The sequence below is a fragment of the Rhinoderma darwinii genome, unplaced genomic scaffold (genome assembly GCF_050947455.1).
Source record: "Rhinoderma darwinii isolate aRhiDar2 unplaced genomic scaffold, aRhiDar2.hap1 Scaffold_4485, whole genome shotgun sequence".
Classification (NCBI taxonomy): domain Eukaryota; kingdom Metazoa; phylum Chordata; class Amphibia; order Anura; family Rhinodermatidae; genus Rhinoderma; species Rhinoderma darwinii.
Window position 1 is genome coordinate 16,226 of NW_027463925.1, and position 72,089 is coordinate 88,314.

The following is a 72,089-nucleotide window of genomic DNA, read 5'->3' on the forward strand; positions in this document are numbered from 1 at the left end:
GTGGCACAGTATAGTTGATGTGTCTAATTTTCTTTGCCTCTCTAGTGATTTGGCCACAAGTTGCAAGTCAGCATCTAGCTATTTTCGCTACTAGTGATATCACTTTGTGTCTTAACCTGGCGCATGTGAGGTCTTTGTTGAATGTGTGATATTCTTCATGATGACTGATAATAGCTATATTGTGTCCTCTCTAGGTCACATTTAGGCCCATGTCATATATGAGTTGTAAATGGTCCACTGAATAGATTGTAGAATGGTTTTCTGTTTTATACAGATGTGGAGGAGATGCTATTTCTTCTAGACATCTGATCTTTGATGTGATTGGTGACTAATTTTGGGGTTGTGATCAGAGTTGATTATATCCTACTTATAGCTTCTAGTCAAGATGGGGTGGTTTGTGCATACTCTTGGATAGGAAGACTTGAGGTTGGATCTCCAATTTGGCTCCTCAGAATGTATCACAGAAGGGGTTTAATTGGCCCTTAAAATATTTGGGGGTTTCATTAGAAACTAGGCACACTAAAATCTCTTTACTGTTTCCAATACATCTATAGCATATACCAGGAATGTATTATCACACCTCTTTCTTGATTTTTTTTTTCTAGGTGTCTATTTGAAAGTGAAGAGAAGCAAGATATGGAATCCTCCAGACAGCGGCAATAGAGGAATCAAATGACTGGTAATTAATATTATTATTAATTACTGATAATTATCAGGCTAGTTTCTAGCTCTGGACTTTCAGAGGTGTGGTAATACCTTCCCGGTATATAAGGATATATGTCTAGTAGTACATATATTGGCTATAGATATTTAAGGGCATTGTAAATGCCTTTGTGTTCTACACATGGGTGCACTGCATTTACATTCCAACATACACATTCATCACCATCTCCACTTCCCCAATGGGAAATTTTTGGCTGGTATGGAGGGTATTGTGGCTGGCATAGGGAGAATTGAGGGCATAGGGTCTGTCCTCGCGGAATTGTAATTAGCATTGAAGACATTGTTGCTGTAATACGATGCATTCCGTGATTGTTGTTGTCAGAGGACATTGTGGCTTTTATGGTAACATCGTGACTGGGAATTAGGGATAGTGTGGCTGTCATGAGGGCATTGTGACTTTTTTGGAGGCATTGTGATATTTGTGTTGGGATTGTGACTGGTAAAGTGAACAATGAGGGCATTGTGACTTAGTTGGAGATGTGGTATTAAAATGGGCATTGTGTTTGGGAATGTGGTAGTTGTCATGAGAGCATTTTGTTTGTCTTGGGGCATTATTAAGAGGCAATAAGTGAATTGTGGTTGCCATGGTTGTATTCCGAATGGCTAAGAGGGCATGGAGAGTAATGTGGCTGGGATAAGGGACATTGTGGATGTCATGTGGCATAGTGGCTCTCATGAGTGCATTGTTACATGAATGGGAGCCATTTTGGCTGGTATTTGGCTATTTGGATAAGACATATAGCCGGTGTCATGTGGACATTGTAACTGTCCTCGCGGAATTGTAATTAGCATTGAAGGCATTGTTGCTGTCATTAGATGGCATTGTGACTTAGTTGGAGATGTGGTATTAAAATGGGCATTGTGTTTGGGAAAGTGGTAGTTGTCATGAAATCATTTTGTTTGTCTTGGGGCATTATGGTTCTCTTAAGAGGCAATAAGTGAATTTTGGTTGTCATGGTTGTATTCCGAATGGCTAAGGGGGCATTAAGGATAATGTGGCTGGCATTGTGGGACGGCTAAGGGGGCATTAAGGATAATGTGGCTGGCATTGTGGGACTTGTGGCTGTAATAGAGCTATTGTAGCTGGGATAAGGGACATTGTGGATGTCATGGGGGCATAGTGGCTCTTATGAGTGCATTGTTGCTTGAATGGGAGCCATTGTGGCTGGTATTTGGCTATTTGGATAAGATATATAGTGGGTGTTCTGTGGGCATTGCTTCTTGCATTAGGGGCATTGTGCGTAGAATGGGGGCAATCTAGTTGGAATAGGGCTATTAATGGCATTGTGAAAGGCATGGAGGGCATTGTGCCATTTCTTCATTTTTGTTGGCAAAAGGGGAATTGAGAACATTGTGGCTGTAATGGAGATATTGTGCCTGGGCTCAGGGACAGTGTGGCAGACATGTGGGCATAATGGCTCCTGAGGAACACTGTGGCTGGCACGTGGGCATTGCTGCCATAGGAGGAATTGTGGTTGACATAGAGACTTTGTAGTTGTCATGGGAGCATTGAGGTATGCAAAAAAGGCATTCAGGCCATTGTGGCTGATATGGAGTGCAATGTGGCGTTTGTGGTGGCATTGATGCTGGCATAGATAGAATTGAGGGATTTCTGGTTGTTCGATAAATTTGTAATTGGCACTTAGGGCATTGTGGCTCGCATATGAGTAATTTGGGGATAGTGGCTGTCATGGGGGGCATTGTGGATTTTAGGTAAGCATTATGTCTGGTAAAGTGGACAATGAGGACATAGTGGTTGTCATGGGGCATTTTAGTTGTCCTGGTTCTATTGATGTTGGCTTAGGGAGCATTGAGGACAATATGGCTGGCATTGAGAGCATTAGATTATCATGGAGCATAGTGGCTGGGATAAGGGACATTGTGGACCTTGCAGATGTCATGGCTGCATTTTGACTGGGAAATGGGACATTGTTGATTTCATGGGGGCAATTTAGCTGGCATTTAGAGCACAGTGGCTGGCATGGAGGACAATTTACGATCATGGGGGCATTGGGGCTGGCATAAGAGGCATTGGCAGCACTGTCTGCGCTAAAGTACATAGGTGGCTCGCATAGTGGCATTGTGGCTCCTGGCATAATGACTGTCATGGGGAATTGTAGTTGTCATAGGGCTATTGAAGCCATTGTGGCTGTCATGGTTGTATTGCAGTTAACTTAGGCGGCATTGAGAGCAATGTGCTTTGGATAAGGGGCATTGTGAAAGGAATAAGGGACACTGGACTTTGTATCTGTCATGGGGACATTTTAGCTGCCATATGGGATATTGGTTAGAAGCATTATGGCTGTCACGTGGTATTGGATGTAATGGGGGCTTTGTGGTTGGCTGGCAGGGAGGAAGTTGTGGCTAACATTGAGGATATTATGACTGGGATATGGGACATAGCGAGTGTCATGAGGATATTGTGGCTTGCAGGTGTCATTATGGCTGGCACGGGGACTTGTGTCTGTCATGTCTTGGTTAGCAAAGGGGAAAGTGAGTTCATTGTGGCTTTAATAAAGGCATAGTGGCTTGCAAAGGAGCATTGAGATTTGGTGGTTTCCATTTTGGCTTTCGGGCCGGCATAAGGGGAATTGACAGCATTGTTGCATGGATAAAGTACATTGTGGTCGCATGATTGTTGATTTTCTGGTGGCTTTGTGGCTGTCATGGAGGGCATTTGACTGTCATAGTGGCATTGTGTCCCTTATAAATGACATTGTGGGTTTCATGAGGGCATAGTCACTCTTATAGGAGCATTAGTGCCAGCATTGGGCATTGTAAATGCCTTGGTGTCATTGAGCGCAATGTCATTGTCATTGGCGCATTGTGCCTTACATGGGAGCTTTGTGGCTGTCATGTGGTTAATTGTAGTTTGCATATAGATACTGAGGCCATTGTGTGTTGAATAAAGGACAATTGGGTGGTCAGTGTAGCTTGGATAAGCGGTATCACCGGCATTGCTGCTGGGATAAAGTACACTGTAGCTGGCATGTGGACTTTGTGGCTGGCATAGTGGCCACTGCCAGCGTGGTTGCTGCCATTAAGGCATTTTTGTGGAGATAACGTAGATTGCGTGTGTCATGGGATCAATGGGGGTGTCATGGGGTTTTAGTGACTTAGGAGACCATGTAAATGACATGGGGCATAATGTGGCTATTATAAGAACCTTGTGGCTGGCATGGCGCATTGTAGATGGAATAAGGTGCATTGTAGGTGTTGTGAGTGCATTGTGGCTAACCTGAAAAGCATTGTGGCTTTTTTTAAGGTCTTGTAGCTGGCACGGCAGGCACTACGGTTGTCATGTGGGAATTTTGGTTGGCTTAGCAGGTATTGATTTGCATAGGGGGCATTGATGACTTTGTGGTTGTTATGTGGCGGAAATGTGGCTGGCACTGAGGACTTTGTGGCTGTCATTGGAGCCATTTAGATGTGGTGGGACAATGTAGCTGTCATAGGTGCATTTTGGCTGTCATTGGAAAACTATGACTGTCGTAGCTTTTTGATTTAGGGTTTGCGTGGACGATGTTTCTTTTTTTACTATGAGTGGCACAGTATAGTTGATGTGTCTAATTTTCTTTGCCTCTCTAGTGATTTGGCCACAAGTTGCAAGTCAGCATCTAGCTATTTTCGCTACTAGTGATATCACTTTGTGTCTTAACCTGGCGCATGTGAGGTCTTTGTTGAATGTGTGATATTCTTCATGATGACTGATAATAGCTATATTGTGTCCTCTCTAGGTCACATTTAGGCCCATGTCATATATGAGTTGTAAATGGTCCACTGAATAGATTGTAGAATGGTTTTCTGTTTTATACAGATGTGGAGGAGATGCTATTTCTTCTAGACATCTGATCTTTGATGTGATTGGTGACTAATTTTGGGGTTGTGATCAGAGTTGATTATATCCTACTTATAGCTTCTAGTCAAGATGGGGTGGTTTGTGCATACTCTTGGATAGGAAGACTTGAGGTTGGATCTCTAATTTGGCTCCTCAGAATGTATCACAGAAAGGGTTTAATTGGCCCTTAAAATATTTGGGGGTTTCATTAGAAACTAGGCACACTAAAATCTCTTTACTGTTTCCAATACATCTATAGCATATACCAGGAATGTATTATCACACCTCTTTCTTGATTTTTTTTTTCTAGGTGTCTATTTGAAAGTGAAGAGAAGCAAGATATGGAATCCTCCAGACAGCGGCAATAGAGGAATCAAATGACTGGTAATTAATATTATTATTAATTACTGATAATTATCAGGCTAGTTTCTAGCTCTGGACTTTCAGAGGTGTGGTAATACCTTCCCGGTATATAAGGATATATGTCTAGTAGTACATATATTGGCTATAGATATTTAAGGGCATTGTAAATGCCTTTGTGTTCTACACATGGGTGCACTGCATTTACATTCCAACATACACATTCATCACCATCTCCACTTCCCCAATGGGAAATTTTTGGCTGGTATGGAGGGTATTGTGGCTGGCATAGGGAGAATTGAGGGCATAGGGTCTGTCCTCGCGGAATTGTAATTAGCATTGAAGACATTGTTGCTGTAATACGATGCATTCCGTGATTGTTGTTGTCAGAGGACATTGTGGCTTTTATGGTAACATCGTGACTGGGAATTAGGGATAGTGTGGCTGTCATGAGGGCATTGTGACTTTTTTGGAGGCATTGTGATATTTGTGTTGGGATTGTGACTGGTAAAGTGAACAATGAGGGCATTGTGACTTAGTTGGAGATGTGGTATTAAAATGGGCATTGTGTTTGGGAATGTGGTAGTTGTCATGAGAGCATTTTGTTTGTCTTGGGGCATTATTAAGAGGCAATAAGTGAATTGTGGTTGCCATGGTTGTATTCCGAATGGCTAAGAGGGCATGGAGAGTAATGTGGCTGGGATAAGGGACATTGTGGATGTCATGTGGCATAGTGGCTCTCATGAGTGCATTGTTACATGAATGGGAGCCATTTTGGCTGGTATTTGGCTATTTGGATAAGACATATAGCCGGTGTCATGTGGACATTGTAACTGTCCTCGCGGAATTGTAATTAGCATTGAAGGCATTGTTGCTGTCATTAGATGGCATGGTGACTTAGTTGGAGATGTGGTATTAAAATGGGCATTGTGTTTGGGAAAGTGGTAGTTGTCATGAAATCATTTTGTTTGTCTTGGGGCATTATGGTTCTCTTAAGAGGCAATAAGTGAATTTTGGTTGTCATGGTTGTATTCCGAATGGCTAAGGGGGCATTAAGGATAATGTGGCTGGCATTGTGGGACGGCTAAGGGGGCATTAAGGATAATGTGGCTGGCATTGTGGGACTTGTGGCTGTAATAGAGCTATTGTAGCTGGGATAAGGGACATTGTGGATGTCATGGGGGCATAGTGGCTCTTATGAGTGCATTGTTGCTTGAATGGGAGCCATTGTGGCTGGTATTTGGCTATTTGGATAAGATATATAGTGGGTGTTCTGTGGGCATTGCTTCTTGCATTAGGGGCATTGTGCGTAGAATGGGGGCAATCTAGTTGGAATAGGGCTATTAATGGCATTGTGAAAGGCATGGAGGGCATTGTGCCATTTCTTCATTTTTGTTGGCAAAAGGGGAATTGAGAACATTGTGGCTGTAATGGAGATATTGTGCCTGGGCTCAGGGACAGTGTGGCAGACATGTGGGCATAATGGCTCCTGAGGAACACTGTGGCTGGCACGTGGGCATTGCTGCCATAGGAGGAATTGTGGTTGACATAGAGACTTTGTAGTTGTCATGGGAGCATTGAGGTATGCAAAAAAGGCATTCAGGCCATTGTGGCTGATATGGAGTGCAATGTGGCGTTTGTGGTGGCATTGATGCTGGCATAGATAGAATTGAGGGATTTCTGGTTGTTCGATAAATTTGTAATTGGCACTTAGGGCATTGTGGCTCGCATATGAGTAATTTGGGGATAGTGGCTGTCATGGGGGGGCATTGTGGATTTTAGGTAAGCATTATGTCTGGTAAAGTGGACAATGAGGACATAGTGGTTGTCATGGGGTATTTTAGTTGTCCTGGTTCTATTGATGTTGGCTTAGGGAGCATTGAGGACAATATGGCTGGCATTGAGAGCATTAGATTATCATGGAGCATAGTGCCTGGGATAAGGGACATTGTGGACCTTGCAGATGTCATGGCTGCATTTTGACTGGGAAATGGGACATTGTTGATTTCATGGGGGCAATTTAGCTGGCATTTAGAGCACAGTGGCTGGCATGGAGGACAATTTACGATCATGGGGGCATTGGGGCTGGCATAAGAGGCATTGGCAGCACTGTCTGCGCTAAAGTACATTGTGGCTCGCATAGTGGCATTGTGGCTCCTGGCATAATGACTGTCATGGGGAATTGTAGTTGTCATAGGGCTATTGAAGCCATTGTGGCTGTCATGGTTGTATTGCAGTTAACTTAGGCGGCATTGAGAGCAATGTGGTTTGGATAAGGGGCATTGTGAAAGGAATAAGGGACACTGGACTTTGTATCTGTCATGGGGACATTTTAGCTGCCATATGGGATATTGGTTAGAAGCATTATGGCTGTCACGTGGTATTGGATGTAATGGGGGCTTTGTGGTTGGCTGGCAGGGAGGAAGTTGTGGCTAACATTGAGGATATTATGACTGGGATATGGGACATAGCGAGTGTCATGAGGATATTGTGGCTTGCAGGTGTCATTATGGCTGGCACGGGGACTTGTGTCTGTCATGTCTTGGTTAGCAAAGGGGAAAGTGAGTTCATTGTGGCTTTAATAAAGGCATAGTGGCTTGCAAAGGAGCATTGACATTTGGTGGTTTCCATTTTGGCTTTCGGGCCGGCATAAGGGGAATTGACAGCATTGTTGCATGGATAAAGTACATTGTGGTCGCATGATTGTTGATTTTCTGGTGGCTTTGTGGCTGTCATGGAGGGCATTTGACTGTCATAGTGGCATTGTGTCCCTTATAAATGACATTGTGGGTTTCATGAGGGCATAGTCACTCTTATAGGAGCATTAGTGCCAGCATTGGGCATTGTAAATGCCTTGGTGTCATTGAGCGCAATGTCATTGTCATTGGCGCATTGTGCCTTACATGGGAGCTTTGTGGCTGTCATGTGGTTAATTGTAGTTTGCATATAGATACTGAGGCCATTGTGTGTTGAATAAAGGACATTTGGGTGGTCATTGTAGCTTGGATAAGCGGTATCACCGGCATTGCTGCTGGGATAAAGTACACTGTAGCTGGCATGTGGACTTTGTGGCTGGCATAGTGGCCACTGCCAGCGTGGTTGCTGCCATTAAGGCATTTTTGTGGAGATAACGTAGATTGCGTGTGTCATGGGATCAATGGGGGTGTCATGGGGTTTTAGTGACTTAGGAGACCATGTAAATGACATGGGGCATAATGTGGCTATTATAAGAACCTTGTGGCTGGCATAGCGCATTGTAGATGGAATAAGGTGCATTGTAGGTGTTGTGAGTGCATTGTGGCTAACCTGAAAAGCATTGTGGCTTTTTTTAAGGTCTTGTAGCTGGCACGGCAGGCACTACGGTTGTCATGTGGGAATTTTGGTTGGCTTAGCAGGTATTGAAGGCATGGTGATTTGCATAGGGGGCATTGATGACTTTGTGGTTGTTATGTGGCGGAAATGTGGCTGGCACTGAGGACTTTGTGGCTGTCATTGGAGCCATTTAGATGTGGTGGGACAATGTAGCTGTCATAGGTGCATTTTGGCTGTCATTGGAAAACTATGACTGTCGTAGCTTTTTGATTTAGGGTTTGCGTGGACGATGTTTCTTTTTTTACTATGAGTGGCACAGTATAGTTGATGTGTCTAATTTTCTTTGCCTCTCTAGTGATTTGGCCACAAGTTGCAAGTCAGCATCTAGCTATTTTCGCTACTAGTGATATCACTTTGTGTCTTAACCTGGCGCATGTGAGGTCTTTGTTGAATGTGTGATATTCTTCATGATGACTGATAATAGCTATATTGTGTCCTCTCTAGGTCACATTTAGGCCCATGTCATATATGAGTTGTAAATGGTCCACTGAATAGATTGTAGAATGGTTTTCTGTTTTATACAGATGTGGAGGAGATGCTATTTGTTCTAGACATCTGATCTTTGATGTGATTGGTGACTAATTTTGGGGTTGTGATCAGAGTTGATTATATCCTACTTATAGCTTCTAGTCAAGATGGGGTGGTTTGTGCATACTCTTGGATAGGAAGACTTGAGGTTGGATCTCTAATTTGGCTCCTCAGAATGTATCACAGAAAGGGTTTAATTGGCCCTTAAAATATTTGGGGGTTTCATTAGAAACTAGGCACACTAAAATCTCTTTACTGTTTCCAATACATCTATAGCATATACCAGGAATGTATTATCACACCTCTTTCTTGATTTTTTTTTCTAGGTGTCTATTTGAAAGTGAAGAGAAGCAAGATATGGAATCCTCCAGACAGCGGCAATAGAGGAATCAAATGACTGGTAATTAATATTATTATTAATTACTGATAATTATCAGGCTAGTTTCTAGCTCTGGACTTTCAGAGGTGTGGTAATACCTTCCCGGTATATAAGGATATATGTCTAGTAGTACATATATTGGCTATAGATATTTAAGGGCATTGTAAATGCCTTTGTGTTCTACACATGGGTGCACTGCATTTACATTCCAACATACACATTCATCACCATCTCCACTTCCCCAATGGGAAATTTTTGGCTGGTATGGAGGGTATTGTGGCTGGCATAGGGAGAATTGAGGGCATAGGGTCTGTCCTCCCGGAATTGTAATTAGCATTGAAGACATTGTTGCTGTAATACGATGCATTCCGTGATTGTTGTTGTCAGAGGACATTGTGGCTTTTATGGTAACATCGTGACTGGGAATTAGGGATAGTGTGGCTGTCATGAGGGCATTGTGACTTTTTTGGAGGCATTGTGATATTTGTGTTGGGATTGTGACTGGTAAAGTGAACAATGAGGGCATTGTGACTTAGTTGGAGATGTGGTATTAAAATGGGCATTGTGTTTGGGAATGTGGTAGTTGTCATGAGAGCATTTTGTTTGTCTTGGGGCATTATTAAGAGGCAATAAGTGAATTGTGGTTGCCATGGTTGTATTCCGAATGGCTAAGAGGGCATGGAGAGTAATGTGGCTGGGATAAGGGACATTGTGGATGTCATGTGGCATAGTGGCTCTCATGAGTGCATTGTTACATGAATGGGAGCCATTTTGGCTGGTATTTGGCTATTTGGATAAGACATATAGCCGGTGTCATGTGGACATTGTAACTGTCCTCGCGGAATTGTAATTAGCATTGAAGGGATTGTTGCTGTCATTAGATGGCATTGTGACTTAGTTGGAGATGTGGTATTAAAATGGGCATTGTGTTTGGGAAAGTGGTAGTTGTCATGAAATCATTTTGTTTGTCTTGGGGCATTATGGTTCTCTTAAGAGGCAATAAGTGAATTTTGGTTGTCATGGTTGTATTCCGAATGGCTAAGGGGGCATTAAGGATAATGTGGCTGGCATTGTGGGACGGCTAAGGGGGCATTAAGGATAATGTGGCTGGCATTGTGGGACTTGTGGCTGTAATAGAGCTATTGTAGCTGGGATAAGGGACATTGTGGATGTCATGGGGGCATAGTGGCTCTTATGAGTGCATTGTTGCTTGAATGGGAGCCATTGTGGCTGGTATTTGGCTATTTGGATAAGATATATAGTGGGTGTTCTGTGGGCATTGCTTCTTGCATTAGGGGCATTGTGCGTAGAATGGGGCCAATCTAGTTGGAATAGGGCTATTAATGGCATTGTGAAAGGCATGGAGGGCATTGTGCCATTTCTTCATTTTTGTTGGCAAAAGGGGAATTGAGAACATTGTGGCTGTAATGGAGATATTGTGCCTGGGCTCAGGGACAGTGTGGCAGACATGTGGGCATAATGGCTCCTGAGGAACACTGTGGCTGGCACGTGGGCATTGCTGCCATAGGAGGAATTGTGGTTGACATAGAAACTTTGTAGTTGTCATGGGAGCATTGAGGTATGCAAAAAAGGCATTCAGGCCATTGTGGCTGATATGGAGTGCAATGTGGCGTTTGTGGTGGCATTGATGCTGGCATAGATAGAATTGAGGGATTTCTGGTTGTTCGATAAATTTGTAATTGGCACTTAGGGCATTGTGGCTCGCATATGAGTAATTTGGGGATAGTGGCTGTCATGGGGGGGCATTGTGGATTTTAGGTAAGCATTATGTCTGGTAAAGTGGACAATGAGGACATAGTGGTTGTCATGGGGTATTTTAGTTGTCCTGGTTCTATTGATGTTGGCTTAGGGAGCATTGAGGACAATATGGCTGGCATTGAGAGCATTAGATTATCATGGAGCATAGTGGCTGGGATAAGGGACATTGTGGACCTTGCAGATGTCATGGCTGCATTTTGACTGGGAAATGGGACATTGTTGATTTCATGGGGGCAATTTAGCTGGCATTTAGAGCACAGTGGCCTGCATGGAGGACAATTTACGATCATGGGGGCATTGGGGCTGGCATAAGAGGCATTGGCAGCACTGTCTGCGCTAAAGTACATTGTGGCTCGCATAGTGGCATTGTGGCTCCTGGCATAATGACTGTCATGGGGAATTGTAGTTGTCATAGGGCTATTGAAGCCATTTTGGCTGTCATGGTTGTATTGCAGTTAACTTAGGCGGCATTGAGAGCAATGTGGTTTGGATAAGGGGCATTGTGAAAGGAATAAGGGACACTGGACTTTGTATCGGTCATGGGGACATTTTAGCTGCCATATGGGATATTGGTTAGAAGCATTATGGCTGTCACGTGGTATTGGATGTAATGGGGGCTTTGTGGTTGGCTGGCAGGGAGGAAGTTGTGGCTAACATTGAGGATATTATGACTGGGATATGGGACATAGCGTGTGTCATGAGGATATTGTGGCTTGCAGGTGTCATTATGGCTGGCACGGGGACTTGTGTCTGTCATGTCTTGGTTAGCAAAGGGGAAAGTGAGTTCATTGTGGCTTTAATAAAGGCATAGTGGCTTGCAAAGGAGCATTGACATTTGGTGGTTTCCATTTTTGCTTTCGGACCGGCATAAGGGGAATTGACAGCATTGTTGCATGGATAAAATACATTGTGGTCGCATGATTGTTGATTTTCTGGTGGCTTTGTGGCTGTCATGGAGGGCATTTGACTGTCATAGTGGCATTGTGTCCCTTATAAATGACATTGTGGGTTTCATGAGGGCATAGTCACTCTTATAGGAGCATTAGTGCCAGCATTGGGCATTGTAAATGCCTTGGTGTCATTGAGAGCAATGTCATTGTCATTGGCGCATTGTGCCTTACATGGGAGCTTTGTGGCTGTCATGTGGTTAATTGTAGTTTGCATATAGATACTGAGGCCATTGTGTGTTGAATAAAGGACATTTGGGTGGTCATTGTAGCTTGGATAAGCGGTATCACCGGCATTGCTGCTGGGATAAACTACACTGTAGCTGGCATGTGGACTTTGTGGCTGGCATAGTGGCCACTGCCAGCGTGGTTGCTGCCATTAAGGCATTTTTGTGGAGATAACGTAGATTGCGTGTGTCATGGGATCAATGGGGGTGTCATGGGGTTTTAGTGACTTTGGAGACCATGTAAATGACATGGGGCATAATGTGGCTATTATAAGAACCTTGTGGCTGGCATGGCGCATTGTAGATGGAATAAGGTGCATTGTAGGTGTTGTGAGTGCATTGTGGCTAACCTGAAAAGCATTGTGGCTTTTTTTAAGGTCTTGTAGCTGGCACGGCAGGCACTACGGTTGTCATGTGGGAATTTTGGTTGGCTTAGCAGGTATTGAAGGCATGGTGATTTGCATAGGGGGCATTGATGACTTTGTGGTTGTTATGTGGCGGAAATGTGGCTGGCACTGAGGACTTTGTGGCTGTCATTGGAGCCATTTAGATGTGGTGGGACAATGTAGCTGTCATAGGTGCATTTTGGCTGTCATTGGAAAACTATGACTGTCGTAGCTTTTTGATTTAGGGTTTGCGTGGACGATGTTTCTTTTTTTACTATGAGTGGCACAGTATAGTTGATGTGTCTAATTTTCTTTGCCTCTCTAGTGATTTGGCCACAAGTTGCAAGTCAGCATCTAGCTATTTTCGCTACTAGTGATATCACTTTGTGTCTTAACCTGGCGCATGTGAGGTCTTTGTTGAATGTGTGATATTCTTCATGATGACTGATAATAGCTATATTGTGTCCTCTCTAGGTCACATTTAGGCCCATGTCATATATGAGTTGTAAATGGTCCACTGAATAGATTGTAGAATGGTTTTCTGTTTTATACAGATGTGGAGGAGATGCTATTTGTTCTAGACATCTGATCTTTGATGTGATTGGTGACTAATTTTGGGGTTGTGATCAGAGTTGATTATATCCTACTTATAGCTTCTAGTCAAGATGGGGTGGTTTGTGCATACTCTTGGATAGGAAGACTTGAGGTTGGATCTCTAATTTGGCTCCTCAGAATGTATCACAGAAAGGGTTTAATTGGCCCTTAAAATATTTGGGGGTTTCATTAGAAACTAGGCACACTAAAATCTCTTTACGGTTTCCAATACATCTATAGCATATACCAGGAATGTATTGTCACACCTCTTTCTTGATTTTTTTTTCTAGGTGTCTATTTGAAAGTGAAGAGAAGCAAGATATGGAATCCTCCAGACAGCGGCAATAGAGGAATCAAATGACTGGTAATTAATATTATTATTAATTACTGATAATTATCAGGCTAGTTTCTAGCTCTGGACTTTCAGAGGTGTGGTAATACCTTCCCGGTATATAAGGATATATGTCTAGTAGTACATATATTGGCTATAGATATTTAAGGGCATTGTAAATGCCTTTGTGTTCTACACATGGGTGCACTGCATTTACATTCCAACATACACATTCATCACCATCTCCACTTTCCCAATGGGAAATTTTGGGCTGGTATGGAGGGTATTGTGGCTGGCATAGGGAGAATTGAGGGCATAGGGTCTGTCCTCGCGGAATTGTAATTAGCATTGAAGACATTGTTGCTGTAATACGATGCATTCCGTGATTGTTGTTGTCAGAGGACATTGTGGCTTTTATGGTAACATTGTGACTGGGAATTAGGGATAGTGTGGCTGTCATGAGGACATTGTGACTTTTTTGGAGGCATTGTGATATTTGTGTTGGGATTGTGACTGGTAAAGTGAACAATGAGGGCATTGTGACTTAGTTGGAGATGTGGTATTAAAATGGGCATTGTGTTTGGGAATGTGGTAGTTGTCATGAGAGCATTTTGTTTGTCTTGGGGCATTATTAAGAGGCAATAAGTGAATTGTGGTTGCCATGGTTGTATTCCGAATTGCTAACAGGGCATGGAGAGTAATGTGGCTGGGATAAGGGACAATGTGGATGTCATGTGGCATAGTGGCTCTCATGAGTGCATTGTTACATGAATGGGAGCCATTTTGGCTGGTATTTGGCTATTTGGATAAGACATATAGCCGGTGTCATGTGGACATTGTATCTGTCCTCGCGGAATTGTAATTAGCATTGAAGGCATTGTTGCTGTCATTAGATGGCATTGTGACTTAGTTGGAGATGTGGTATTAAAATGGGCATTGTGTTTGGGAAAGTGGTAGTTGTCATGAAATCATTTTGTTTGTCTTGGGGCATTATGGTTCTCTTAAGAGGCAATAAGTGAATTGTGGTTGTCATGATTGTATTCCGAATGGCTAAGGGGGCATTAAGGATAATGTGGCTGGCATTGTGGGACGGCTAAGGGGGCATTAAGGATAATGTGGCTGGCATTGTGGGACTTGTGGCTGTAATAGAGCTATTGTAGCTGGGATAAGGGACATTGTGGATGTCATGGGGGCATAGTAGCTCTTATGAGTGCATTGTTGCTTGAATGGGAGCCATTGTGGCTGGTATTTGGCTATTTGGATAAGATATATAGTGGGTGTTCTGTGGGCATTGCTTCTTGCATTAGGGGCATTGTGCATAGAATGGGGGCAATCTTGTTGGAATAGGGCTATTAATGGCATTGTGAAAGGCATGGAGGGCATTGTGCCATTTCTTCATTTTTGTTGGCAAAAGGGGAATTGAGAACATTGTGGCTGTAATGGAGATATTGTGCCTGGGCTCAGGGACAGTGTGGCAGACATGTGGGCATAATGGCTCCAGAGGAACACTGTGGCTGGCACGTGGGCATTGCTGCCATAGGAGGAATTGTGGTTGACATAGAGACTTTGTAGTTGTCATGGGAGCATTGAGGTATGCAAAAAAGGCATTCAGGCCATTGTGGCTGATATGGAGTGCAATGTGGCGTTTGTGGTGACATTGATGCTGGCATAGATAGAATTGAGGGATTTCTGGTTGTTCGATAAATTTGTAATTGGCACTTAGGGCATTGTGGCTCGTATATGAGTAATTTGGGGATAGTGGCTGTCATGGGGGGGGGGGCATTGTGGATTTTAGGTAAGCATTATGTCTGGTAAAGTGGACAATGAGGACATAGTGGTTGTCATGGGGCATTTTAGTTGTCCTGGTTCTATTGATGTTGGCTTAGGGAGCATTGAGGACAATATGGCTGGCATTGAGAGCATTAGATTATCATGGAGCATAGTGGCTGGGATAAGGGACATTGTGGACCTTGCAGATGTCATTGCTGCATTTTGACTGGGAAATGGGACATTGTTGATTTCATGGGGGCAATTTAGCTGGCATTTAGAGCACAGTGGCTGGCATGGAGGACAATTTACGATCATGGGGGCATTGGGGCTGGCATAAGAGGCATTGGCAGCACTGTCTGCGCTAAAGTACATTGTGGCTCGCATAGTGGCATTGTGGCTCCTGGCATAATGACTGTCATGGGGAATTGTAGTTGTCATAGGGCTATTGAAGCCATTGTGGCTGTCATGGTTGTATTGCAGTTAACTTAGGCGGCATTGAGAGCAATGTGGTTTGGATAAGGGGCATTGTGAAAGGAATAAGGGACACTGGACTTTGTATCTGTCATGGGGACATTTTAGCTGCCATATGGGATATTTGTTAGAAGCATTATGGCTGTCACGTGGTATTGGATGTAATGGGGGCTTTGTGGTTGGCTGGCAGGGAGGAAGTTGTGGCTAACATTGAGGATATTATGACTGGGATATGGGACATAGCGAGTGTCATGAGGATATTGTGGCTTGCAGGTGTCATTATGGCTGGCACGGGGACTTGTGTCTGTCATGTCTTGGTTAGCAAAGGGGAAAGTGAGTTCATAGTAGCTTTAATAAAGGCATAGTGGCTTGCAAAGGAGCATTGACATTTGGTGGTTTCCATTTTGGCCTTCGGGCTGGCATAAGGGGCATTGACAGCATTGTTGCATGGATAAAGTACATTGTGGTCGCATGATTGTTGATTTTCTGGTGGCTTTGTGGCTGTCATGGAGGGCATTTGACTGTCATAGTGGCATTGTGTCCCTTATAAATGACATTGTGGGTTTCATGAGGGCATAGTCACTCTTATAGGAGCATTATTGCCAGCATTGGGCATTGTACATGCCTTGGTGTCATTGAGCGCAATGTCATTGTCATTGGCGCATTGTGCCTTACATGGGAGCTTTGTGGCTGTCATGTGGTTAATTGTAGTTTGCATATAGATACTGAGGCCATTGTGTGTTGAATAAAGGACATTTGGGTGGTCATTGTAGCTTGGATAAGGGGTATCACCGGCATTGCTGCTGGGATAAAGTACACTGTAGCTGGCATGGGGACTTTGTGGCTGGCATAGTGGCCACTGACAGCGTGGTTGCTGCCATTAAGGCATTTTTGTGGAGATAACGTAGATTGCATGTGTCATGGGATCAATGGGGGTCTCATGGGGTTTTAGTGACTTAGGAGACCATGTAAATGACATGGGGCATAATGTGGCTATTATAAGAACCTTGTGGCTGGCATGGCGCATTGTAGATAGAATAAGGTGCATTGTGGGTGTTGTGAGTGCATTGTGGCTAACCTGAAAAGCATTGTGGCTTTTTTTAAGGTCTTGTAGCTGGCACGGCAGGCACTACGGTTGTCATGTGGGAATTTTTGTTGGCTTAGCAGGTATTGAAGGCATGGTGATTTGCATAGGGGGCATTGATGACTTTGTGGTTGTTATGTGGCGGAAATGTGGCTGGCACTGAGGACTTTGTGGCTGTCATTGGAGCCATTTAGATGTGGTGGGACAATGTAGCTGTCATAGGTGCATTTTGGCTGTCATTGGAAAATTGTGACTGTCGTGGCTTTTTGATTTAGGGTTTGCGTGGACGATGTTTCTTTTTTTACTATGAGTGGCACAGTATAGTTGATGTGTCTAATTTTCTTTGCCTCTCTAGTGATTTGGCCACAAGTTGCAAGTCAGCATCTAGCTATTTTCGCTACTAGTGATATCACTTTGTGTCTTAACCTGGCGCATGTGAGGTCTTTGTTGTATTTGTGATATTCTTCATGATTGACTGATAATAGCTATATTGTGTCCTCTCTATGTCACATTTAGGCCCATGTCATATATGAGTTGTAAATGGTCCACTGAATAGATTGTAGAATGGTTTTCTGTTTTATACAGATGTGGAGGAGAGTGCTATTTCTTCTAGACATCTGATCTTTGATGTGATTGGTGACTAATTTTGGGGTTGTGATCAGAGTTGATTATATCCTACTTATAGCTTCTAGTCAAGATGGGGTGGTTTGTGCATACTCTTGGATAGGAAGACTTGAGGTTGGATCTCTAATTTGGCTCCTCAGAATGTATCACAGAAAGGGTTTAATTGGCCCTTAAAATATTTGGGGGTTTCATTAGAAACTAGGCACACTAAAATCTCTTTACTGTTTCCAATACATCTATAGCATATACCAGGAATGTATTATCACACCTCTTTCTTGATTTTTTTTTCTAGGTGTCTATTTGAAAGTGAAGAGAAGCAAGATATGGAATCCTCCAGACAGCGGCAATAGAGGAATCAAATGACTGGTAATTAATATTATTATTAATTACTGATAATTATCAGGCTAGTTTCTAGCTCTGGACTTTCAGAGGTGTGGTAATACCTTCCCGGTATATACGGATATATGTCTAGTAGTACATATATTGGCTATAGATATTTAAGGGCATTGTAAATGCCTTTGTGTTCTACACATGGGTGCACTGCATTTACATTCCAACATACACATTCATCACCATCTCCACTTCCCCAATGGGAAATTTTTGGCTGGTATGGAGGGTATTGTGGCTGGCATAGGTAGAATTGAGGGCATAGGGTCTGTCCTCGCGGAATTGTAATTAGCATTGAAGACATTGTTGCTGTAATACAGTCTAACTATACCCATGAATGTATTAACCTTCTTATGTGTCTCTTGGAAATTGTCCTTACAGAAAATTATTTCTTATTTGGTGACTCCTTCTATGCACAGAGGAGGGGTACGGCCATGGGATCTAACGTGGCTCCCACATACGCAAATATGTTTATGACAGCTTTGGAGGAAGGCGCCGTCTATGTCTCTCCCCACTTCACTAAGGTTTTGAGGTGGTGGAGATACATAGACGACGTCTTCGTCATCTGGACAGGCACTCAAGTGGAGTTGGAGTGTTTCTTTAGCTTTCTGAATAATATAGATGATGACATTAAATTCACTATGGATTCTTCAACAACATCTCTAAATTTTCTTGACACTAGAGTTTATATTCAGGAACATAAACTTACCACAGATCTGTACAGTAAACCTACGGATCGTAATAATTTACTGAGGTTTGAAAGCTGTCACCCCCACCCTATGATCGCTTCTCTCCCCTATAGCCAGATGTTGAGGGTGAAAAGGATTGTGCAGGATCCTTCAACTCTCGACGTCAGGTTGAGTGATATGTCTCAGAAATTCAGGAATCGGGGGTACCCTAAAAAACTATTGGACAATAAAAAATCTAAAGTGGAGGGGATTTCGAGATATGATCTTCTGCAAAATCGTAAACAATCGCCCTCCCATAGACTAACACTGGTGTCTACATACTCTCATAAGAGTAATGATATTGCCAACATCATTAAAAAAGAATGGGGGATACTTAGGAGTTCTTTCGATAAAATCCCAGAATTTGAGGTCCCACCACGTATAGCCTATCGCAGGACCAAAAATTTGAGAGATCGTTTAGTACATGCTGATGTGGGCTCTTTGACTAAGAATTATCAGTCTTTATTAGCCCCCCAAAAATTTGTGTTTAGGTTGTAATAATTGTAGGAATATGGTTAAGAGCGAGGTGTTCACCCATCCTATTAAAGGTTCTACCTACAAAATTAAACATCATCTTACATGTAAATCGGACCATGTAATATATATCATCCAATGTCCTTGCAAATTACTGTATGTAGGTGAAACCTCTCTAGATTGCAGAAAGCGTATAAACAACCATAAGTCCACCATTCGTACCAAGAAAATTGACCTACCATTACCTAAACATTTTGTGGAAAATAACCATGGTGAGAATGACTTCAAGTTATATATTGTTGATCATGTACCGCGCCATAGACGAGGTGGAGATAGGATCTCCAAACTGAAAAGATTGGAGTTGGAATGGATTTTTAAATTAGACACCTTATCCCCTAGAGGTCTTAATATAGACTTCAAAATCTTTCCAAGTTTCTCCAGATAACCCAGTGGTACATTCTGATTTGAACATCTGCCCGTGCATTTATCATCTTCCCCTTGTTCCTCCCCCTCCTCTGTGCATTAGGAGAATAGGAAATAATTTGACCATATCTATATTATAATTATATTTTATATGCTATTTACAATGTTTAGGTCTGATATATATATTGTCAATGTCCTATAGACTATTTTATATATTTTTCTCCTTTTTCTCTTTATCCTAGATATTACTCTCAAGATTTGCCTCAAGGATCGGTTGAGGCTGTATATTTGCACTATTCTTATACCTGATTATATGCATCCTATTTTTTGAAAAGTTTTCTCATATATGTTATTCATGTCTTCCGTCCACAGTATCTCTAAGACGATGTGTAAATCTCTGTGTCTGTATATTATGAGCTTTATATATACCCATATGTGCTCCTAAATCCCCATCATTATAGATGAGGTATAAGGATTATTGGTCTGAGACATAATATTTATTCTCAGTTTACAGAGATAGTATATATAGTTCACATCGTTTTATATTTGACCAATTAGACTCTATAGTGGATGGGATGTATGTGCAACATATGGAGTGATGTTGCCCTCTTTCAAAATGGGTCCGACGATCCTTTATGGGCATTGCGCAGATGTGAATCTACGATATGTCCGATGACTCATAGTTGAGACGGACAGGATCCGACGTCATCTATGGGAAACATTTATGGGTGTATAGCCCTCTTTCAATATGGCGACTAGCGCCTCTGGTAGACAATGCGCATGCGTATAATGACGTATCATGCAAAGACTCATACACACAGGTGCTAGGATTACGCAATGCTTAGTTTTCATGTAGTAGGAAAGTGCACAACGCTATCAGCCGATCCAGCGAGGGTAAGATGTTTTTAACTTTATTTTATACACCTGTTTTCTTACACTATCACATGTCATTATACACATGTAGCCCATCTGATTGATTGGCCTTATTACAGTGAATGCACTATTTATACTATGTATATGTAATGTTTTTTAATTTATTTTTCTATTCATGTACTAGCACATTCATAGGGGATCCTATTGATATAAAAATTTTGTATACCTGTTGTAGCATTATTGCACAAGTTTATTATATGTATGTAATTGGCTTTATGACCCTGTATTGCATATATATGCGCTCTGTATGTCACATTATTATGCTTGAGAAAGGCTCGTATTGAGCTGAAACGTTGCACCGTGGAATAAAAGGATCTTCACTTTGAAAATTCGGTAGTGCTGTCTCCATTTCTTCTTTGTGTTGTTGCTGTAATACGATGCATTCCGTGATTGTTGTTTTCAGAGGACATTGTGGCTTTTATGGTAACATCGTGACTGGGAATTAGGGATAGTGTGGCTGTCATGAGGGCATTGTGACGTTTTTGGAGGCATTGTGATATTTGTGTTGGGATTGTGACTGGTAAAGTGAACAATGAGGGCATTGTGACTTAGTTGGAGATGTGGTATTAAAATGGGCATTGTGTTTGGGAATGTGGTAGTTGTCATGAGAGCATTTTGTTTGTCTTGGGGCATTATTAAGAGGCAATAAGTGAATTGTGGTTGCCATGGTTGTATTCCGAATGGCTAAGAGGGCATGGAGAGTAATGTGGCTGGGATAAGGGACATTGTGGATGTCATGTGGCATAGTGGCTCTCATGAGTGCATTGTTGCATGAATGGGAGCCATTTTGGCTGGTATTTGGCTATTTGGATAAGACATATAGCCGGTGTCATGTGGACATTGTAACTGTCCTCGCGGAATTGTAATTAGCATTGAAGGCATTGTTGCTGTCATTAGATGGCATTGTGACTTAGTTGGAGATGTGGTATTAAAATGGGCATTGTGTTTGGGAAAGTGGTAGTTGTCATGAAATCATTTTGTTCGTCTTGGGGCATTATGGTTCTCTTAAGAGGCAATAAGTGAATTTTGGTTGTCATGGTTGTATTCCGAATGGCTAAGGGGGCATTAAGGATAATGTGGCTGGCATTGTGGGACGGCTAAGGGGGCATTAAGGATAATGTGGCTGGCATTGTGGGACTTGTGGCTGTAATAGAGCTATTGTAGCTGGGATAAGGGACATTGTGGATGTCATGGGGGCATAGTGGCTCTTATGAGTGCATTGTTGCTTGAATGGGAGCCATTTTGGCTGGTATTTGGCTATTTGGATAAGATATATAGTGGGTGTTCTGTGGGCATTGCTTCTTGCATTAGGGGCATTGTGCGTAGAATGGGGGCAATCTAGTTGGAATAGGGCTATTAATGGCATTGTGAAAGGCATGGAGGGCATTGTGCCATTTCTTCATTTTTGTTGGCAAAAGGGGAATTGAGAACATTGTGGCTGTAATGGAGATATTGTGCCTGGGCTCAGGGACAGTGTGGCAGACATGTGGGCATAATGGCTCCTGAGGAACACTGTGGCTGGCACGTGGGCATTGCTGCCATAGGAGGAATTGTGGTTGACATAGAGACTTTGTAGTTGTCATGGGAGCATTGAGGTATGCAAAAAAGGCATTCAGGCCATTGTGGCTGATATGGAGTGCAATGTGGCGTTTGTGGTGGCATTGATGCTGGCATAGATAGAATTGAGGGATTTCTGGTTGTTCGATAAATTTGTAATTGGCACTTAGGGCATTGTGGCTCGCATATGAGTAATTTGGGGATAGTGGCTGTCATGTTGGGGCATTGTGGATTTTAGGTAAGCATTATGTCTGGTAAAGTGGACAATGAGGACATAGTGGTTGTCATGGGGCATTTTAGTTGTCCTGGTTCTATTGATGTTGGCTTAGGGTGCATTGAGGACAATATGGCTGGCATTGAGAGCATTAGATTATCATGGAGCATAGTGGCTGGGATAAGGGACATTGTGGACCTTGCAGATGTCATGGCTGCATTTTGACTGGGAAATGGGACATTGTTGATTTCATGGGGGCAATTTAGCTGGCATTTAGAGCACAGTGGCTGGCATGGAGGACAATTTACGATCATGGGGGCATTGGGGCTGGCATAAGAGGCATTGGCAGCACTGTCTGCGCTAAAGTACATTGTGGCTCGCATAGTGGCATTGTGGCTCCTGGCATAATGACTGTCATGGGGAATTGTAGTTGTCATAGGGCTATTGAAGCCATTGTGGCTGTCATGGTTGTATTGCAGTTAACTTAGGCGGCATTGAGAGCAATGTGGTTTGGATAAGGGGCATTGTGAAAGGAATAAGGGACACTGGACTTTGTATCTGTCATGGGGACATTTTAGCTGCCATATGGGATATTGGTTAGAAGCATTATGGCTGTCACGTGGTATTGGATGTAATGGGGGCTTTGTGGTTGGCTGGCAGGGAGGAAGTTGTGGCTAACATTGAGGATATTATGACTGGGATATGGGACATAGCGAGTGTCATGAGGATATTGTGGCTTGCAGGTGTCATTATGGCTGGCACGGGGACTTGTGTCTGTCATGTCTTGGTTAGCAAAGGGGAAAGTGAGTTCATTGTGGCTTTAATAAAGGCATAGTGGCTTGCAAAGTAGCATTGACATTTGGTGGTTTCCATTTTGGCTTTCGGGCCGGCATAAGGGGAATTGACAGCATTGTTGCATGGATAAAGTACATTGTGGTCGCATGATTGTTGATTTTCTGGTGGCTTTGTGACTGTCATGGAGGGCATTTGACTGTCATAGTGGCATTGTGTCCCTTATAAATGACATTGTGGGTTTCATGAGGGCATAGTCACTCTTATAGGAGCATTAGTGCCAGCATTGGGCATTGTAAATGCCTTGGTGTCATTGAGCGCAATGTCATTGTCATTGGCGCATTGTGCCTTACATGGGAGCTTTGTGGCTGTCATGTGGTTAATTGTAGTTTGCATATAGATACTGAGGCCATTGTGTGTTGAATAAAGGACATTTGGGTGGTCAGTGTAGCTTGGATAAGCGGTATCACCGGCATTGCTGCTGGGATAAAGTACACTGTAGCTGGCATGTGGACTTTGTGGCTGGCATAGTGGCCACTGCCAGCGTGGTTGCTGCCATTAAGGCATTTTTGTGGAGATAACGTAGATTGCGTGTGTCATGGGATCAATGGGGGTGTCATGGGGTTTTAGTGACTTAGGAGACCATGTAAATGACATGGGGCATAATGTGGCTATTATAAGAACCTTGTGGCTGGCATGGCGCATTGTAGATGGAATAAGGTGCATTGTAGGTGTTGTGAGTGCATTGTGGCTAACCTGAAAAGCATTGTGGCTTTTTTTAAGGTCTTGTAGCTGGCACGGCAGGCACTACGGTTGTCATGTGGGAATTTTGGTTGGCTTAGCAGGTATTGAAGGCATGGTGATTTGCATAGGGGGCATTGATGACTTTGTGGTTGTTATGTGGCGGAAATGTGGCTGGCACTGAGGACTTTGTGGCTGTCATTGGAGCCATTTAGATGTGGTGGGACAATGTAGCTGTCATAGGTGCATTTTGGCTGTCATTGGAAAACTATGACTGTCGTAGCTTTTTGATTTAGGGTTTGCGTGGACGATGTTTCTTTTTTTACTATGAGTGGCACAGTATAGTTGATGTGTCTAATTTTCTTTGCCTCTCTAGTGATTTGGCCACAAGTTGCAAGTCAGCATCTAGCTATTTTCGCTACTAGTGATATCACTTTGTGTCTTAACCTGGCGCATGTGAGGTCTTTGTTGAATGTGTGATATTCTTCATGATTGACTGATAATAGCTATATTGTGTCCTCTCTAGGTCACATTTAGGCCCATGTCATATATGAGTTGTAAATGGTCCACTGAATAGATTGTAGAATGGTTTTCTGTTTTATACAGATGTGGAGGAGAGTGCTATTTCTTCTAGACATCTGATCTTTGATGTGATTGGTGACTAATTTTGGGGTTGTGATCAGAGTTGATTATATCCTACTTATAGCTTCTAGTCAAGATGGGGTGGTTTGTGCATACTCTTGGATAGGAAGACTTGAGGTTGGATCTCTAATTTGGCTCCTCAGAATGTATCACAGAAAGGGTTTAATTGGCCCTTAAAATATTTGGGGGTTTCATTAGAAACTAGGCACACTAAAATCTCTTTACTGTTTCCAATACATCTATAGCATATACCAGGAATGTATTATCACACCTCTTTCTTGATTTGTTTTTTCTAGGTGTCTATTTGAAAGTGAAGAGAAGCAAGATATGGAATCCTCCAGACAGCGGCAATAGAGGAATCAAATGACTGGTAATTAATATTATTATTAATTACTGATAATTATCAGGCTAGTTTCTAGCTCTGGACTTTCAGAGGTGTGGTAATACCTTCCCGGTATATAAGGATATATGTCTAGTAGTACATATATTGGCTATAGATATTTAAGGGCATTGTAAATGCCTTTGTGTTCTACACATGGGTGCACTGCATTTACATTCCAACATACACATTCATCACCATCTCCACTTCACCAATGGGAAATTTTTGGCTGGTATGGAGGGTATTGTGGCTGGCATAGGGAGAATTGAGGGCATAGGGTCTGTCCTCGCGGAATTGTAATTAGCATTGAAGACATTGTTGCTGTAATACGATGCATTCCGTGATTGTTGTTGTCAGAGGACATTGTGGCTTTTATGGTAACATCGTGACTGGGAATTAGGGATAGTGTGGCTGTCATGAGGACATTGTGACTTTTTTGGAGGCATTGTGATATGTGTTGGGATTGTGACTGGTAAAGTGAACAATGAGGGCATTGTGACTTAGTTGGAGATGTGGTATTAAAATGGGCATTGTGTTTGGGAATGTGGTAGTTGTCATGAGAGCATTTTGTTTGTCTTGGGGCATTATTAAGAGGCAATAAGTGAATTGTGGTTGCCATGGTTGTATTCCGAATGGCTAAGAGGGCATGGAGAGTAATGTGGCTGGGATAAGGGACATTGTGGATGTCATGTGGCATAGTGGCTCTCATGAGTGCATTGTTACATGAATGGAAGCCATTTTGGCTGGTATTTGGCTATTTGGATAAGACATATAGCCGGTGTCATGTGGACATTGTAACTGTCCTCGCGGAATTGTAATTAGCATTGAAGGCATTGTTGCTGTCATTAGATGGCATTGTGACTTAGTTGGAGATGTGGTATTAAAATGGGCATTGTGTTTGGGAAAGTGGTAGTTGTCATGAAATCATTTTGTTTGTCTTGGGGCATTATGGTTCTCTTAAGAGGCAATAAGTGAATTGTGGTTGTCATGGTTGTATTCCGAATGGCTAAGGGGGCATTAAGGATAATGTGGCTGGCATTGTGGGACGGCTAAGGGGGCATTAAGGATAATGTGGCTGGCATTGTGGGACTTGTGGCTGTAATAGAGCTATTGTAGCTGGGATAAGGGACATTGTGGATGTCATGGGGGCATAGTGGCTCTTATGAGTGCATTGTTGCTTGAATGGGAGCCATTGTGGCTGGTATTTGGCTATTTGGATAAGATATATAGTGGGTGTTCTGTGGGCATTGCTTCTTGCATTAGGGGCATTGTGCGTAGAATGGGGGCAATCTAGTTGGAATAGGGCTATTAATGGCATTGTGAAAGGCATGGAGGGCATTGTGCCATTTCTTCATTTTCGTTGGCAAAAGGGGAATTGAGAACATTGTGGCTGTAATGGAGATATTGTGCCTGGGCTCAGGGACAGTGTGGCAGACATGTGGGCATAATGGCTCCAGAGGAACACTGTGGCTGGCACGTGGGCATTGCTGCCATAGGAGGAATTGTGGTTGACATAGAGACTTTGTAGTTGTCATGGGAGCATTGAGGTATGCAAAAAAGGCATTCAGGCCATTGTGGCTGATATGGAGTGCAATGTGGCGTTTGTGGTGGCATTGATGCTGGCATAGATAGAATTGAGGGATTTCTGGTTGTTCGATAAATTTGTAATTGGCACTTAGGGCATTGTGGCTCGCATATGAGTAATTTGGGGATAGTGGCTGTCATGGGGGGCATTGTGGATTTTAGGTAAGCATTATGTCTGGTAAAGTGGACAATGAGGACATAGTGGTTGTCATGGGGCATTTTAGTTGTCTTGGTTCTATTGATGTTGGCTTAGGGAGCATTTTGGACAATATGGCTGGCATTGAGAGCATTAGATTATCATGGAGCATAGTGGCTGGGATAAGGGACATTGTGGACCTTGCAGATGTCATGGCTGCATTTTGACTGGGAAATGGGACATTGTTGATTTCATGGGGGCAATTTAGCTGGCATTTAGAGCACAGTGGCTGGCATGGAGGACAATTTACGATCATGGGGGCATTGGGGCTGGCATAAGAGGCATTGGCAGCACTGTCTGCGCTAAAGTACATTGTGGCTCGCATAGTGGCATTGTGGCTCCTGGCATAATGACTGTCATGGGGAATTGTAGTTGTCATAGGGCTATTGAAGCCATTGTGGCTGTCATGGTTGTATTGCAGTTAACTTAGGCGGCATTGAGAGCAATGTGGTTTGGATAAGGGGCATTGTGAAAGGAATAAGGGACACTGGACTTTGTATCTGTCATGGGGACATTTTAGCTGCCATATGGGATATTGGTTAGAAGCATTATGGCTGTCACGTGGTATTGGATGTAATGGGGGCTTTGTGGTTGGCTGGCAGGGAGGAAGTTGTGGCTAACATTGAGGATATTATGACTGGGATATGGGACATAGCGAGTGTCATGAGGATATTGTGGCTTGCAGGTGTCATTATGGCTGGCACGGGGACTTGTGTCTGTCATGTCTTGGTTAGCAAAGGGGAAAGTGAGTTCATTGTGGCTTTAATAAAGGCATAGTGGCTTGCAAAGGAGCATTGACATTTGGTGGTTTCCATTTTGGCTTTCGGGCCGGCATAAGGGGAATTGACAGCATTGTTGCATGGATAAAGTACATTGTGGTCGCATGATTGTTGATTTTCTGGTGGCTTTGTGGCTGTCATGGAGGGCATTTGACTGTCATAGTGGCATTGTGTCCCTTATAAATGACATTGTGTGTTTCATGAGGGCATAGTCACTCTTATAGGAGCATTAGTGCCAGCATTGGGCATTGTAAATGCCTTGGTGTCATTGAGCGCAATGTCATTGTCATTGGCGCATTGTGCCTTACATGGGAGCTTTGTGGCTGTCATGTGGTTAATTGTAGTTTGCATATAGATACTGAGGCCATTGTGTGTTGAATAAAGGACATTTGGGTGGTCAGTGTAGCTTGGATAAGCGGTATCACCGGCATTGCTGCTGGGATAAAGTACACTGTAGCTGGCATGTGGACTTTGTGGCTGGCATAGTGGCCACTGCCAGCGTGGTTGCTGCCATTAAGGCATTTTTGTGGAGATAACGTAGATTGCGTGTGTCATGGGATCAATGGGGGTGTCATGGGGTTTTAGTGACTTAGGAGACCATGTAAATGACATGGGGCATAATGTGGCTATTATAAGAACCTTGTGGCTGGCATGGCGCATTGTAGATGGAATAAGGTGCATTGTAGGTGTTGTGAGTGCATTGTGGCTAACCTGAAAAGCATTGTGGCTTTTTTTAAGGTCTTGTAGCTGGCACGGCAGGCACTACGGTTGTCATGTGGGAATTTTGGTTGGCTTAGCAGGTATTGAAGGCATGGTGATTTGCATAGGGGGCATTGATGACTTTGTGGTTGTTATGTGGCGGAAATGTGGCTGGCACTGAGGACTTTGTGGCTGTCATTGGAGCCATTTAGATGTGGTGGGACAATGTAGCTGTCATAGGTGCATTTTGGCTGTCATTGGAAAACTATGACTGTCATAGCTTTTTGATTTAGGGTTTGCGTGGACGATGTTTCTTTTTTTACTATGAGTGGCACAGTATAGTTGATGTGTCTAATTTTCTTTGCCTCTCTAGTGATTTGGCCACAAGTTGCAAGTCAGCATCTAGCTATTTTCGCTACTAGTGATATCACTTTGTGTCTTAACCTGGCGCATGTGAGGTCTTTGTTGAATGTGTGATATTCTTCATGATGACTGATAATAGCTATATTGTGTCCTCTCTAGGTCACATTTAGGCCCATGTCATATATGAGTTGTAAATGGTCCACTGAATAGATTGTAGAATGGTTTTCTGTTTTATACAGATGTGGAGGAGATGCTATTTGTTCTAGACATCTGATCTTTGATGTGATTGGTGACTAATATTGGGGTTGTGATCAGAGTTGATTATATCCTACTTATAGCTTCTAGTCAAGATGGGGTGGTTTGTGCATACTCTTGGATAGGAAGACTTGAGGTTGGATCTCTAATTTGGCTCCTCAGAATGTATCACAGAAAGGGTTTAATTGGCCCTTAAAATATTTGGGGGTTTCATTAGAAACTAGGCACACTAAAATCTCTTTACTGTTTCCAATACATCTATAGCATATACCTGGAATGTATTATCACACCTCTTTCTTGATTTGTTTTTTCTAGGTGTCTATTTGAAAGTGAAGAGCAGCAAGATATGGAATCCTCCTGACAGCGGCAATAGAGGAATCAAATGACTGGTAATTAATATTATTATTAATTACTGATAATTATCAGGCTAGTTTGTAGCTCTGGACTTTCAGAGGTGTGGTAATACCTTCCCGGTATATAAGGATATATGTCTAGTAGTACATATATTGGCTATAGATATTTAAGGGCATTGTAAATGCCTTTGTGTTCTACACATGGGTGCACTGCATTTACATTCCAACATACACATTCATCACCATCTCCACTTCACCAATGGGAAATTTTTGGCTGGTATGGAGGGTATTGTGGCTGGCATAGGGAGAATTGAGGGCATAGGATCTGTCCTCGCGGAATTGTAATTAGCATTGAAGACATTGTTGCTGTAATACGATGCATTCCGTGATTGTTGTTGTCAGAGGACATTGTGGCTTTTATGGTAACATCGTGACTGGGAATTAGGGATAGTGTGGCTGTCATGAGGACATTGTGACTTTTTTGGAGGCATTGTGATATTTGTGTTGGGATTGTGACTGGTAAAGTGAACAATGAGGGCATTGTGACTTAGTTGGAGATGTGGTATTAAAATGGGCATTGTGTTTGGGAATGTGGTAGTTGTCATGAGAGCATTTTGTTTGTCTTGGGGCATTATTAAGAGGCAATAAGTGAATTGTGGTTGCCATGGTTGTATTCCGAATGGCTAAGAGGGCATGGAGAGTAATGTGGCTGGGATAAGGGACATTGTGGATGTCATGTGGCATAGTGGCTCTCATGAGTGCATTGTTACATGAATGGGAGCCATTTTGGCTGGTATTTGGCTATTTGGATAAGACATATAGCCGGTGTCATGTGGACATTGTAACTGTCCTCGCGGAATTGTAATTAGCATTGAAGGCATTGTTGCTGTCATTAGATGGCATTGTGACTTAGTTGGAGATGTGGTATTAAAATGGGCATTGTGTTTGGGAAAGTGGTAGTTGTCATGAAATCATTTTGTTTGTCTTGGGGCATTATGGTTCTCTTAAGAGGCAATAAGTGAATTGTGGTTGTCATGGTTGTATTCCGAATGGCTAAGGGGGCATTAAGGATAATGTGGCTGGCATTGTGGGACGGCTAAGGGGGCATTAAGGATAATGTGGCTGGCATTGTGGGACTTGTGGCTGTAATAGAGCTATTGTAGCTGGGATAAGGGACATTGTGGATGTCATGGGGGCATAGTGGCTCTTATGAGTGCATTGTTGCTTGAATGGGAGCCATTGTGGCTGGTATTTGGCTATTTGGATAAGATATATAGTGGGTGTTCTGTGGGCATTGCTTCTTGCATTAGGGGCATTGTGCGTAGAATGGGGGCAATCTAGTTGGAATAGGGCTATTAATGGCATTGTGAAAGGCATGGAGGGCATTGTGCCATTTCTTCATTTTTGTTGGCAAAAGGGGAATTGAGAACATTGTGGCTGTAATGGAGATATTGTGCCTGGGCTCAGGGACAGTGTGGCAGACATGTGGGCATAATGGCTCCTGAGGAACACTGTGGCTGGCACGTGGGCATTGCTGCCATAGGAGGAATTGTGGTTGACATAGAGACTTTGTAGTTGTCATGGGAGCATTGAGGTATGCAAAAAAGGCATTCAGGCCATTGTGGCTGATATGGAGTGCAATGTGGCGTTTGTGGTGGCATTGATGCTGGCATAGATAGAATTGAGGGATTTCTGGTTGTTCGATAAATTTGTAATTGGCACTTAGGGCATTGTGGCTCGCATATGAGTAATTTGGGGATAGTGGCTGTCATGGGGGGGCATTGTGGATTTTAGGTAAGCATTATGTCTGGTAAAGTGGACAATGAGGACATAGTGGTTGTCATGGGGTATTTTAGTTGTCCTGGTTCTATTGATGTTGGCTTAGGGAGCATTGAGGACAATATGGCTGGCATTGAGAGCATTAGATTATCATGGTGCATAGTGGCTGTGATAAGGGACATTGTGGACCTTGCAGATGTCATGGCTGCATTTTGACTTGGAAATGGGACATTGTTGATTTCATGGGGGCAATTTAGCTGGCATTTAGAGCACAGTGGCTGGCATGGAGGACAATTTACGATCATGGGGGCATTGGGGCTGGCATAAGAGGCATTGGCAGCACTGTCTGCGCTAAAGTACATTGTGGCTCGCATAGTGGCATTGTGGCTCCTGGCATAATGACTGTCATGGGGAATTGTAGTTGTCATAGGGCTATTGAAGCCATTGTGGCTGTCATGGTTGTATTGCAGTTAACTTAGGCGGCATTGAGAGCAATGTGGTTTGGATAAGGGGCATTGTGAAAGGAATAAGGGACACTGGACTTTGTATCGGTCATGGGGACATTTTAGCTGCCATATGGGATATTGGTTAGAAGCATTATGGCTGTCACGTGGTATTGGATGTAATGGGGGCTTTGTGGTTGGCTGGCAGGGAGGAAGTTGTGGCTAACATTGAGGATATTATGACTGGGATATGGGACATAGCGTGTGTCATGAGGATATTGTGGCTTGCAGGTGTCATTATGGCTGGCACGGGGACTTGTGTCTGTCATGTCTTGGTTAGCAAAGGGGAAAGTGAGTTCATTGTGGCTTTAATAAAGGCATAGTGGCTTGCAAAGGAGCATTGACATTTGGTGGTTTCCATTTTTGCTTTCGGGCCGGCATAAGGGGAATTGACAGCATTGTTGCATGGATAAAGTACATTGTGGTCGCATGATTGTTGATTTTCTGGTGGCTTTGTGGCTGTCATGGAGGGCATTTGACTGTCATAGTGGCATTGTGTCCCTTATAAATGACATTGTGGGTTTCATGAGGGCATAGTCACTCTTATAGGAGCATTAGTGCCAGCATTGGGCATTGTAAATGCCTTGGTGTCATTGAGCGCAATGTCATTGTCATTGGCGCATTGTGCCTTACATGGGAGCTTTGTGGCTGTCATGTGGTTAATTGTAGTTTGCATATAGATACTGAGGCCATTGTGTGTTGAATAAACGACATTTGGGTGGTCATTGTAGCTTGGATAAGCGGTATCACCGGCATTGCTGCTGGGATAAAGTACACTGTAGCTGGCATGTGGACTTTGTGGCTGGCATAGTGGCCACTGCCAGCGTGGTTGCTGCCATTAAGGCATTTTTGTGGAGATAACGTAGATTGCGTGTGTCATGGGATCAATGGGGGTGTCATGGGGTTTTAGTGACTTAGGAGACCATGTAAATGACATGGGGCATAATGTGGCTATTATAAGAACCTTGTGGCTGGCATGGCGCATTGTAGATGGAATAAGGTGCATTGTAGGTGTTGTGAGTGCATTGTGGCTAACCTGAAAAACATTGTGGCTTTTTTTAAGGTCTTGTAGCTGGCACGGCAGGCACTACGGTCGTCATGTGGGAATTTTGGTTGGCTTAGCAGGTATTGAAGGCATGGTGATTTGCATAGGGGGCATTGATGACTTTGTGGTTGTTATGTGGCGGAAATGTGGCTGGCACTGAGGACTTTGTGGCTGTCATTGGAGCCATTTAGATGTGGTGGGACAATGTAGCTGTCATAGGTGCATTTTGGCTGTCATTGGAAAACTATGACTGTCGTAGCTTTTTGATTTAGGGTTTGCGTGGACGATGTTTCTTTTTTTACTATGAGTGGCACAGTATAGTTGATGTGTCTAATTTTCTTTGCCTCTCTAGTGATTTGGCCACAAGTTGCAAGTCAGCATCTAGCTATTTTCGCTACTAGTGATATCACTTTGTGTCTTAACCTGGCGCATGTGAGGTCTTTGTTGAATGTGTGATATTCTTCATGATGACTGATAATAGCTATATTGTGTCCTCTCTAGGTCACATTTAGGCCCATGTCATATATGAGTTGTAAATGGTCCACTGAATAGATTGTAGAATGGTTTTCTGTTTTATACAGATGTGGAGGAGATGCTATTTGTTCTAGACATCTGATCTTTGATGTGATTGGTGACTAATTTTGGGGTTGTGATCAGAGTTGATTATATCCTACTTATAGCTTCTAGTCAAGATGGGGTGGTTTGTGCATACTCTTGGATAGGAAGACTTGAGGTTGGATCTCTAATTTGGCTCCTCAGAATGTATCACAGAAAGGGTTTAATTGGCCCTTAAAATATTTGGGGGTTTCATTAGAAACTAGGCACACTAAAATCTCTTTACTGTTTCCAATACATCTATAGCATATACCAGGAATGTATTATCACACCTCTTTCTTGATTTGTTTTTTCTAGGTGTCTATTTGAAAGTGAAGAGAAGCAAGATATGGAATCCTCCAGACAGCGGCAATAGAGGAATCAAATGACTGGTAATTAATATTATTATTAATTACTGATAATTATCAGGCTAGTTTCTAGCTCTGGACTTTCAGAGGTGTGGTAATACCTTCCCGGTATATAAGGATATATGTCTAGTAGTACATATATTGGCTATAGATATTTAAGGGCATTGTAAATGCCTTTGTGTTCTACACATGGGTGCACTGCATTTACATTCCAACATACACATTCATCACCATCTCCACTTTCCCAATGGGAAATTTTTGGCTGGTATGGAGGGTATTGTGGCTGGCATAGGGAGAATTGAGGGCATAGGGTCTGTCCTCGCGGAATTGTAATTAGCATTGAAGACATTGTTGCTGTAATACGATGCATTCCGTGATTGTTGTTGTCAGAGGACATTGTGGCTTTTATGGTAACATTGTGACTGGGAATTAGGGATAGTGTGGCTGTCATGAGGACATTGTGACTTTTTTGGAGGCATTGTGATATTTGTGTTGGGTGTAAAGGATCTGCCAGGCACTGCTTCAGGGTTAACTCCCAGAATTAATCAGTCAACACCTGAGTGTACATCCCTGAGACAGACACCAGCTTCCTCCACTCAGGCTGGCAGGCTTAGGAGTGGGAGAGCCTATCGCAACCTGGCCAGACTCAGCTAGCTCCCGCCCTCGGTCTATTTAAGCCTGCTCTTCCTGTCCATCTGTGCTTGTGAATTCTTTCCTTGAGGTTTCCTGGCCCAGCTACAGCTCCTGCTACTTTTTGATCCTGCTCCATACAGACCCCGGCTTACCGACTACTCTTCTGCTTTTCGCTTTGTACCTCGCACTCTCCTGGCTTGACTCGGCTCGTTCACTACTCTGTTGCTCACGGTGTTTCCGCGAGCAACTGCCCATTTCCCTTGCTTGTATTCCCTTGTTTGTTTGTCGTGTTTGTCATGCACTTACTGAGCGCAGGGACCGCCGCCCAGTTGTACCCCGTCGTCTAGGGCGGGTCGTTGCAAGTTGGCAGGGACAGAGTGGCGGGTAGATTAGGGCTCACTTGTCCGTTTCCCTACCCCCCCCACCATTACAAATTCACAAGCCCTATACCTAGTCTACCCTGGTCCCTGACACCATTATGGAACCCCGTGAAACCCTGGCTCAGCAAATGCAGGGTCTCTCCCTACAGGTCCAGGCCCTGGCTCAGAGGGTCAACCAGCCTGATGCTACCTTGGTAGTTCCCCTCACCGCACCCCTTGAACCCCACCTCAAGTTGCCCGACCGGTTCTCAGGTGACCGGAGGGCTTTTCTCTCCTTTCGGGAGAGTTGTAAGCTTTACTTTCGCTTAAAGCCTCACTCCTCAGGTTCTGAGAGCCAGCGGGTGGGTATAATTATGTCCCGGCTCCAGGAAGGGCCCCAAGAGTGGGCCTTCTCCTTGGCTCCTGGCGCCCCTGAACTTTCCTCCGTTGATTGTTTCTTTTCTGCCCTCGGACTTATTTATGACGAGACTGACAGAACTGCCTTTGCCGAGAGTCAGCTGGTGACCTTACGTCAGGGTAAGAGACCTGTTGAGGAGTATTGCTCTGACTTTCGGAAGTGGTGCGTAGCTTCTCGGTGGAATGACCCTGCCTTAAGGTGCCAGTTTAGGTTGGGTCTGTCGAACGCCCTGAAAGACCTGCTAGTTAGTTATCCCTCTTCTGACTCCTTAGACCAGGTTATGGCTTTAGTGGTACGACTTGACCGACGTCTCAGGGAACGACAACGTGAACGTTTATGTGTTTTTTCCTCCGACTCCCCCATGATGCCTCCCGAAGTCCCGTTGCTTCGTTTCTCCCCTAAAGACTCAGAAATACCTATGCAACTCGGGGCCTCCGTGTCCCCTCAACAACGTAGAGAATTCCGCAGGAAGAATGGTCTCTGCTTCTACTGTGGGGATGTCAAGCATCAAGTAAACAACTGTCCCAAGCGTAAGAATGCTGCCAGAGAGCTCCCGCGTCTAAGTGATCATCGGGGAGGTCACTTGGGCGCACAGGTATTTCCCGTAAATATGAAACGTACTAAGATATTGCTTCCCTTTCAGGTCTCTTTTGGTGGTAGGTCTGCTACCGGCAGTGCCTTCGTGGATTCAGGGTCCTCTACTAATATCATGTCTGTGGAATTTGCTATGTCTCTCGCTATGCCTCTGATTGATTTGCCTAAACCTGTTCCGGTAGTGGGTATCGACTCCACTCCTCTTGCTAATGGTTATTTTACACAGCATACCCCTGTTTTTGAACTCCTTGTTGGCTCCATGCATTTGGAGCAATGCTCTGTACTATTGATGCAGGGATTATCGTACGATTTGGTTCTAGGTCTTCCCTGGTTGCAGCTGCATAATCCCACGTTTGACTGGAATACTGGGGAGCTAACCAAATGGGGTAATGAATGTTGTACGTCATGTTTTTCTGTTAATTCTATTTCTCCCCCTAAGGAGGTGAATACGCTACCCGAGTTTGTTCAGGACTTCGCTGATGTTTTCTCTAAAGAGGCCTCCGAAGTATTACCGCCTCATAGAGAATACGATTGCGCTATCGAATTGGTACCAGGAGCTAAGCTTCCTAAGGGTAGGATATTTAACCTTTCTTGTCCCGAACGTGAAGCCATGAGGGAGTATATCCAGGAATCCCTGGCCAAGGGTTACATTCGTCCCTCTTCTTCTCCGGTAGGTGCTGGCTTCTTCTTCGTAGGGAAGAAGGATGGGGGTCTTAGGCCATGCATTGACTACCGTGGCCTGAATAAGGTCACGGTAAGGAACCAGTATCCCCTTCCTTTGATTCCTGATCTCTTTAATCAGGTTCAGGGGGCCCAATGGTTCTCTAAATTGGATCTACGGGGGGCGTATAACCTTATTCGCATCAAAGAGGGGGATGAGTGGAAGACTGCGTTTAACACGCCCGAAGGCCATTTCGAATACCTCGTCATGCCCTTTGGGTTGTGCAATGCCCCTGCGGTCTTCCAGAACTTCATAAATGAGATTTTGAGAAATTACCTGGGGATATTTCTTGTAGTGTACCTTGATGACATATTGGTGTTTTCCAGGGACTGGTCCTCCCACATGGAGCATGTCAGGAAAGTGCTCCAGGTCCTTCGAGAAAACAAACTGTTTGCCAAAATCGAAAAATGTGTATTTGGGGTACAGGAGATACCATTTTTAGGTCAAATCCTCACTCCTCATGAATTCCGCATGGACCCTGCCAAGGTTCAGGCTGTGGCTGAATGGGTCCAACCTGCCTCCCTGAAAGCGCTACAGTGTTTTTTGGGGTTCGCTAACTATTACAGGAGATTTATTGCTAACTTCTCGGTCGTCGCTAAGCCTCTTACGGACCTCACTCGCAAGGGTGCTGATGTCCTCCATTGGCCCCCTGAGGCCGTCCAGGCTTTTGAGACCCTCAAGAAGTGCTTTATCTCGGCCCCCGTGCTGGTTCAGCCCAACCAAAGGGAGCCATTTATTGTGGAGGTTGACGCGTCCGAGGTGGGAGTGGGGGCCGTCTTGTCCCAGGGTACCAGCTCCCTCACCCATCTCCGCCCCTGTGCTTACTTTTCTAGGAAGTTTTCGCCCACGGAGTGTAACTATGATATTGGCAACCGCGAACTTTTAGCCATTAAATGGGCATTTGAAGAGTGGCGCCACTTCCTGGAGGGGGCTAGGCACCAGGTAACGGTCCTTACCGACCACAAGAATCTGGTTTTCCTAGAATCTGCCCGGAGGCTAAACCCGAGACAAGCTCGATGGGCGTTGTTTTTTACCAGATTCAATTTTTTGGTTACCTATAGGGCCGGGTCTAAAAATATTAAGGCGGATGCACTGTCGCGTAGCTTCATGGCCAGCCCTCCTTCGGAGGAAGATCCTGTTTGTATTTTGCCTCCAGGTATAGTCATTTCCTCTATCGAGTCCGATTTAGTCTCTGAAATTGCTGCTGATCAAGGTTCAGCTCCTGGGAACCTTCCTGAGAACAAGCTATTTGTTCCCCTGCAATTCCGGCTAAGGGTACTTAGGGAAAATCACGACTCCGCACTATCTGGCCATCCAGGCATCCTGGGTACCAAACACCTCATTACCAGAAATTATTGGTGGCCTGGTTTGCCTAAAGACGTTAAGGCCTACGTCGCCGCCTGTGAGGTTTGTGCCAGGTCCAAGACTCCCAGGTCCCGACCAGCGGGCTTACTGCGTTCGTTGCCCATTCCCCAGAGACCTTGGACACATATCTCCATGGATTTTATCACCGATTTGCCTCCATCCCAAGGCAAGTCGGTGGTGTGGGTGGTGGTAGACCGCTTCAGTAAAATGTGCCACTTTGTGCCCCTCAAGAAACTACCCAACGCCAAGACGTTGGCTACCTTGTTTATCAAACACATCCTGCGTCTCCATGGGGTCCCCGTCAATATTGTTTCTGACAGAGGGGTACAATTTGTTTCATTGTTTTGGAGAGCCTTCTGTAATAAGTTGGGGATTGATCTGTCCTTCTCCTCTGCCTTCCATCCTGAAACCAATGGCCAAACGGAGAGGACTAATCAGTCTCTAGAACAATACTTAAGATGTTTTGTCTCTGACTGTCAATTTGATTGGGTTTCTTTCATTCCCCTCGCCGAATTTTCCCTTAATAACCGGGTCAGTAACTCGTCAGGGGTCTCTCCCTTTTTCTGTAATTTTGGGTTTAATCCACGGTTCTCCTCCGTTTCACCTGGTTGTTCCAACAATCCCGAGGTGGAGGTCGTTCATCGGGATCTGTGCACAGTCTGGGCCCAGGTTCAGAAGAACCTAGAGGCGTCCCAGAGCATACAGAAGGCTCAGGCCGATAGAAGACGTTCTGCTAACCCCCTGTTTGTGGTCGGGGATCTGGTGTGGTTGTCATCCAGGAACTTGCGTCTCAAGGTTCCGTCCAAAAAGTTTGCTCCCCGGTTTATTGGGCCGTATAAGGTCATTGAGGTCCTCAGTCCTGTCTCTTTCCGGCTGGAGTTACCCCCGTCTTTTCGTATACACAACGTGTTTCATGCCTCCCTCCTGAAACGCTGCTCCCCGTCCTTGGCCCCCTCGAGGAAACCTCCTGTTCCCGTCCTCACCCCTGAGGGGGTGGAATTTGAGGTGGCCAGGATCGTGGACAGCAAGATGGTCCAAGGCTCCCTCCAGTACCTGGTCCATTGGAGAGGATACGGGCCCGAGGAGAGGACTTGGGTACCCGCCCGGGATGTTCACGCTGGGGTATTGGTCAGGAGGTTCCACCTGCGTTTCCCCAGTAAGCCAGGTCCACTTAGAAAGGGTCCGGTGGCCCCTCATAAAAGGGGGGGTACTGTAAAGGATCTGCCAGGCACTGCTTCAGGGTTAACTCCCAGAATTAATCAGTCAACACCTGAGTGTACATCCCTGAGACAGACACCAGCTTCCTCCACTCAGGCTGGCAGGCTTAGGAGTGGGAGAGCCTATCGCAACCTGGCCAGACTCAGCTAGCTCCCGCCCTCGGTCTATTTAAGCCTGCTCTTCCTGTCCATCTGTGCTTGTGAATTCTTTCCTTGAGGTTTCCTGGCCCAGCTACAGCTCCTGCTACTTTTTGATCCTGCTCCATACAGACCCCGGCTTACCGACTACTCTTCTGCTTTTCGCTTTGTACCTCGCACTCTCCTGGCTTGACTCGGCTCGTTCACTACTCTGTTGCTCACGGTGTTTCCGCGAGCAACTGCCCATTTCCCTTGCTTGTATTCCCTTGTTTGTTTGTCGTGTTTGTCATGCACTTACTGAGCGCAGGGACCGCCGCCCAGTTGTACCCCGTCGTCTAGGGCGGGTCGTTGCAAGTAGGCAGGGACAGAGTGGCGGGTAGATTAGGGCTCACTTGTCCGTTTCCCTACCCCCCCCACCATTACATTGGGATTGTGACTGGTAAAGTGAACAATGAGGGCATTGTGACTTAGTTGGAGATGTGGTATTAAAATGGGCATTGTGTTTGGGAATGTGGTAGTTGTCATGAGAGCATTTTGTTTGTCTTGGGGCATTATTAAGAGTCAATAAGTGAATTGTGGTTGCCATGGTTGTATTCCGAATTGCTAAGAGGGCATGGAGAGTAATGTGGCTGGGATAAGGGACAATGTGGATGTCATGTGGCATAGTGGCTCTCATGAGTGCATTGTTACATGAATGGGAGCCATTTTGGCTGGTATTTGGCTATTTGGATAAGACATATAGCCGGTGTCATGTGGACATTGTAACTGTCCTCGCGGAATTGTAATTAGCATTGAAGGCATTGTTGCTGTCATTAGATGGCATTGTGACTTAGTTGGAGATGTGGTATTAAAATGGGCATTGTGTTTGGGAAAGTGGTAGTTGTCATGAAATCATTTTGTTTGTCTTGGGGCATTATGGTTCTCTTAAGAGGCAATAAGTGAATTGTGGTTGTCATGGTTGTATTCCGAATGGCTAAGGGGGCATTAAGGATAATGTGGCTGGCATTGTGGGACGGCTAAGGGGGCATTAAGGATAATGTGGCTGGCATTGTGGGACTTGTGGCTGTAATAGAGCTATTGTAGCTGGGATAAGGGACATTGTGGATGTCATGGGGGCATAGTAGCTCTTATGAGTGCATTGTTGCTTGAATGGGAGCCATTGTGGCTGGTATTTGGCTATTTGGATAAGATATATAGTGGGTGTTCTGTGGGCATTGCTTCTTGCATTAGGGGCATTGTGCATAGAATGGGGGCAATCTAGTTGGAATAGGGCTATTAATGGCATTGTGAAAGGCATGGAGGGCATTGTGCCATTTCTTCATTTTTGTTGGCAAAAGGGGAATTGAGAACATTGTGGCTGTAATGGAGATATTGTGCCTGGGCTCAGGGACAGTGTGGCAGACATGTGAGCATAATGGCTCCAGAGGAACACTGTGGCTGGCACGTGGGCATTGCTGCCATAGGAGGAATTGTGGTTGACATAGAGACTTTGTAGTTGTCATGGGAGCATTGAGGTATGCAAAAAAGGCATTCAGGCCATTGTGGCTGATATGGAGTGCAATGTGGCGTTTGTGGTGACATTGATGCTGGCATAGATAGAATTGAGGGATTTCTGGTTGTTCGATAAATTTGTAATTGGCACTTAGGGCATTGTGGCTCGTATATGAGTAATTTGGGGATAGTGGCTGTCATGGGGGGGGGGCATTGTGGATTTTAGGTAAGCATTATGTCTGGTAAAGTGGACAATGAGGACATAGTGGTTGTCATGGGGCATTTTAGTTGTCCTGGTTCTATTGATGTTGGCTTAGGGAGCATTGAGGACAATATGGCTGGCATTGAGAGCATTAGATTATCATGGAGCATAGTGGCTGGGATAAGGGACATTGTGGACCTTGCAGATGTCATTGCTGCATTTTGACTGGGAAATGGGACATTGTTGATTTCATGGGGGCAATTTAGCTGGCATTTAGAGCACAGTGGCTGGCATGGAGGACAATTTACGATCATGGGGGCATTGGGGCTGGCATAAGAGGCATTGGCAGCACTGTCTGCGCTAAAGTACATTGTGGCTCGCATAGTGGCATTGTGGCTCCTGGCATAATGACTGTCATGGGGAATTGTAGTTGTCATAGGGCTATTGAAGCCATTGTGGCTGTCATGGTTGTATTGCAGTTAACTTAGGCGGCATTGAGAGCAATGTGGTTTGGATAAGGGGCATTGTGAAAGGAATAAGGGACACTGGACTTTGTATCTGTCATGGGGACATTTTAGCTGCCATATGGGATATTGGTTAGAAGCATTATGGCTGTCACGTGGTATTGGATGTAATGGGGGCTTTGTGGTTGGCTGGCAGGGAGGAAGTTGTGGCTAACATTGAGGATATTATGACTGGGATATGGGACATAGCGAGTGTCATGAGGATATTGTGGCTTGCAGGTGTCATTATGGCTGGCACGGGGACTTGTGTCTGTCATGTCTTGGTTAGCAAAGGGGAAAGTGAGTTCATTGTGGCTTTAATAAAGGCATAGTGGCTTGCAAAGGAGCATTGACATTTGGTGGTTTCCATTTTGGCTTTCGGGCTGGCATAAGGGGCATTGACAGCATTGTTGCATGGATAAAGTACATTGTGGTCGCATGATTGTTGATTTTCTGGTGGCTTTGTGGCTGTCATGGAGGGCATTTGACTGTCATAGTGGCATTGTGTCCCTTATAAATGACATTGTGGGTTTCATGAGGGCATAGTCACTCTTATAGGAGCATTATTGCCAGCATTGGGCATTGTAAATGCCTTGGTGTCATTGAGCGCAATGTCATTGTCATTGGCGCATTGTGCCTTACATGGGAGCTTTGTGGCTGTCATGTGGTTAATTGTAGTTTGCATATAGATACTGAGGCCATTGTGTGTTGAATAAAGGACATTTGGGTGGTCATTGCAGCTTGGATAAGGGGTATCACCGGCATTGCTGCTGGGATAAAGTACACTGTAGCTGGCATGGGGACTTTGTGGCTGGCATAGTGGCCACTGACAGCGTGGTTGCTGCCATTAAGGCATTTTTGTGGAGATAACGTAGATTGCGTGTGTCATGGGATCAATGGGGGTGTCATGGGGTTTTAGTGACTTAGGAGACCATGTAAATGACATGGGGCATAATGTGGCTATTATAAGAACTTTGTGGCTGGCATGGCGCATTGTAGATAGAATAAGGTGCATTGTGGGTGTTGTGAGTGCATTGTGGCTAACCTGAAAAGCATTGTGGCTTTTTTTAAGGTCTTGTAGCTGGCACGGCAGGCACTACGGTTGTCATGTGGGAATTTTGGTTGGCTTAGCAGGTATTGAAGGCATGGTGATTTGCATAGGGGGCATTGATGACTTTGTGGTTGTTATGTGGCGGAAATGTGGCTGGCACTGAGGACTTTGTGGCTGTCATTGGAGCCATTTAGATGTGGTGGGACAATGTAGCTGTCATAGGTGCATTTTGGCTGTCATTGGAAAATTGTGACTGTCGTGGCTTTTTGATTTAGGGTTTGCGTGGATGATGTTTCTTTTTTTACTATGAGTGGCACAGTATAGTTGATGTGTCTAATTTTCTTTGCCTCTCTAGTGATTTGGCCACAAGTTGCAAGTCAGCATCTAGCTATTTTCGCTACTAGTGATATCACTTTGTGTCTTAACCTGGCGCATGTGAGGTCTTTGTTGTATTTGTGATAGTCTTCATGATTGACTGATAATAGCTATATTGTGTCCTCTCTAGGTCACATTTAGGCCCATGTCATATATGAGTTGTAAATGGTCCACTGAATAGATTGTAGAATGGTTTTCTGTTTTATACAGATGTGGAGGAGAGTGCTATTTCTTCTAGACATCTGATCTTTGATGTGATTGGTGACTAATTTTGGGGTTGTGATCAGAGTTGATTATATCCTACTTATAGCTTCTAGTCAAGATGGGGTGGTTTGTGCATACTCTTGGATAGGAAGACTTGAGGTTGGATCTCTAATTTGGCTCCTCAGAATGTATCACAGAAAGGGTTTAATTGGCCCTTAAAATATTTGGGGGTTTCATTAGAAACTAGGCACACTAAAATCTCTTTACTGTTTCCAATACATCTATAGCATATACCAGGAATGTATTATCACACCTCTTTCTTGATTTTTTTTTCTAGGTGTCTATTTGAAAGTGAAGAGAAGCAAGATATGGAATCCTCCAGACAGCGGCAATAGAGGAATCAAATGACTGGTAATTAATATTATTAATTACTGATAATTATCAGGCTAGTTTCTAGCTCTGGACTTTCAGAGGTGTGGTAATACCTTCCCGGTATATACGGATATATGTCTAGTAGTACATATATTGGCTATAGATATTTAAGGGCATTGTAAATGCCTTTGTGTTCTACACATGGGTGCACTGCATTTACATTCCAACATACACATTCATCACCATCTCCACTTCCCCAATGGGAAATTTTTGGCTGGTATGGAGGGTATTGTGGCTGGCATAGGGAGAATTGAGGGCATAGGGTCTGTCCTCGCGGAATTGTAATTAGCATTGAAGACATTGTTGCTGTAATACGATGCATTCCGTGATTGTTGTTGTCAGAGGACATTGTGGCTTTTATGGTAACATCGTGACTGGGAATTAGGGATAGTGTGGCTGTCATGAGGGCATTGTGACTTTTTTGGAGGCATTGTGATATTTGTGTTGGGATTGTGACTGGTAAAGTGAACAATGAGGGCATTGTGACTTAGTTGGAGATGTGGTATTAAAATGGGCATTGTGTTTGGGAATGTGGTAGTTGTCATGAGAGCATTTTGTTTGTCTTGGGGCATTATTAAGAGGCAATAAGTGAATTGTGGTTGCCATGGTTGTATTCCGAATGGCTAAGAGGGCATGGAGAGTAATGTGGCTGGGATAAGGGACATTGTGGATGTCATGTGGCATAGTGGCTCTCATGAGTGCATTGTTACATGAATGGGAGCCATTTTGGCTGGTATTTGGCTATTTGGATAAGACATATAGCCGGTGTCATGTGGACATTGTAACTGTCCTCGCGGAATTGTAATTAGCATTGAAGGCATTGTTGCTGTCATTAGATGGCATTGTGACTTAGTTGGAGATGTGGTATTAAAATGGGCATTGTGTTTGGGAAAGTGGTAGTTGTCATGAAATCATTTTGTTTGTCTTGGGGCATTATGGTTCTCTTAAGAGGCAATAAGTGAATTTTGGTTGTCATGGTTGTATTCCGAATGGCTAAGGGGGCATTAAGGATAATGTGGCTGGCATTGTGGGACGGCTAAGGGGGCATTAAGGATAATGTGGCTGGCATTGTGGGACTTGTGGCTGTAATAGAGCTATTGTAGCTGGGATAAGGGACATTGTGGATGTCATGGGGGCATAGTGGCTCTTATGAGTGCATTGTTGCTTGAATGGGAGCCATTGTGGCTGGTATTTGGCTATTTGGATAAGATATATATAGTGGGTGTTCTGTGGGCATTGCTTCTTGCATTAGGGGCATTGTGCGTAGAATGGGGGCAATCTAGTTGGAATAGGGCTATTAATGGCATTGTGAAAGGCATGGAGGGCATTGTGCCATTTCTTCATTTTTGTTGGCAAAAGGGGAATTGAGAACATTGTGGCTGTAATGGAGATATTGTGCCTGGGCTCAGGGACAGTGTGGCAGACATGTGGGCATAATGGCTCCAGAGGAACACTGTGGCTGGCACGTGGGCATTGCTGCCATAGGAGGAATTGTGGTTGACATAGAGACTTTGTAGTTGTCATGGGAGCATTGAGGTATGCAAAAAAGGCATTCAGGCCATTGTGGCTGATATGGAGTGCAATGTGGCGTTTGTGGTGGCATTGATGCTGGCATAGATAGAATTGAGGGATTTCTGGTTGTTCGATAAATTTGTAATTGGCACTTAGGGCATTGTGGCTCGCATATGAGTAATTTGGGGATAGTGGCTGTCATGGGGGGCATTGTGGATTTTAGGTAAGCATTATGTCTGGTAAAGTGGACAATGAGGACATAGTGGTTGTCATGGGGCATTTTAGTTGTCCTGGTTCTATTGATGTTGGCTTAGGGAGCATTGAGGACAATATGGCTGGCATTGAGAGCATTAGATTATCATGGAGCATAGTGGCTGGGATAAGGGACATTGTGGACCTTGCAGATGTCATGGCTGCATTTTGACTGGGAAATGGGACATTGTTGATTTCATGGGGGCAATTTAGCTGGCATTTAGAGCACAGTGGCTGGCATGGAGGACAATTTACGATCATGGGGGCATTGGGGCTGGCATAAGAGGCATTGGCAGCACTGTCTGCGCTAAAGTACATAGGTGGCTCGCATAGTGGCATTGTGGCTCCTGGCATAATGACTGTCATGGGGAATTGTAGTTGTCATAGGGCTATTGAAGCCATTGTGGCTGTCATGGTTGTATTGCAGTTAACTTAGGCGGCATTGAGAGCAATGTGCTTTGGATAAGGGGCATTGTGAAAGGAATAAGGGACACTGGACTTTGTATCTGTCATGGGGACATTTTAGCTGCCATATGGGATATTGGTTAGAAGCATTATGGCTGTCACGTGGTATTGGATGTAATGGGGGCTTTGTGGTTGGCTGGCAGGGAGGAAGTTGTGGCTAACATTGAGGATATTATGACTGGGATATGGGACATAGCGAGTGTCATGAGGATATTGTGGCTTGCAGGTGTCATTATGGCTGGCACGGGGACTTGTGTCTGTCATGTCTTGGTTAGCAAAGGGGAAAGTGAGTTCATTGTGGCTTTAATAAAGGCATAGTGGCTTGCAAAGGAGCATTGACATTTGGTGGTTTCCATTTTGGCTTTCGGGCCGGCATAAGGGGAATTGACAGCATTGTTGCATGGATAAAGTACATTGTGGTCGCATGATTGTTGATTTTCTGGTGGCTTTGTGGCTGTCATGGAGGGCATTTGACTGTCATAGTGGCATTGTGTCCCTTATAAATGACATTGTGGGTTTCATGAGGGCATAGTCACTCTTATAGGAGCATTAGTGCCAGCATTGGGCATTGTAAATGCCTTGGTGTCATTGAGCGCAATGTCATTGTCATTGGTGCATTGTGCCTCACATGGGAGCTTTGTGTCTGTCATGTGGTTAATTGTAGTTTGCATATAGATACTGAGGCCATTGTGTGTTGAATAAAGGACATTTGGGTGGTCAGTGTAGCTTGGATAAGCGGTATCACCGGCATTGCTGCTGGGATAAAGTACACTGTAGCTGGCATGTGGACTTTGTGGCTGGCATAGTGGCCACTGCCAGCGTGGTTGCTGCCATTAAGGCATTTTTGTGGAGATAACGTAGATTGCGTGTGTCATGGGATCAATGGGGGTTTCATGGGGTTTTAGTGACTTAGGAGACCATGTAAATGACATGGGGCATAATGTGGCTATTATAAGAACCTTGTGGCTGGCATGGCGCATTGTAGATGGAATAAGGTGCATTGTAGGTGTTGTGAGTGCATTGTGGCTAACCTGAAAAGCATTGTGGCTTTTTTTAAGGTCTTGTAGCTGGCACGGCAGGCACTACGGTTGTCATGTGGGAATTTTGGTTGGCTTAGCAGGTATTGAAGGCATGGTGATTTGCATAGGGGGCATTGATGACTTTGTGGTTGTTATGTGGCGGAAATGTGGCTGGCACTGAGGACTTTGTGGCTGTCATTGGAGCCATTTAGATGTGGTGGGACAATGTAGCTGTCATAGGTGCATTTTGGCTGTCATTGGAAAACTATGACTGTCGTAGCTTTTTGATTTAGGGTTTGCGTGGACGATGTTTCTTTTTTTACTATGAGTGGCACAGTATAGTTGATGTGTCTAATTTTCTTTGCCTCTCTAGTGATTTGGCCACAAGTTGCAAGTCAGCATCTAGCTATTTTCGCTACTAGTGATATCACTTTGTGTCTTAACCTGGCGCATGTGAGGTCTTTGTTGAATGTGTGATATTCTTCATGATGACTGATAATAGCTATATTGTGTCCTCTCTAGGTCACATTTAGGCCCATGTCATATATGAGTTGTAAATGGTCCACTGAATAGATTGTAGAATGGTTTTCTGTTTTATACAGATGTGGAGGAGATGCTATTTGTTCTAGACATCTGATCTTTGATGTGATTGGTGACTAATTTTGGGGTTGTGATCAGAGTTGATTATATCCTACTTATAGCTTCTAGTCAAGATGGGGTGGTTTGTGCATACTCTTGGATAGGAAGACTTGAGGTTGGATCTCTAATTTGGCTCCTCAGAATGTATCACAGAAAGGGTTTAATTGGCCCTTAAAATATTTGGGGGTTTCATTAGAAACTAGGCACACTAAAATCTCTTTACTGTTTCCAATACATCTATAGCATATACCTGGAATGTATTATCACACCTCTTTCTTGATTTTTTTTTCTAGGTGTCTATTTGAAAGTGAAGAGAAGCAAGATATGGAATCCTCCAGACAGCGGCAATAGAGGAATCAAATGACTGGTAATTAATATTATTATTAATTACTGATAATTATCAGGCTAGTTTCTAGCTCTGGACTTTCAGAGGTGTGGTAATACCTTCCCGGTATATAAGGATATATGTCTAGTAGTACATATATTGGCTATAGATATTTAAGGGCATTGTAAATGCCTTTGTGTTCTACACATGGGTGCACTGCATTTACATTCCAACATACACATTCATCACCATCTCCACTTCCCCAATGGGAAATTTTTGGCTGGTATGGAGGGTATTGTGGCTGGCATAGGGAGAATTGAGGGCATAGGGTCTGTCCTCACGGAATTGTAATTAGCATTGAAGACATTGTTGCTGTAATACGATGCATTCCGTGATTGTTGTTGTCAGAGGACATTGTGGCTTTTATGGTAACATCGTGACTGGGAATTAGGGATAGTGTGGCTGTCATGAGGGCATTGTGACTTTTTTGGAGGCATTGTGATATTTGTGTTGGGATTGTGACTGGTAAAGTGAACAATGAGGGCATTGTGACTTAGTTGGAGATGTGGTATTAAAATGGGCATTGTGTTTGGGAATGTGGTAGTTGTCATGAGAGCATTTTGTTTGTCTTGGGGCATTATTAAGAGGCAATAAGTGAATTGTGGTTGCCATGGTTGTATTCCGAATGGCTAAGAGGGCATGGAGAGTAATGTGGCTGGGATCAGGGACATTGTGGATGTCATGTGGCATAGTGGCTCTCATGAGTGCATTGTTACATGAATGGGAGCCATTTTGGCTGGTATTTGGCTATTTGGATAAGACATATAGCCGGTGTCATGTGGACATTGTAACTGTCCTCGCGGAATTGTAATTAGCATTGAAGGCATTGTTGCTGTCATTAGATGGCATTGTGACTTAGTTGGAGATGTGGTATTAAAATGGGCATTGTGTTTGGGAAAGTGGTAGTTGTCATGAAATCATTTTGTTTGTCTTGGGGCATTATGGTTCTCTTAAGAGGCAATAAGTGAATTTTGGTTGTCATGGTTGTATTCCGAATGGCTAAGGGGGCATTAAGGATAATGTGGCTGGCATTGTGGGACGGCTAAGGGGGCATTAAGGATAATGTGGCTGGCATTGTGGGACTTGTGGCTGTAATAGAGCTATTGTAGCTGGGATAAGGGACATTGTGGATGTCATGGGGGCATAGTGGCTCTTATGAGTGCATTGTTGCTTGAATGGGAGCCATTGTGGCTGGTATTTGGCTATTTGGATAAGATATATAGTGGGTGTTCTGTGGGCATTGCTTCTTGCATTAGGGGCATTGTGCGTAGAATGGGGGCAATCTAGTTGGAATAGGGCTATTAATGGCATTGTGAAAGGCATGGAGGGCATTGTGCCATTTCTTCATTTTTGTTGGCAAAAGGGGAATTGAGAACATTGTGGCTGTAATGGAGATATTGTGCCTGGGCTCAGGGACAGTGTGGCAGACATGTGGGCATAATGGCTCCTGAGGAACACTGTGGCTGGCACGTGGGCATTGCTGCCATAGGAGGAATTGTGGTTGACATAGAGACTTTGTAGTTGTCATGGGAGCATTGAGGTATGCAAAAAAGGCATTCAGGCCATTGTGGCTGATATGGAGTGCAATGTGGCGTTTGTGGTGGCATTGATGCTGGCATAGATAGAATTGAGGGATTTCTGGTTGTTCGATAAATTTGTAATTGGCACTTAGGGCATTGTGGCTCGCATATGAGTAATTTGGGGATAGTGGCTGTCATGGGGGGGCATTGTGGATTTTAGGTAAGCATTATGTCTGGTAAAGTGGACAATGAGGACATAGTGGTTGTCATGGGGCATTTTAGTTGTCCTGGTTCTATTGATGTTGGCTTAGGGAGCATTGAGGACAATATGGCTGGCATTGAGAGCATTAGATTATCATGGAGCATAGTGGCTGGGATAAGGGACATTGTGGACCTTGCAGATGTCATGGCTGCATTTTGACTGGGAAATGGGACATTGTTGATTTCATGGGGGCAATTTAGCTGGCATTTAGAGCACAGTGGCTGGCATGGAGGACAATTTACGATCATGGGGGCATTGGGGCTGGCATAAGAGGCATTGGCAGCACTGTCTGCGCTAAAGTACATTGTGGCTCGCATAGTGGCATTGTGGCTCCTGGCATAATGACTGTCATGGGGAATTGTAGTTGTCATAGGGCTATTGAAGCCATTGTGGCTGTCATGGTTGTATTGCAGTTAACTTAGGCGGCATTGAGAGCAATGTGGTTTGGATAAGGGGCATTGTGAAAGGAATAAGGGACACTGGACTTTGTATCTGTCATGGGGACATTTTAGCTGCCATATGGGATATTGGTTAGAAGCATTATGGCTGTCACGTGGTATTGGATGTAATGGGGGCTTTGTGGTTGGCTGGCAGGGAGGAAGTTGTGGCTAACATTGAGGATATTATGACTGGGATATGGGACATAGCGAGTGTCATGAGGATATTGTGGCTTGCAGGTGTCATTATGGCTGGCACGGGGACTTGTGTCTGTCATGTCTTGGTTAGCAAAGGGGAAAGTGAGTTCATTGTGGCTTTAATAAAGGCATGGTGGCTTGCAAAGGAGCATTGACATTTGGTGGTTTCCATTTTGGCTTTCGGGCTGGCATAAGGGGCATTGACAGCATTGTTGCATGGATAAAGTACATTGTGGTCGCATGATTGTTGATTTTCTGGTGGCTTTGTGGCTGTCATGGAGGGCATTTGACTGTCATAGTGGCATTGTGTCCCTTATAAATGACATTGTGGGTTTCATGAGGGCATAGTCACTCTTATAGGAGCATTATTGCCAGCATTGGGCATTGTAAATGCCTTGGTGTCATTGAGCGCAATGTCATTGTCATTGGCGCATTGTGCCTTACATGGGAGCTTTGTGGCTGTCATGTGGTTAATTGTAGTTTGCATATAGATACTGAGGCCATTGTGTGTTGAATAAAGGACATTTGGGTGGTCATTGCAGCTTGGATAAGGGGTATCACCGGCATTGCTGCTGGGATAAAGTACACTGTAGCTGGCATGGGGACTTTGTGGCTGGCATAGTGGCCACTGACAGCGTGGTTGCTGCCATTAAGGCATTTTTGTGGAGATAACGTAGATTGCGTGTGTCATGGGATCAATGGGGGTGTCATGGGGTTTTAGTGACTTAGGAGACCATGTAAATGACATGGGGCATAATGTGGCTATTATAAGAACTTTGTGGCTGGTATGGCGCATTGTAGATAGAATAAGGTGCATTGTGGGTGTTGTGAGTGCATTGTGGCTAACCTGAAAAGCATTGTGGCTTTTTTTAAGGTCTTGTAGCTGGCACGGCAGGCACTACGGTTGTCATGTGGGAATTTTGGTTGGCTTAGCAGGTATTGAAGGCATGGTGATTTGCATAGGGGGCATTGATGACTTTGTGGTTGTTATGTGGCGGAAATGTGGCTGGCACTGAGGACTTTGTGGCTGTCATTGGAGCCATTTAGATGTGGTGGGACAATGTAGCTGTCATAGGTGCATTTTGGCTGTCATTGGAAAATTGTGACTGTCGTGGCTTTTTGATTTAGGGTTTGCGTGGACGATGTTTCTTTTTTTACTATGAGTGGCACAGTATAGTTGATGTGTCTAATTTTCTTTGCCTCTCTAGTGATTTGGCCACAAGTTGCAAGTCAGCATCTAGCTATTTTCGCTACTAGTGATATCACTTTGTGTCTTAACCTGGCGCATGTGAGGTCTTTGTTGTATTTGTGATATTCTTCATGATTGACTGATAATAGCTATATTGTGTCCTCTCTAGGTCACATTTAGGCCCATGTCATATTTGAGTTGTAAATGGTCCACTGAATAGATTGTAGAATGGTTTTCTGTTTTATACAGATGTGGAGGAGAGTGCTATTTCTTCTAGACATCTGATCTTTGATGTGATTGGTGACTAATTTTGGGGTTGTGATCAGAGTTGATTATATCCTACTTATAGCTTCTAGTCAAGATGGGGTGGTTTGTGCATACTCTTGGATAGGAAGACTTGAGGTTGGATCTCTAATTTGGCTCCTCAGAATGTATCACAGAAAGGGTTTAATTGGCCCTTAAAATATTTGGGGGTTTCATTAGAAACTAGGCACACTAAAATCTCTTTACTGTTTCCAATACATCTATAGCATATACCTGGAATGTATTATCACACCTCTTTCTTGATTTGTTTTTTCTAGGTGTCTATTTGAAAGTGAAGAGAAGCAAGATATGGAATCCTCCAGACAGCGGCAATAGAGGAATCAAATGACTGGTAATTAATATTATTATTAATTACTGATAATTATCAGGCTAGTTTCTAGCTCTGGACTTTCAGAGGTGTGGTAATACCTTCCCGGTATATAAGGATATATGTCTAGTAGTACATATATTGGCTATAGATATTTAAGGGCATTGTAAATGCCTTTGTGTTCTACACATGGGTGCACTGCATTTACATTCCAACATACACATTCATCACCATCTCCACTTCCCCAATGGGAAATTTTTGGCTGGTATGGAGGGTATTGTGGCTGGCATAGGGAGAATTGAGGGCATAGGGTCTGTTCTCGCGGAATTGTAATTAGCATTGAAGACATTGTTGCTGTAATACCATGCATTCCGTGATTGTTGTTGTCAGAGGACATTGTGGCTTTTATGGTAACATCGTGACTGGGAATTAGGGATAGTGTGGCTGTCATGAGGACATTGTGACTTTTTTGGAGGCATTGTGATATTTGTGTTGGGATTGTGACTGGTAAAGTGAACAATGAGGGCATTGTGACTTAGTTGGAGATGTGGTATTAAAATGGGCATTGTGTTTGGGAATGTGGTAGTTGTCATGAGAGCATTTTGTTTGTCTTGGGGCATTATGAAGAGGCAATAAGTGAATTGTGGTTGCCATGGTTGTATTCCGAATGGCTAAGAGGGCATGGAGAGTAATTTGGCTGTCATTGAGGGAATTGTGGCTGTAATAGAGATATTGTGGCTGGGATAAGGGACATTGTGGATGTCATGTGGCATAGTGGCTCTCATGAGTGCATTGTTGCATGAATGGGAGCCATTTTGGCTGGTATTTGGCTATTTGAAAAAGACATATAGCCGGTGTCATGTGGACATTGTAACTGTCCTCGCGGAATTGTAATTAGCATTGAAGGCATTGTTGCTGTCATTAGATGGCATTGTGACTTAGTTGGAGATGTGGTATTAAAATGGGCATTGTGTTTGGGAATGTGGTAGTTGTCATGAGAGCATTTTGTTTGTCTTGGGGCATTATTAAGAGGCAATAAGTGAATTGTGGTTGCCATGGTTGTATTCCGAATGGCTAAGAGGGCATGGAGAGTAATGTGGCTGGGATAAGGGACATTGTGGATGTCATGTGGCATAGTGGCTCTCATGAGTGCATTGTTACATGAATGGGAGCCATTTTGGCTGGTATTTGGCTATTTGGATAAGACATATAGCCGGTGTCATGTGGACATTGTAACTGTCCTCGCGGAATTGTAATTAGCATTGAAGGCATTGTTGCTGTCATTAGATGGCATTGTGACTTAGTTGGAGATGTGGTATTAAAATGGGCATTGTGTTTGGGAAAGTGGTAGTTGTCATGAAATCATTTTGTTTGTCTTGGGGCATTATGCTTCTCTTAAGAGGCAATAAGTGAATTGTGGTTGTCATGGTTGTATTCCGAATGGCTAAGGGGGCATTAAGGATAATGTGGCTGGCATTGTGGGACGGCTAAGGGGGCATTAAGGATAATGTGGCTGGCATTGTGGGACTTGTGGCTGTAATAGAGCTATTGTAGCTGGGATAAGGGACATTGTGGATGTCATGGGGGCATAGTGGCTCTTATGAGTGCATTGTTGCTTGAATGGGAGCCATTGTGGCTGGTATTTGGCTATTTGGATAAGATATATAGTGGGTGTTCTGTGGGCATTGCTTCTTGCATTGGGGGCATTGTGCGTAGAATGGGGGCAATCTAGTTGGAATAGGGCTATTAATGGCATTGTGAAAGGCATGGAGGGCATTGTGCCATTTCTTCATTTTCGTTGGCAAAAGGGGAATTGAGAACATTGTGGCTGTAATGGAGATATTGTGCCTGGGCTCAGGGACAGTGTGGCAGACATGTGGGCATAATGGCTCCAGAGGAACACTGTGGCTGGCACGTGGGCATTGCTGCCATAGGAGGAATTGTGGTTGACATAGGGACTTTGTAGTTGTCATGGGAGCATTGAGGTATGCAAAAAAGGCATTCAGGCCATTGTGGCTGATATGGAGTGGAATGTGGCGTTTGTGGTGGCATTGATGCTGGCATAGATAGAATTGAGGGATTTCTGGTTGTTCGATAAATTTGTAATTGCCACTTAGGGCATTGTGGCTCGCATATGAGTAATTCTTGGGGACAGTGGCTGTCATTGGGGGGCATTGTGGATTTTAGGTAAGCATTATGTCTGGTAAAGTGGACAATGAGGACATAGTGGTTGTCATGGGGCATTTTAGTTGTCCTGGTTCTATTGATGTTGGCTTAGGGAGCATTGAGGACAATATGGCTGGCATTGAGAGCATTAGATTATCATGGAGCATAGTGGCTGGGATAAGGGACATTGTGGACCTTGCAGATGTCATGGCTGCATTTTGACTGTGAAATGGGACATTGTTGATTTCATGGGGGCAATTTAGCTGGCATTTAGAGCACAGTGGCTGGCATGGAGGACAATTTACGATCATGGGGGCATTGGGGCTGGCATAAGAGGCATTGGCAGCACTGTCTGTGCTAAAGTACATTGTGGCTCGCATAGTGGCATTGTGGCTCCTGGCATAATGACTGTCATGGGGAATTGTAGTTGTCATAGGGCTATTGAAGCCATTGTGGCTGTCATGGTTGTATTGCAGTTAACTGTCATTGAGAGCAATGTGGTTTGGATAAGGGGCATTGTGAAAGGAATAAGGGACACTGGACTTTGTATCTGTCATGGGGACATTTTAGCTGCCATATGGGATATTGGTTAGAAGCATTATGGCTGTCACGTGGTATTGGATGTAATGGGGGCTTTGTGGTTGGCTGGCAGGGAGGAAGTTGTGGCTAACATTGAGGATATTATGACTGGGATATGGGACATAGCGAGTGTCATGAGGATATTGTGGCTTGCAGGTGTCATTATGGCTGGCACGGGGACTTGTGTCTGTCATGTCTTGGTTAGCAAAGGGGAAAGTGAGTTCATTGTGGCTTTAATAAAGGCATAGTGGCTTGCAAAGGAGCATTGACATTTGGTGGTTTCCATTTTGGCTTTCGGGCTGGCATAAGGGGCATTGACAGCATTGTTGCATGGATAAAGTACATTGTGGTCGCATGATTGTTGATTTTCTGGTGGCTTTGTGGCTGTCATGGAGGGCATTTGACTGTCATAGTGGCATTGTGTCCCTTATAAATGACATTGTGGGTTTCATGAGGGCATAGTCACTCTTATAGGAGCATTATTGCCAGCATTGGGCATTGTAAATGCCTTGGTGTCATTGAGCGCAATGTCATTGTCATTGGCGCATTGTGCCTTACATGGGAGCTTTGTGGCTGTCATGTGGTTAATTGTAGTTTGCATATAGATACTGAGGCCATTGTGTGTTGAATAAAGGACATTTGGGTGGTCATTGCAGCTTGGATAAGGGGTATCACCGGCATTGCTGCTGGGATAAAGTACACTGTAGCTGGCATGGGGACTTTGTGGCTGGCATAGTGGCCACTGACAGCGTGGTTGCTGCCATTAAGGCATTTTTGTGGAGATAACGTAGATTGCGTGTGTCATGGGATCAATGGGGGTGTCATGGGGTTTTAGTGACTTAGGAGACCATGTAAATGACATGGGGCATAATGTGGCTATTATAAGAACTTTGTGGCTGGTATGGCGCATTGTAGATAGAATAAGGTGCATTGTGGGTGTTGTGAGTGCATTGTGGCTAACCTGAAAAGCATTGTGGCTTTTTTTAAGGTCTTGTAGCTGGCACGGCAGGCACTACGGTTGTCATGTGGGAATTTTGGTTGGCTTAGCAGGTATTGAAGGCATGGTGATTTGCATAGGGGGCATTGATGACTTTGTGGTTGTTATGTGGCGGAAATGTGGCTGGCACTGAGGACTTTGTGGCTGTCATTGGAGCCATTTAGATGTGGTGGGACAATGTAGCTGTCATAGGTGCATTTTGGCTGTCATTGGAAAATTGTGACTGTCGTGGCTTTTTGATTTAGGGTTTGCGTGGACGATGTTTCTTTTTTTACTATGAGTGGCACAGTATAGTTGATGTGTCTAATTTTCTTTGCCTCTCTAGTGATTTGGCCACAAGTTGCAAGTCAGCATCTAGCTATTTTCGCTACTAGTGATATCACTTTGTGTCTTAACCTGGCGCATGTGAGGTCTTTGTTGTATTTGTGATATTCTTCATGATTGACTGATAATAGCTATATTGTGTCCTCTCTAGGTCACATTTAGGCCCATGTCATATTTGAGTTGTAAATGGTCCACTGAATAGATTGTAGAATGGTTTTCTGTTTTATACAGATGTGGAGGAGAGTGCTATTTCTTCTAGACATCTGATCTTTGATGTGATTGGTGACTAATTTTGGGGTTGTGATCAGAGTTGATTATATCCTACTTATAGCTTCTAGTCAAGATGGGGTGGTTTGTGCATACTCTTGGATAGGAAGACTTGAGGTTGGATCTCTAATTTGGCTCCTCAGAATGTATCACAGAAAGGGTTTAATTGGCCCTTAAAATATTTGGGGGTTTCATTAGAAACTAGGCACACTAAAATCTCTTTACTGTTTCCAATACATCTATAGCATATACCTGGAATGTATTATCACACCTCTTTCTTGATTTGTTTTTTCTAGGTGTCTATTTGAAAGTGAAGAGAAGCAAGATATGGAATCCTCCAGACAGCGGCAATAGAGGAATCAAATGACTGGTAATTAATATTATTATTAATTACTGATAATTATCAGGCTAGTTTCTAGCTCTGGACTTTCAGAGGTGTGGTAATACCTTCCCGGTATATAAGGATATATGTCTAGTAGTACATATATTGGCTATAGATATTTAAGGGCATTGTAAATGCCTTTGTGTTCTACACATGGGTGCACTGCATTTACATTCCAACATACACATTCATCACCATCTCCACTTCCCCAATGGGAAATTTTTGGCTGGTATGGAGGGTATTGTGGCTGGCATAGGGAGAATTGAGGGCATAGGGTCTGTTCTCGCGGAATTGTAATTAGCATTGAAGACATTGTTGCTGTAATACCATGCATTCCGTGATTGTTGTTGTCAGAGGACATTGTGGCTTTTATGGTAACATCGTGACTGGGAATTAGGGATAGTGTGGCTGTCATGAGGACATTGTGACTTTTTTGGAGGCATTGTGATATTTGTGTTGGGATTGTGACTGGTAAAGTGAACAATGAGGGCATTGTGACTTAGTTGGAGATGTGGTATTAAAATGGGCATTGTGTTTGGGAATGTGGTAGTTGTCATGAGAGCATTTTGTTTGTCTTGGGGCATTATGAAGAGGCAATAAGTGAATTGTGGTTGCCATGGTTGTATTCCGAATGGCTAAGAGGGCATGGAGAGTAATTTGGCTGTCATTGAGGGAATTGTGGCTGTAATAGAGATATTGTGGCTGGGATAAGGGACATTGTGGATGTCATGTGGCATAGTGGCTCTCATGAGTGCATTGTTGCATGAATGGGAGCCATTTTGGCTGGTATTTGGCTATTTGAAAAAGACATATAGCCGGTGTCATGTGGACATTGTAACTGTCCTCGCGGAATTGTAATTAGCATTGAAGGCATTGTTGCTGTCATTAGATGGCATTGTGACTTAGTTGGAGATGTGGTATTAAAATGGGCATTGTGTTTGGGAATGTGGTAGTTGTCATGAGAGCATTTTGTTTGTCTTGGGGCATTATTAAGAGGCAATAAGTGAATTGTGGTTGCCATGGTTGTATTCCGAATGGCTAAGAGGGCATGGAGAGTAATGTGGCTGGGATAAGGGACATTGTGGATGTCATGTGGCATAGTGGCTCTCATGAGTGCATTGTTACATGAATGGGAGCCATTTTGGCTGGTATTTGGCTATTTGGATAAGACATATAGCCGGTGTCATGTGGACATTGTAACTGTCCTCGCGGAATTGTAATTAGCATTGAAGGCATTGTTGCTGTCATTAGATGGCATTGTGACTTAGTTGGAGATGTGGTATTAAAATGGGCATTGTGTTTGGGAAAGTGGTAGTTGTCATGAAATCATTTTGTTTGTCTTGGGGCATTATGCTTCTCTTAAGAGGCAATAAGTGAATTGTGGTTGTCATGGTTGTATTCCGAATGGCTAAGGGGGCATTAAGGATAATGTGGCTGGCATTGTGGGACGGCTAAGGGGGCATTAAGGATAATGTGGCTGGCATTGTGGGACTTGTGGCTGTAATAGAGCTATTGTAGCTGGGATAAGGGACATTGTGGATGTCATGGGGGCATAGTGGCTCTTATGAGTGCATTGTTGCTTGAATGGGAGCCATTGTGGCTGGTATTTGGCTATTTGGATAAGATATATAGTGGGTGTTCTGTGGGCATTGCTTCTTGCATTGGGGGCATTGTGCGTAGAATGGGGGCAATCTAGTTGGAATAGGGCTATTAATGGCATTGTGAAAGGCATGGAGGGCATTGTGCCATTTCTTCATTTTCGTTGGCAAAAGGGGAATTGAGAACATTGTGGCTGTAATGGAGATATTGTGCCTGGGCTCAGGGACAGTGTGGCAGACATGTGGGCATAATGGCTCCAGAGGAACACTGTGGCTGGCACGTGGGCATTGCTGCCATAGGAGGAATTGTGGTTGACATAGGGACTTTGTAGTTGTCATGGGAGCATTGAGGTATGCAAAAAAGGCATTCAGGCCATTGTGGCTGATATGGAGTGCAATGTGGCGTTTGTGGTGGCATTGATGCTGGCATAGATAGAATTGAGGGATTTCTGGTTGTTCGATAAATTTGTAATTGCCACTTAGGGCATTGTGGCTCGCATATGAGTAATTCTTGGGGACAGTGGCTGTCATTGGGGGGCATTGTGGATTTTAGGTAAGCATTATGTCTGGTAAAGTGGACAATGAGGACATAGTGGTTGTCATGGGGCATTTTAGTTGTCCTGGTTCTATTGATGTTGGCTTAGGGAGCATTGAGGACAATATGGCTGGCATTGAGAGCATTAGATTATCATGGAGCATAGTGGCTGGGATAAGGGACATTGTGGACCTTGCAGATGTCATGGCTGCATTTTGACTGTGAAATGGGACATTGTTGATTTCATGGGGGCAATTTAGCTGGCATTTAGAGCACAGTGGCTGGCATGGAGGACAATTTACGATCATGGGGGCATTGGGGCTGGCATAAGAGGCATTGGCAGCACTGTCTGCGCTAAAGTACATTGTGGCTCGCATAGTGGCATTGTGGCTCCTGGCATAATGACTGTCATGGGGAATTGTAGTTGTCATAGGGCTATTGAAGCCATTGTGGCTGTCATGGTTGTATTGCAGTTAACTGTCATTGAGAGCAATGTGGTTTGGATAAGGGGCATTGTGAAAGGAATAAGGGACACTGGACTTTGTATCTGTCATGGGGACATTTTAGCTGCCATATGGGATATTGGTTAGAAGCATTATGGCTGTCACGTGGTATTGGATGTAATGGGGGCTTTGTGGTTGGCTGGCAGGGAGGAAGTTGTGGCTAACATTGAGGATATTATGACTGGGATATGGGACATAGCGAGTGTCATGAGGATATTGTGGCTTGCAGGTGTCATTATGGCTGGCACGGGGACTTGTGTCTGTCATGTCTTGGTTAGCAAAGGGGAAAGTGAGTTCATTGTGGCTTTAATAAAGGCATAGTGGCTTGCAAAGGAGCATTGACATTTGGTGGTTTCCATTTTGGCTTTCGGGCTGGCATAAGGGGCATTGACAGCATTGTTGCATGGATAAAGTACATTGTGGTCGCATGATTGTTGATTTTCTGGTGGCTTTGTGGCTGTCATGGAGGGCATTTGACTGTCATAGTGGCATTGTGTCCCTTATAAATGACATTGTGGGTTTCATGAGGGCATAGTCACTCTTATAGGAGCATTATTGCCAGCATTGGGCATTGTAAATGCCTTGGTGTCATTGAGCGCAATGTCATTGTCATTGGCGCATTGTGCCTTACATGGGAGCTTTGTGGCTGTCATGTGGTTAATTGTAGTTTGCATATAGATACTGAGGCCATTGTGTGTTGAATAAAGGACATTTGGGTGGTCATTGCAGCTTGGATAAGGGGTATCACCGGCATTGCTGCTGGGATAAAGTACACTGTAGCTGGCATGGGGACTTTGTGGCTGGCATAGTGGCCACTGACAGCGTGGTTGCTGCCATTAAGGCATTTTTGTGGAGATAACGTAGATTGCGTGTGTCATGGGATCAATGGGGGTGTCATGGGGTTTTAGTGACTTAGGAGACCATGTAAATGACATGGGGCATAATGTGGCTATTATAAGAACTTTGTGGCTGGTATGGCGCATTGTAGATAGAATAAGGTGCATTGTGGGTGTTGTGAGTGCATTGTGGCTAACCTGAAAAGCATTGTGGCTTTTTTTAAGGTCTTGTAGCTGGCACGGCAGGCACTACGGTTGTCATGTGGGAATTTTGGTTGGCTTAGCAGGTATTGAAGGCATGGTGATTTGCATAGGGGGCATTGATGACTTTGTGGTTGTTATGTGGCGGAAATGTGGCTGGCACTGAGGACTTTGTGGCTGTCATTGGAGCCATTTAGATGTGGTGGGACAATGTAGCTGTCATAGGTGCATTTTGGCTGTCATTGGAAAATTGTGACTGTCGTGGCTTTTTGATTTAGGGTTTGCGTGGACGATGTTTCTTTTTTTACTATGAGTGGCACAGTATAGTTGATGTGTCTAATTTTCTTTGCCTCTCTAGTGATTTGGCCACAAGTTGCAAGTCAGCATCTAGCTATTTTCGCTACTAGTGATATCACTTTGTGTCTTAACCTGGCGCATGTGAGGTCTTTGTTGTATTTGTGATATTCTTCATGATTGACTGATAATAGCTATATTGTGTCCTCTCTAGGTCACATTTAGGCCCATGTCATATTTGAGTTGTAAATGGTCCACTGAATAGATTGTAGAATGGTTTTCTGTTTTATACAGATGTGGAGGAGAGTGCTATTTCTTCTAGACATCTGATCTTTGATGTGATTGGTGACTAATTTTGGGGTTGTGATCAGAGTTGATTATATCCTACTTATAGCTTCTAGTCAAGATGGGGTGGTTTGTGCATACTCTTGGATAGGAAGACTTGAGGTTGGATCTCTAATTTGGCTCCTCAGAATGTATCACAGAAAGGGTTTAATTGGCCCTTAAAATATTTGGGGGTTTCATTAGAAACTAGGCACACTAAAATCTCTTTACTGTTTCCAATACATCTATAGCATATACCTGGAATGTATTATCACACCTCTTTCTTGATTTGTTTTTTCTAGGTGTCTATTTGAAAGTGAAGAGAAGCAAGATATGGAATCCTCCAGACAGCGGCAATAGAGGAATCAAATGACTGGTAATTAATATTATTATTAATTACTGATAATTATCAGGCTAGTTTCTAGCTCTGGACTTTCAGAGGTGTGGTAATACCTTCCCGGTATATAAGGATATATGTCTAGTAGTACATATATTGGCTATAGATATTTAAGGGCATTGTAAATGCCTTTGTGTTCTACACATGGGTGCACTGCATTTACATTCCAACATACACATTCATCACCATCTCCACTTCCCCAATGGGAAATTTTTGGCTGGTATGGAGGGTATTGTGGCTGGCATAGGGAGAATTGAGGGCATAGGGTCTGTTCTCGCGGAATTGTAATTAGCATTGAAGACATTGTTGCTGTAATACCATGCATTCCGTGATTGTTGTTGTCAGAGGACATTGTGGCTTTTATGGTAACATCGTGACTGGGAATTAGGGATAGTGTGGCTGTCATGAGGACATTGTGACTTTTTTGGAGGCATTGTGATATTTGTGTTGGGATTGTGACTGGTAAAGTGAACAATGAGGGCATTGTGACTTAGTTGGAGATGTGGTATTAAAATGGGCATTGTGTTTGGGAATGTGGTAGGTGTCATGAGAGCAATTTGTTTGTCTTGGGGCATTATTAAGAGGCAATAAGTGAATTGTGGTTGCCATGGTTGTATTCCGAATGGCTAAGAGGGCATGGAGAGTAATGTGGCTGGGATAAGGGACATTGTGGATGTCATGTGGCATAGTGGCTCTCATGAGTGCATTGTTACATGAATGGGAGCCATTTTGGCTAATATTTGGCTATTTGGATGACATATAGCCGGTGTCATGTGGAGATTGTAACTGTCCTCGCGGAATTGTAATTAGCATTGAAGGCATTGTTGCTGTCATTAGATGGCATTGTGACTTAGTTGGAGATGTGGTATTAAAATGGGCATTGTGTTTGGGAAAGTGGTAGTTGTCATGAAATCATTTTGTTTGTCTTGGGGCATTATGCTTCTCTTAAGAGGCAATAAGTGAATTGTGGTTGTCATGGTTGTATTCCGAATGGCTAAGGGGGCATTAAGGATAATGTGGCTGGCATTGTGGGATGGCTAAGGGGGCATTAAGGATAATGTGGCTGGCATTGTGGGACTTGTGGCTGTAATAGAGCTATTGTAGCTGGGATAAGGGACATTGTGGATGTCATGGGGGCATAGTGGCTCTTATGAGTGCATTGTTGCTTGAATGGGAGCCATTGTGGCTGGTATTTGGCTATTTGGATAAGGTATATAGTGGGTGTTCTGTGGGCATTGCTTCTTGCATTAGGGGCATTGTGCGTAGAATGGGGGCAATCTAGTTGGAATAGGGCTATTAATGGCATTGTGAAAGGCATGGAGGGCATTGTGCCATTTCTTCATTTTCGTTGGCAAAAGGGGAATTGAGAACATTGTGGCTGTAATGGAGATATTGTGCCTGGGCTCAGGGACAGTGTGGCAGACATGTGGGCATAATGGCTCCAGAGGAACACTGTTTCTGGCACGTGGGCATTGCTGCCATAGGAGGAATTGTGGTTGACATAGAGACTTTGTAGTTGTCATGGGAGCATTGAGGTATGCAAAAAAGGCATTCAGGCCATTGTGGCTGATATGGAGTGCAATGTGGCGTTTGTGGTGGCATTGATGCTGGCATAGATAGAATTGAGGGATTTCTGGTTGTTCGATAAATTTGTAATTGGCACTTAGGGCATTGTGGCTCGCATATGAGTAATTTGGGGATAGTGGCTGTCATGGGGGGCATTGTGGATTTTAGGTAAGCATTATGTCTGGTGTAGTGGACAATGAGGACATAGTGGTTGTCATGGGGCATTTTAGTTGTCTTGGTTCTATTGATGTTGGCTTAGGGAGCATTTTGGACAATATGGCTGGCATTGAGAGCATTAGATTATCATGGAGCATAGTGGCTGGGATAAGGGACATTGTGGACCTTGCAGATGTCATGGCTGCATTTTGACTGGGAAATGGGACATTGTTGATTTCATGGGAGCAATTTAGCTGGCATTTAGAGCACAGTGGCTGGCATGGAGGACAATTTACGATCATGGGGGCATTGGGGCTGGCATAAGAGGCATTGGCAGCATTGTCTGCGCTAAAGTACATTGTGGCTCGCATAGTGGCATTGTGGCTCCTGGCATAATGACTGTCATGGGGAATTGTAGTTGTCATAGGGCTATTGAAGCCATTGTGGCTGTCATGGTTGTATTGCAGTTAACTTAGGCGGCATTGAGAGCAATGTGGTTTGGATAAGGGGCATTGTGAAAGGAATAAGGGACACTGGACTTTGTATCTGTCATGGGGACATTTTAGCTGCCATATGGGATATTGGTTAGAAGCATTATGGCTGTCACGTGGTATTGGATGTAATGGGGGCTTTGTGGTTGGCTGGCAGGGAGGAAGTTGTGGCTAACATTGAGGATATTATGACTGGGATATGGGACATAGCGAGTGTCATGAGGATATTGTGGCTTGCAGGTGTCATTATGGCTGGCACGGGGACTTGTGTCTGTCATGTCTTAGTTAGCAAAGGGGAAAGTGAGTTCATTGTGGCTTTAATAAAGGCATAGTGGCTTGCAAAGGAGCATTGACATTTGGTGGTTTCCATTTTGGCCTTCGGGCTGGCATAAGGGGCATTGACAGCATTGTTGCATGGATAAAGTACATTGTGGTCGCATGATTGTTGATTTTCTGGTGGCTTTGTGGCTGTCATGGAGGGCATTTGACTGTCATAGTGGCATTGTGTCCCTTATAAATGACATTGTGGTTTTCATGAGGGCATAGTCACTCTTATAGGAGCATTATTGCCAGCATTGGGCATTGTAAATGCCTTGGTGTCATTGAGCGCAATGTCATTGTCATTGGCGCATTGTGCCTTACATGGGAGCTTTGTGGCTGTCATGTGGTTAATTGTAGTTTGCATATAGATACTGAGGCCATTGTGTGTTGAATAAAGGACATTTGGGTGGTCATTGCAGCTTGGATAAGGGGTATCACCGGCATTGCTGCTGGGATAAAGTACACTGTAGCTGGCATGGGGACTTTGTGGCTGGCATAGTGGCCACTGACAGCGTGGTTGCTGTCATTAAGGCATTTTTGTGGAGATAACGTAGATTGCGTGTGTCATGGGATCAATGGGGGTGTCATGGGGTTTTATTGACTTAGGAGACCATGTAAATGACATGGGGCATAATGTGGCTATTATAAGAACCTTGTGGCTGGCATGGCGCATTGTAGATAGAATAAGGTGCATTGTGGATGTTGTGAGTGCATTGTGGCTAACCTGAAAAGCATTGTGGCTTTTTTTAAGGTCTTGTAGCTGGCACGGCAGGCACTACGGTTGTCATGTGGGAATTTTGGTTGGCTTAGCAGGTATTGAAGGCATGGTGATTTGCATAGGGGGCATTGATGACTTTGTGGTTGTTATGTGGCGGAAATGTGGCTGGCACTGAGGACTTTGTGGCTGTCATTGGAGCCATTTAGATGTGGTGGGACAATGTAGCTGTCATAGGTGCATTTTGGCTGTCATTGGAAAATTGTGACTGTCGTGGCTTTTTGATTTAGGGTTTGCGTGGACGATGTTTCTTTTTTTACTATGAGGGGCACAGTATTGTTGATGTGTCTAATTTTCTTTGCCTCTCTAGTGATTTGGCCACAAGTTTCAAGTCAGCATCTAGCTATTTTCGCTACTAGTGATATCACTTTGTGTCTTAACCTGGCGCATGTGAGGTCTTTGTTGTATTTGTGATATTCTTCATGATTGACTGATAATAGCTATATTGTGTCCTCTCTAGGTCACATTTAGGCCCATGTCATATATGAGTTGTAAATGGTCCACTGAATAGATTGTAGAATGGTTTTCTGTTTTATACAGATGTGGAGGAGAGTGCTATTTCTTCTAGACATCTGATCTTTGATGTGATTAGTGACTAATTTTGGGGTTGTGATCAGAGTTGATTATATCCTACTTATAGCTTCTAGTCAAGATGGGGTGGTTTGTGCATACTCTTGGATAGGAAGACTTGAGGTTGGATCTCTAATTTGGCTCCTCAGAATGTATCACAGAAAGGGTTTAATTGGCCCTTAAAATATTTGGGGGTTTCATTAGAAACTAGGCACACTAAAATCTCTTTACTGTTTCCAATACATCTATAGCATATACCAGGAATGTATTGTCACACCTCTTTCTTGATTTTTTGTCTAGGTGTCTATTTGAAAGTGAAGAGAAGCAAGATATGGAATCCTCCAGACAGCGGCAATAGAGGAATCAAATGACTGGTAATTAATATTATTATTAATTACTGATAATTATCAGGCTAGTTTCTAGCTCTGGACTTTCAGAGGTGTGGTAATACCTTCCCGGTATATAAGGATATATGTCTAGTAGTACATATATTGGCTATAGATATTTAAGGGCATTGTAAATGCCTTTGTGTTCTACACATGGGTGCACTGCATTTACATTCCAACATACACATTCATCACCATCTCCACTTTCCCAATGGGAAATTTTGGGCTGGTATGGAGGGTATTGTGGCTGGCATAGGGAGAATCGAGGGCATAGGTCTGTCCTCGCGGAATTGTAATTAGCATTGAAGACATTGTTGCTGTAATATGATGCATTCCGTGATTGTTGTTGTCAGAGGACATTGTGGCTTTGATGGTAACATTGTGACTGGGAATTAGGGATAGTGTGGCTGTCATGAGGACATTGTGACTTTTTTGGAGGCATTGTGATATTTGTGTTGGGATTGTGACTGGTAAAGTGAACAATGAGGGCATTGTGACTTAGTTGGAGATGTGGTATTAAAATGGGCATTGTGTTTGGGAATGTGGTAGTTGTCATGAGAGCATTTTGTTTGTCTTGGGGCATTATTAAGAGGCAATAAGTGAATTGTGGTTGCCATGGTTGTATTCCGAATTGCTAAGAGGGCATGGAGAGTAATGTGGCTGGGATAAGGGACAATGTGGATGTCATGTGGCATAGTGGCTCTCATGAGTGCATTGTTACATGAATGGGAGCCATTTTGGCTGGTATTTGGCTATTTGGATAAGACATATAGCCGGTGTCATGTGGACATTGTAACTGTCCTCGCGGAATTGTAATTAGCATTGAAGGCATTGTTGCTGTCATTAGATGGCATTGTGACTTAGTTGGAGATGTGGTATTAAAATGGGCATTGTGTTTGGGAAAGTGGTAGTTGTCATGAAATCATTTTGTTTGTCTTGGGGCATTATGGTTCTCTTAAGAGGCAATAAGTGAATTGTGGTTGTCATGGTTGTATTCCGAATGGCTAAGGGGGCATTAAGGATAATGTGGCTGGCATTGTGGGACGGCTAAGGGGGCATTAAGGATAATGTGGCTGGCATTGTGGGACTTGTGGCTGTAATAGAGCTATTGTAGCTGGGATAAGGGACATTGTGGATGTCATGGGGGCATAGTGGCTCTTATGAGTGCATTGTTGCTTGAATGGGAGCCATTGTGGCTGGTATTTGGCTATTTGGATAAGATATATAGTGGGTGTTCTGTGGGCATTGCTTCTTGCATTAGGGGCATTGTGCATAGAATGGGGGCAATCTAGTTGGAATAGGGCTATTAATGGCATTGTGAAAGGCATGGAGGGCATTGTGCCATTTCTTCATTTTTGTTGGCAAAAGGGGAATTGAGAACATTGTGGCTGTAATGGAGATATTGTGCCTGGGCTCAGGGACAGTGTGGCAGACATGTGGGCATAATGGCTCCAGAGGAACACTGTGGCTGGCACGTGGGCATTGCTGCCATAGGAGGAATTGTGGTTGACATAGAGACTTTGTAGTTGTCATGGGAGCATTGAGGTATGCAAAAAAGGCATTCAGGCCATTGTGGCTGATATGGAGTGCAATGTGGCGTTTGTGGTGGCATTGATGCTGGCATAGATAGAATTGAGGGATTTCTGGTTGTTCGATAAATTTGTAATTGGCACTTAGGGCATTGTGGCTCGCATATGAGTAATTTGGGGATAGTGGCTGTCATGGGGGGCATTGTGGATTTTAGGTAAGCATTATGTCTGGTGTAGTGGACAATGAGGACATAGTGGTTGTCATGGGGCATTTTAGTTGTCTTGGTTCTATTGATGTTGGCTTAGGGAGCATTTTGGACAATATGGCTGGCATTGAGAGCATTAGATTATCATGGAGCATAGTGGCTGGGATAAGGGACATTGTGGACCTTGCAGATGTCATGGCTGCATTTTGACTGGGAAATGGGACATTGTTGATTTCATGGGAGCAATTTAGCTGGCATTTAGAGCACAGTGGCTGGCATGGAGGACAATTTACGATCATGGGGGCATTGGGGCTGGCATAAGAGGCATTGGCAGCATTGTCTGCGCTAAAGTACATTGTGGCTCGCATAGTGGCATTGTGGCTCCTGGCATAATGACTGTCATGGGGAATTGTAGTTGTCATAGGGCTATTGAAGCCATTGTGGCTGTCATGGTTGTATTGCAGTTAACTTAGGCGGCATTGAGAGCAATGTGGTTTGGATAAGGGGCATTGTGAAAGGAATAAGGGACACTGGACTTTGTATCTGTCATGGGGACATTTTAGCTGCCATATGGGATATTGGTTAGAAGCATTATGGCTGTCACGTGGTATTGGATGTAATGGGGGCTTTGTGGTTGGCTGGCAGGGAGGAAGTTGTGGCTAACATTGAGGATATTATGACTGGGATATGGGACATAGCGAGTGTCATGAGGATATTGTGGCTTGCAGGTGTCATTATGGCTGGCACGGGGACTTGTGTCTGTCATGTCTTAGTTAGCAAAGGGGAAAGTGAGTTCATTGTGGCTTTAATAAAGGCATAGTGGCTTGCAAAGGAGCATTGACATTTGGTGGTTTCCATTTTGGCCTTCGGGCTGGCATAAGGGGCATTGACAGCATTGTTGCATGGATAAAGTACATTGTGGTCGCATGATTGTTGATTTTCTGGTGGCTTTGTGGCTGTCATGGAGGGCATTTGACTGTCATAGTGGCATTGTGTCCCTTATAAATGACATTGTGGTTTTCATGAGGGCATAGTCACTCTTATAGGAGCATTATTGCCAGCATTGGGCATTGTAAATGCCTTGGTGTCATTGAGCGCAATGTCATTGTCATTGGCGCATTGTGCCTTACATGGGAGCTTTGTGGCTGTCATGTGGTTAATTGTAGTTTGCATATAGATACTGAGGCCATTGTGTGTTGAATAAAGGACATTTGGGTGGTCATTGCAGCTTGGATAAGGGGTATCACCGGCATTGCTGCTGGGATAAAGTACACTGTAGCTGGCATGGGGACTTTGTGGCTGGCATAGTGGCCACTGACAGCGTGGTTGCTGTCATTAAGGCATTTTTGTGGAGATAACGTAGATTGCGTGTGTCATGGGATCAATGGGGGTGTCATGGGGTTTTATTGACTTAGGAGACCATGTAAATGACATGGGGCATAATGTGGCTATTATAAGAACCTTGTGGCTGGCATGGCGCATTGTAGATAGAATAAGGTGCATTGTGGGTGTTGTGAGTGCATTGTGGCTAACCTGAAAAGCATTGTGGCTTTTTTTAAGGTCTTGTAGCTGGCACGGCAGGCACTACGGTTGTCATGTGGGAATTTTGGTTGGCTTAGCAGGTATTGAAGGCATGGTGATTTGCATAGGGGGCATTGATGACTTTGTGGTTGTTATGTGGCGGAAATGTGGCTGGCACTGAGGACTTTGTGGCTGTCATTGGAGCCATTTAGATGTGGTGGGACAATGTAGCTGTCATAGGTGCATTTTGGCTGTCATTGGAAAATTGTGACTGTCGTGGCTTTTTGATTTAGGGTTTGCGTGGACGATGTTTCTTTTTTTACTATGAGGGGCACAGTATTGTTGATGTGTCTAATTTTCTTTGCCTCTCTAGTGATTTGGCCACAAGTTTCAAGTCAGCATCTAGCTATTTTCGCTACTAGTGATATCACTTTGTGTCTTAACCTGGCGCATGTGAGGTCTTTGTTGTATTTGTGATATTCTTCATGATTGACTGATAATAGCTATATTGTGTCCTCTCTAGGTCACATTTAGGCCCATGTCATATATGAGTTGTAAATGGTCCACTGAATAGATTGTAGAATGGTTTTCTGTTTTATACAGATGTGGAGGAGAGTGCTATTTCTTCTAGACATCTGATCTTTGATGTGATTAGTGACTAATTTTGGGGTTGTGATCAGAGTTGATTATATCCTACTTATAGCTTCTAGTCAAGATGGGGTGGTTTGTGCATACTCTTGGATAGGAAGACTTGAGGTTGGATCTCTAATTTGGCTCCTCAGAATGTATCACAGAAAGGGTTTAATTGGCCCTTAAAATATTTGGGGGTTTCATTAGAAACTAGGCACACTAAAATCTCTTTACTGTTTCCAATACATCTATAGCATATACCAGGAATGTATTGTCACACCTCTTTCTTGATTTTTTGTCTAGGTGTCTATTTGAAAGTGAAGAGAAGCAAGATATGGAATCCTCCAGACAGCGGCAATAGAGGAATCAAATGACTGGTAATTAATATTATTATTAATTACTGATAATTATCAGGCTAGCTTCTAGCTCTGGACTTTCAGAGGTGTAGTAATACCTTCCCGGTATATAAGGATATATGTCTAGTAGTACATATATTGGCTATAGATATTTAAGGGCATTGTAAATGCCTTTGTGTTCTACACATGGGTGCACTGCATTTACATTCCAACATACACATTCATCACCATCTCCACTTTCCCAATGGGAAATTTTGGGCTGGTATGGAGGGTATTGTGGCTGGCATAGGGAGAATCGAGGGCATAGGTCTGTCCTCGCGGAATTGTAATTAGCATTGAAGACATTGTTGCTGTAATAAGATGCATTCCGTGATTGTTGTTGTCAGAGGACATTGTGGCTTTGATGGTAACATTGTGACTGGGAATTAGGGATAGTGTGGCTGTCATGAGGACATTGTGACTTTTTTGGAGGCATTGTGATATTTGTGTTGGGATTGTGACTGGTAAAGTGAACAATGAGGGCATTGTGACTTAGTTGGAGATGTGGTATTAAAATGGGCATTGTGTTTGGGAATGTGGTAGTTGTCATGAGAGCATTTTGTTTGTCTTGGGGCATTATTAAGAGGCAATAAGTGAATTGTGGTTGCCATGGTTGTATTCCGAATTGCTAAGAGGGCATGGAGAGTAATGTGGCTGGGATAAGGGACAATGTGGATGTCATGTGGCATAGTGGCTCTCATGAGTGCATTGTTACATGAATGGGAGCCATTTTGGCTGGTATTTGGCTATTTGGATAAGACATATAGCCGGTGTCATGTGGACATTGTAACTGTCCTCGCGGAATTGTAATTAGCATTGAAGGCATTGTTGCTGTCATTAGATGGCATTGTGACTTAGTTGGAGATGTGGTATTAAAATGGGCATTGTGTTTGGGAAAGTGGTAGTTGTCATGAAATCATTTTGTTTGTCTTGGGGCATTATGGTTCTCTTAAGAGGCAATAAGTGAATTGTGGTTGTCATGGTTGTATTCCGAATGGCTAAGGGGGCATTAAGGATAATGTGGCTGGCATTGTGGGACGGCTAAGGGGGCATTAAGGATAATGTGGCTGGCATTGTGGGACTTGTGGCTGTAATAGAGCTATTGTAGCTGGGATAAGGGACATTGTGGATGTCATGGGGGCATAGTGGCTCTTATGAGTGCATTGTTGCTTGAATGGGAGCCATTGTGGCTGGTATTTGGCTATTTGGATAAGATATATAGTGGGTGTTCTGTGGGCATTGCTTCTTGCATTAGGGGCATTGTGCATAGAATGGGGGCAATCTAGTTGGAATAGGGCTATTAATGGCATTGTGAAAGGCATGGAGGGCATTGTGCCATTTCTTCATTTTTGTTGGTAAAAGGGGAATTGAGAACATTGTGGCTGTAATGGAGATATTGTGCCTGGGCTCAGGGACAGTGTGGCAGACATGTGGGCATAATGGCTCCAGAGGAACACTGTGGCTGGCACGTGGGCATTGCTGCCATAGGAGGAATTGTGGTTGACATAGAGACTTTGTAGTTGTCATGGGAGCATTGAGGTATGCAAAAAAGGCATTCAGGCCATTGTGGCTGATATGGAGTGCAATGTGGCGTTTGTGGTGACATTGATGCTGGCATAGATAGAATTGAGGGATTTCTGGTTGTTCGATAAATTTGTAATTGGCACTTAGGGCATTGTGGCTCGTATATGAGTAATTTGGGGATAGTGGCTGTCATGGGGGGGCATTGTGGATTTTAGGTAAGCATTATGTCTGGTAAAGTGGACAATGAGGACATAGTGGTTGTCATGGGGCATTTTAGTTGTCCTGGTTCTATTGATGTTGGCTTAGGGAGCATTGAGGACAATATGGCTGGCATTGAGAGCATTAGATTATCATGGAGCATAGTGGCTGGGATAAGGGACATTGTGGACCTTGCAGATGTCATTGCTGCATTTTGACTGGGAAATGGGACATTGTTGATTTCATGGGGGCAATTTAGCTGGCATTTAGAGCACAGTGGCTGGCATAGTGGACAATTTACGATCATGGGGGCATTGGGGCTGGCATAAGAGGCATTGGCAGCCCTGTCTGCGCTAAAGTACATTGTGGCTCGCATAGTGGCATTGTGGCTCCTGGCATAATGACTGTCATGGGGAATTGTAGTTGTCATAGGGCTATTGAAGCCATTGTGGCTGTCATGGTTGTATTGCAGTTAACTTAGGCGGCATTGAGAGCAATGTGGTTTGGATAAGGGGCATTGTGAAAGGAATAAGGGACACTGGACTTTGTATCTGTCATGGGGACATTTTAGCTGCCATATGGGATATTGGTTAGAAGCATTATGGCTGTCACGTGGTATTGGATGTAATGGGGGCTTTGTGGTTGGCTGGCAGGGAGGAAGTTGTGGCTAACATTGAGGATATTATGACTGGGATATGGGACATAGCGAGTGTCATGAGGATATTGTGGCTTGCAGGTGTCATTATGGCTGGCACGGGGACTTGTGTCTGTCATGTCTTGGTTAGCAAAGGGGAAAGTGAGTTCATTGTGGCTTTAATATAGGCATAGTGGCTTGCAAAGGAGCATTGACATTTGGTGGTTTCCATTTTGGCCTTCGGGCTGGCATAAGGGGCATTGACAGCATTGTTGCATGGATAAAGTACATTGTGGTCGCATGATTGTTGATTTTCTGGTGGCTTTGTGGCTGTCATGGAGGGCATTTGACTGTCATAGTGGCATTGTGTC

General features: G+C 43.9%; 2 long non-coding RNA genes across 2 annotated transcripts; both read left to right on the forward strand.

The window, feature by feature from the left end:
• Positions 1-13,428: 13,428 nt before the first annotated feature.
• On the forward strand, positions 13,429-24,138 carry LOC142716361 (uncharacterized). The gene is made up of 3 exons (XR_012871604.1): positions 13,429-13,497; positions 17,706-17,779; positions 19,668-24,138. It is a non-coding gene; the product is annotated as an uncharacterized LOC142716361 (long non-coding RNA).
• Positions 24,139-24,145: 7 nt separating this feature from the next.
• Positions 24,146-33,221, forward strand: LOC142716360 (uncharacterized). The gene is made up of 3 exons (XR_012871603.1): positions 24,146-24,674; positions 28,875-28,948; positions 33,152-33,221. It is a non-coding gene; the product is annotated as an uncharacterized LOC142716360 (long non-coding RNA).
• The last annotated feature ends 38,868 nt before the right edge of the window (positions 33,222-72,089 follow it).